At 40.4% G+C, this 72,089-nt stretch overlaps 2 protein-coding genes and 1 long non-coding RNA gene across 6 annotated transcripts; all 3 read right to left on the minus strand.

Moving 5' to 3' along the window:
• Window positions 1-944: 944 nt before the first annotated feature.
• Window positions 945-20,808, minus strand: LOC105356173 (uncharacterized). Of its 2 annotated transcripts, none has more exons than XM_011486376.4 (10): window positions 19,026-20,808; window positions 15,328-15,489; window positions 12,537-12,734; window positions 10,839-10,997; window positions 9,510-9,587; window positions 9,259-9,412; window positions 8,137-8,181; window positions 6,314-6,781; window positions 4,718-6,216; window positions 945-1,849 (listed from the first exon to the last, which is right to left on the minus strand). In XM_011486376.4, the coding sequence occupies exons 1-10, from the start codon at window positions 19,227-19,229 to the stop codon at window positions 1,808-1,810; spliced, it is 3,009 nt and encodes a 1,002-aa protein (XP_011484678.2). In that variant the 5' UTR covers window positions 19,230-20,808; the 3' UTR covers window positions 945-1,807. The 2 variants fall into 2 exon arrangements, with proteins under 2 accessions (XP_011484678.2, XP_020566505.1); XM_020710846.3 differs by having other exon boundaries at window positions 18,999-20,808.
• A 37,818-nt stretch (window positions 20,809-58,626) lies between these two features.
• On the minus strand, window positions 58,627-70,240 carry LOC105356175 (uncharacterized). Of its 3 annotated transcripts, none has more exons than XR_013650441.1 (4): window positions 70,082-70,232; window positions 67,616-67,718; window positions 61,920-65,479; window positions 58,627-61,837 (listed from the first exon to the last, which is right to left on the minus strand). It is a non-coding gene; the product is annotated as an uncharacterized LOC105356175 (long non-coding RNA). The 3 variants fall into 3 exon arrangements; XR_013650440.1 differs by having other exon boundaries at window positions 61,920-65,506; XR_910404.3 differs by having other exon boundaries at window positions 61,920-67,718; window positions 70,082-70,240.
• Window positions 70,241-70,869: 629 nt separating this feature from the next.
• ptf1a (pancreas associated transcription factor 1a) lies at window positions 70,870-72,077 on the minus strand. The gene is made up of 2 exons (XM_004078936.5): window positions 71,284-72,077; window positions 70,870-71,206 (listed from the first exon to the last, which is right to left on the minus strand). Exons 1-2 carry the CDS (start codon window positions 71,885-71,887, stop codon window positions 71,004-71,006), a joined length of 807 nt encoding a protein of 268 aa, XP_004078984.1. The 5' UTR covers window positions 71,888-72,077; the 3' UTR covers window positions 70,870-71,003.
• Window positions 72,078-72,089: the final 12 nt, after the last annotated feature.

A 72,089-nucleotide genomic window follows, 5' to 3' on the forward strand; every position in this document is an offset into this window, starting at 1 on the left:
TAAATATATTATTTATGAGGATGAATTGCACAACATGCCAATATTGCAGAACATATTTCACTTTTCTTTTTGCAAATATTTGTTCATTTGAATTTCTGTTGTAATTTTCGTTTGATTTTTTTTTTGTTTGTTTCACTGCTGATCGGTCCAACGGGTGTTCGTGTAGGCTGTTAATTGTAAGACTTGCTTTGTGAAGTCTTCATGTTATTTCTGAGAGGCAGGATCGTCATTTTCACTTTCACGTGTTTCTTCCATCTGCCGACGGTGTCGCCGTTTCTCATTTCACCCGTTTTTGTGCGTACGCCTGGGTCAGAGCTTGCGTGAAGGACCGCACATTTTCCCGTCAAGTATGCTTTTTATAAATCTCAACTATTGCGTAGAGAGTGGCGTACGCCTTCTTTTGTGCGTACGCAACGTTTATAAATGAGGCCCCAGGAAACCAACTGCACCAACTTACAGCTCTGTGTTCATCCAAATATTGATGCACCAAAGTTTAAAGTCTCACACTTGATACCTATCGTCAGAAGCTTTTAGCGCGTTCTTGAATGGGCATGGACACACTGGACTGTCCCTACCTGATACTAGCGCATGTCTGCCTTCTAGGGTTGGAAAAGGGTTGGTGCGAAATGTTGAAGTGGCACAAATATCGCGAATCTTGCTCCAGGCTTTTTCTTTCACTATTCTGATATAAAAAACTTGGTGCCCAGTCGGGCACAAACTGCAATTAGTAATTTTTTCTCCAAGATGAATTTTCAAACAGTCTGCATTTATGTGAATTAAAAAAGGAAGCAATCCATATGTCACTACCAAATCTGAGTCCTTAATTGCCAAAGGTTCAAGCTGTTTAACTACTTTCACCAATATTCTTGTTTTAACATGAACATCAACTGCAATATAAATAAAAATAAATGTATAAATTAACATAAATTACATATGTATTTACATTTTTCTTCTTTTTAGTCATGAGCGGAACAAAATCTGTGTTATGGACTGAGCAAGAACGAATGTCATTTTGAATCAATTTTGTTTTCAGACTCATAGGCTTTACTTCTTAAGCTAATTATAGAGATGAAACTTGACATGACAGAGGACATGGACAAACGAAACAGACAAACTAGAGATGTTCCACACTGCGGCTCATCCCTAAAATCCTGAGTACTGTAATCTCCTATAATGTAACAGAAAAAGAGTGTAGTTAGGGAAAGGACCTCCTACTAAAAAAATGAATGGAGTTGAGTCTTAAACAGTGCGTTGGATTAATTTAGAATCACAACAGTATAGTACAGCACACAGAGCTAATCTACGATACATTTGTTTCAGGTCCACTGACATTTTTCACACACTGTTAGCTAATCAAAAAAGGAACGTTTTTGTTTTATGTTGACCAAACCCCTATCCCCAAAAATCTTCAAATGAGAAATATTAAAAAATTGCTTTGTGGATTAAAACAACATGTGTAGTGAAATATCTGCAAAAACACTAGTTTGTACCTTTTTATTTTCATGATACGAATCTAGGCACAAAGCCAGAGACAAATCAGGTTGCATTTACTATCACCTAAAAGTTCAGTACTTGGCTGGTCCCAACATGGACGCTTCCCTTGTTTTGCATATGACAAAAATCAACAGATTTAACATTATAAATAAAAATAAGAGTTTTTTCCATCAGCTTTCCCTTGTTCTATTTACATATGTCCGTTTATCAGTCCGTGTCCTACTTTACATCATATTCCTTTGTTTTCTTGTGTTTTGCCTTTGCTGTATCAGCAGAGCTGCAGCCGCATCCTTGGATATTGACTTGAGAAAACTCACTTCAGGTCGATGCCCTTCGACGGAGCCTCTCCTTTGGCCTAAAGCACAGGAAATAGAAAGACACAAAAACATAAGTTTTGGTCAAGAAAGTTTCACAAAAAGTTTTTTCAAACTTAACATAAAAAGGTGGGCTTTTCAATTACATTAATAACAACAGAAAATGTATAACATGACAAATGTTAAAACTTAGCTGTGTTACACCTTTATGCAAAAAATCAGCTCACTTTGTTGGTTGCTACACTTGTCATAATTATTAGTTGTTAATACTGTTAAAACAATAAATGGCAGAAAAAGCAAGAAATTTTAAAGAATGTTCTATGAAAATATTCCAAACTAATTAGACTACTGTATTTTCCGGATTACAGGGCACACCGGATTATAAAGCACAATGTTAAGGAATGGTCTATATTAAGGGTGGGCGATACTGGGTATCGATCTGATACCAAAGAATTACAGGGCTATTATCCCGGATATCAATACAGATACTGATACCTTTCAAAAAAAATGCTGTATCATAGAATAATTTCAGAAACACATAATAACTAATAGAGACATTTGGCAAATAAAAATGTTAATTGACTAATCACATCAATCTAAACTGAACTTTCATCAACATTCATCCGCACAATTTGGGAGGGTATTTACTCAAATTGGGCTGTTTTTTTCCCAATCTAGCAACACTGCAGACAGATAGACGCTGTGCTTCCATTGAAAGCATCAATCCCACTCCGCTAGTATTGATACTTCACTTTTGGTATCAATACTATCAACACTGTTTTGTAGTAGGTTTAGGGGATGTCATCTGGACTTGGTTTTAAAGTTAGAAGACGTTTCACCTCTTATCCAAGAGGCTTTGTCAATTCTGAATTAGCTGGTCGAAGAGCTGGTATATATGCGCTCATAGGGGAGGAGTCAGACCTGAAACTGGATGGTATTGTCAACTGACTCCCTCCCCAAACTGGTCATCCCTTTCAGCTATTAACGACCCAGGTGGGTCCATCTGAATAAGAGGTGAAACGTCTTCTAACTTTAAAACCAAGTCCAGATGACATTCCCTAAACCTACTACAATGGAACCAACCTGGATGAATGAGAGTCTTCATAGACATATCAATACTCTTATTGATACGCCCACCTAGGGCCTAGTCTATCTTTTTAAACTTATGTTATACATAACTAACTATAAGGCTCATTAAAAGGACTGTAACATTCTATTCTTAAGCTTTTTAGAGTAAACTATATATATATATATATATATATATATATATATATATATATATATATATATATATATATATATATATATATATATATATATATATATATATGAATATGATAACATATTCAATTTGGCACATTAAAGAGCGTTTTTTAAAATAAAGTATTAGTTATTTTCGCAGCTAATTTTCATACTCGGAAGTTAGACTATCAATCTCTGAGGCACCGGTTTTCTCTCAACATACGAACTTTTGCAAAGATAGATGTGCATAATGTGCATGTAAAAGGAAAGCGTTTTGCTGATCACTGCTAGCTACGTGGAGAAAGTGTGTGTGTGTGTTGGGCTGGGGGCGGGGCTTGCAGCACAGACTCTTCCTGGAAGGGGCTGTTCTTCACTTTGTAATGTAACAATTTGAGGACCCACTCGTTTTCATGGCTTGGGAGGGGCCAGTGCTCAGAGAGTAGGTTTTTAGAGAAATACTCAGAAATACGTGAATACAGCAAAATATTGCCTTGGAGATGTTTATTTGTTAGGAATCAACATTCTAATACACCAAAAAGCTTAGAAGATTTTGTATTATATTGGCCCTTAAGGCAAGACAAAAGAGTCACAGATACGTCCGCCAGTCAGACATTTACTTACAGTAACTCGAGAACCTGTTTGTAACACATAAAAAAAGTCTGATACCACTGAAACAACACTAACTCCCAACCTTATTAGAAACCCGTAAAAAAACAAAAAACAATATAGCTATATATATGCTGTGTTAGCGTTTTCCCAATAACACCCAACAAAACTATTTTGACAAAGCTCAATGTACCTCTCAAAATTGCTTCAACATCAGTAATCACAACCAGAATTAATTCATATATAGGATACTCAAGATTATATTAAAGAAAAAAATAAGGATTTTAATTTGACCTCACAGTCCAGAAAATGTGGCAACTGCTCTTTGAATGACAATGTGATTAATGATTAACAGATGCCTCCGAGATGTAGAGTCTGTTAAAAATAGCAACGGCTTTTTACAGTGCATACAAAGATTCTGGAACACTAGAAAGTAATTACTGTGTTTCTGTGATCTTTTGCCTTCAGACAAAACTGCCAACACTTGTCATTATCGCATTGATGAAGTTACTTGATTATTTATGAGTGCTATGTCCCCTTTCTGCTATTTAATCGTTGTTTGGTTAAAAATAAAATGTTAATGCTAATTATTTGATTTTTAAAAGACAATCCAACAGAATTTGATCTAATAGCATCCAATATATTAGAATATTTGCACTGTATTTAGTAATGCTATTTTTTCCCAATCATTAAAAATGTAAATGCCAGATGATTCAGCCAGTTAATTTTTTTCGCTGTCTTGTAAACGCACTTTGACAGAATTAAGTAAGAAATTGTATCTACATTTCCACATGGACAGGTTCATCCTGCATGTGTTGATCTAAAAGGGAACAATGGTTTCCCATTGACTGCAATATAAGCTTAGCTTAGCTATAGTCCCTGCCTACAGTCTTTACTTCACGCTCCCCTCTTCTGGCTTCCCCTTCATATCGTGTACTTTTTGTCTTTTTGTTTAAGTGTGATGTGTGTTAAATTGTATTCACATAATACAAAATGTAAAAGTTGCTGTTTTTTAAGATCATAAATTTGTTTTTTTTAAAGGTTTTAATTTTTCATCTTACCCTGAGCGATGGCCGAGGGGGTCTAACTGGCTTGATTGGTTGTGCACACTCGGCTACTGGGTGTCTCTGCCTTCTTTCCAAGGGCTCCAGGTCCTCGGCTACGTCAGGACAGCTGATGTAGCCACCAGCGCTGAACACCGACCCTAAGTCACCTTCCATCAAGGTTTGATGGCGTTGTGAAGTGAGCCTGTCCGGATCCTGTTTGGGTGGTGTATTGCTAATAGCAGTGAAGCTCATGTCATGTGTAGCGGTGTTCCTGGTGTTTGAAGCACTGGTACTTGAGCTGAAGAGCTCCAACCTCTCAAGGTCTTCTGATGTCAGATCACTATCTGAGCTGTTACTGGAGGAACAAAGATTGTGTTCTAGTTTAACGATGTATTGGTTGTTGTTAGCCTCAGGTAGATTGTCCTTACTAGACAACTCCAGAACCTCCTGGTTGACATGGCTGTGTAAATCCATCAGTTCTTGATTTTCATCACAACTAGGAACAGGAAATCCCTGGCTGAAATGGACATCAGAAACAAATACTTCCTGGTTTTCTTTGCTGCTTAAATCCAGAATTTCTTGGTTTTCATGGCTATCTAAATCTGGTACCTCCTGATTTTCAGGCTGGGAGAAGGTCACCAGGTCCTCACTGCCATAGCTACAAAGTAGTAGCATCTCTTGGTTATCATAGTTGCAGGGTTCTGGAAGTTCCTTGTTGTCAGTATTAGAGCAAGGCTCCACCACCTCCTGGTTCTCGTAACAAAAATCCAGAACTTGTTGATTTCCATGGGCATGCTGCTCCCTGCTTTCAAGTCTTAATGGTCCCAGCACTTCCTGGTTTGGAATGTTTCTGCAGTCTCCCAGGTCTAAGAGATATTCTCCGCAATGCTCAAGCACTTCTTGATTTTCACAGTTAAAAGGTTTCAGATCATCTTGGTTGCTGTTGTTAAAATGCTCTGTTTTCTCATAATTTTCATGACTGCTGAGTCCAATTACCTCCAGGTTATCATGGTCACAAAGATCTATTACCTCCTGGTTCTCTTCCTCAGGGCTGAGTTTGAAACCATAAGGGTCAGAGTCATGCACTGGGAGTGAGGCAGTGATGTCAAAACTGTAGAGATCAAATTTTAACTGTGACTGAGAAGACATGGCTTCGTGGTGGAAATTCAAATCACTTTCAACAGAGTCTGGACTCTGTTGATCTTCATCTGGGTCTAGAAGGGTCAAACTAGAATGCTCTGGACTGAGTTTAAACCCATAGGGGTCGTAAGAAGATTGACTGGTTGGTTCATAGTTCAACTCAAAGCTACTTTGACCTGATTCTGGCAGGGCAGCAAGGTTCTGGGTTGTTGCAGTGTTGTTGTGTTCATCTTTGACAGTGTCAGGATGCTCTGCATCATAACTTGAGGGTAAATTATGGGGTGGATTTTGATCTGTGTCCTCCGTCGAATCTGGTTCTGATGGAACATCTGGGTTGCTTTCAGGGACATCCTGAAAAGGGTCTGAGCTCCAACCTAAAAGCAGCACAAATAAATGAATTTCTTAAACACAGTCATGTATAAACTACACTGAAAGAGAGAAATTGTAAAAGCAAAGCTTAAGTCACTCCACCTTGCTGCAATGCTGTTGCTCCAGTGGCAGTGTCACCTCCTAGAGATCCAAGACTGATTTCTTCAATGTCAGAAGGTGGGGAGACAGGACAAAGGTCCAGTTCATACCCATTAGGGTCTGATTCCACAGAGTACTGGCCCTGGGACCTCCAGCCCTGCACTGGTTCTGGAGCCAGCTCTTCTGATGAGCTCTGAATGGGTTTAAATCCCTGGGAATCTTGCGCCAACGCAATGGCGTCCAGGTCCTCTCTGCTGTAACTGATCTCAATGTCGCTGTCTTCATCTGGAAATTCGGACTCAAAGCACTGAGTTCCTGTTGAAGCTTTGTTTTCTGCACAGGACAGGCTGGTTTCTGCCTCTTCACAGACACCTTCTATCCTCTCATCAGTGGAGGAAGCGTTTGCCTCGGAAAATAGCATGTCTGCAGCAAACGGGTTGCTTCCCTTGAAAGGGTCAGACGCAAATCCACCTATGGAACAAACCATTTAACAGAAATTTAGTTTATTGCTGTAAACCAGGGGTCTGCAACCTGTGCCTCTCAAAGAGCCATTTGGATCAGTTTCCCACTGAGATGAAACCACAGGGAGCCGCAACACAAGGTGTGTTAGAAAAAATGTTTTTGCCGACATATTGTGATAGTTTATTTGGCATTTCTATGGATGACAACTATTTTTTATTAGGAAGCAGCTGTTAGTTTGTTGCGGGTCTGGAATCATAAGCGGTGAGTCTAAGCCCCGCCCCCTCCTCTCTACCTGTTCGTTGTTTTCCCTCGCATGCAACCCCCCCCTCCAGCGTGTTCTACACAGACAGTGCAACTTATGGTCATCGTAGCAGCAAGGTGACAGGATAGTAAGGGGGCCCTAACGCAAATTTAATGATTTTAAGCGGAAATGGGTGGTTTTAGTCAAGGGGGGAAAAAATTGCTTTTTTGGGGGCGCTCATGTGTCCCCTACGAGATCTTTCCATCCCATAACAGACTCAGGTCGGCGTTCACAGCTTCAGACACGCCCCTTCCGCGCGTTCACGCTGCTCTCTTCCTCCTGCCCGCTCGCACTACCTGATGGTGTTAAAGGCACCACGACAATCTTAGATCATGATGGTTATTTTAAAAAACCACAGAGAGCCGCAGCACAAGGATGAAAGAGCCGCATGCAGCTCCGCAGCCGCCGGTTGCCAACCTCTGGCATAAACTTAGACTCACTCTGATCATCTTTTGATCTATTGCAAACGCCTTCCCAGTGGCCTTTTGATCATGATTATGCTAGTTTTTAATCAAAATAAAAAAAACCTGTGTTGTTTCCTAGGACACAGCAGCAGTATGTCATTCGAAATTCGCCTGTGAGTTGTGGGTGGGATGTTGGCACGGAGTAAGCCCGCCTCTACTTCTCGCCATTCATCTGTGCACGCGCTCTCGTACTAGATATCAGCTTAGACGAGGAAATGAATATGTAGGAAAAAAGTAGATGCATCAGAATGAAGCGGAGCAGGGATCTCGAGGCTTGTCTTGTACGTCATTTTTTGTCTGCTCCTGATACCCAACAATTTCAATAAATAGAACTCAGAAACACAAATTTAAGCTGACCTGACTTTATATATGTCCTTCATCTTGAACCACAAGAACGTGATAAAATGAAAAACACCAAAAACACAATTTTCATTGGAGTGGGTCTTTAAAGCTGTAAATGTGGAAACCTGATTGCAACAAAATGCTCCATAAGAGCAGTTTTACATTTGTTGATTTCACAATAACAGATAAAGCTTAAAATGTTGTGGGATCTTATCTTGTCTAATCTTCACATCCATGGTAAAATGTTATTCACTTACCAGAGGAGTCGGTTTTAGGGAACAGATCCTCATTGAAGAGATAATCTAACGCAAAAAACAAACAAACAAACAAACAAATAAACAGCAATTTGGAAATGTTTCAATGGAAGTAGTGCGACAATGAGGAAAATAGGATCATGTTTGATAATTCTGTATTGACCAGCTATTTAATATAATGATGAGTCAATTAGTTAATGGTGCTCCAACTATTTTTTTTCTTTCAAGATCCTTAATATTTTAAGTCAAATACGTGAATGAATAATTCAATGAATGAATGAATGAATTATTACTGGCTTGAGGCCCAAATGTACAGTGGCCCTTAAGTGCAACAAATCTCATAAACAAATCACACTATGCAAAAACAGTTTTAAGATCACAGGAATATTTAAAAAGCACAACAAATTTTAAACAAATAGCATTACTTAAATAAATAAAAAAATCCAAAAACAAAAATGCAAAAAACAAAAATGAAACAACAATTCAGAAAACATAAATACTTTCCAGAAAACCAATTGAAACGCTAACAAAAACATAACCCAATGAGAAACTGGAAAAGGTATAGGTACATTGCTGATTGGATGACGATATCCAGTATTGTCACATGCTAAATAACGTTTGATGGACATGATGGAAAAACCATGAAAAAAAAGTAAAGCAAAAGTAATTTACAGATATCAAAATGAAGTGTAGGTAGGTGTTGTGATTTTTGAAATGTTTTTGCGTCGATTGATTTTTTCATGTGATTTTCATTTCAGGGGCACTGTACAAAAAATAAGCCCTTAAAAACAAACAAATAGAATTTTTTTTTTCATATAAAGTACAATAAAATAGAGAGCATATAAAAAGAGAGGAACAATATACAAAATAAAGTAAAACACAAATTACAAACTTAAAAACTGAAGGGATTAAAGAAAAACCGCTGTAACCATAACTTTGTTTGAAAAACATGCAGAGTTGCAACATTTTGGTTGTCTCATCTAGACTGACACTAAATGTGAAAACCTGTTGGAGTATAAATCTAACAATAACGAAACAGGTGCGTGGTATGTAAAGGTTAGATCATGACCAAATACAAAAGCTTCCTGCAATTTGTTTTTCTTGTGAGTAATGTCAAAAACCTACGATCGCTCTGGCAGTGAGTGAAGGGGTTGTCCTTGAAGAAGTCCAGCTGGTTTAGCGCTCCTGGGTTTAGATCATAGTCTTCATCCTTTCGTTCTAGGTCCCCTTCAATCTGGATCTCCCCTTCATCTGTCTCCTCCTCAATGTCTGATCTGTCCTGTTGACAGATTTAGCATCAAAGTGTGACCTTTCTAATTTTAGTATTTGTCTGAACAGATAAGCAAAGCAGGAGGACTTGTAGTCCACTACAATACCTTTGATGAACTGGTCCCACTGTCCTGTTCTTCTCTGGTGCTTGCGAGATTGTTGCAGAAAGGTAATCCATCAGCAGCCTGTCAAAAACAGCCAGCAAATACAAAGATATTCATCAACTGTAAAGGCAAAAACATGTGTTGTTGGAGACAGTAGCATCTGCATCGTAAACATGTGACTTTCCTCCTTTTATTAAGACATACTCTGATGGAAATTGTGTTTTTGTTGTTTTTAACATGTTTTGTGGCATTTTTTCCATAATGGAGGACATACATAAAGGAAATTAAGCATTAAATTGCATTTCTGAGTATTTCTTTTATCAAATCATTCTGCAGAGTTTGTGGGCGAGTCACAAATTCCCTGCTCCAAACACTCAGATAGGGGATGAAAAAGGGCGTGGGGGTTGCTCTGTGCCAACAGTCCTCCCCACAACACGGAGGCAAATTTCAAATGAACTAATTTTGCTCTGCAGAAACTACGTCCTAAGACACAAGTTTTTTTATTTTGGCTAATAAAAGCATAATTATAATTAAAGGGCCACTCGGAACAGCTTTAAAATAGATCAATAGATGATCAAAGTGGGACTTTAAGCCACTAAAAGAAGCAAAATTTGCACATTCAGCTGTGTAATGGCCTAATGGGTCGAGGTTATTTTACTTTTTTATGCTGAGGCAGCAGAAAGCTAACAAAATAATAAAATTAAGAAAATGTTTGTTTGATATTCAGTTGAAATTGAAACATTGACAACGATGGATAATCACAATATGTAAGGCTTGAAGTAATATAAAAAAACAAACTCAATCCTTGTAGAGTTTTTTTTTCCATATTTCATTTTATATCTTACTGCAAGGAAAACTAGGTTTTGGATTTGAATTTCTCTTGAAATGTTTCTTTTCCACAAAAAGCAGCAGCATTGTCCTTCAGATTCAAAACAAATATGACACAAAAAACTGTAATAATAATGAAAAAAAAGAATGGACAGACAACATCTGCATTATAAGGTTATCAATGACTGCATGTTTTATGCGATATCTAAAAAGCACTCACTCATCAATAATATAAAATAGTTTGTTATTACATAATAGTGACATATTATTATTGGTAATCTTGGCTGAAGGAAACAGGTACCAGAAAGGTGATTATAGCATTCGGGAACAAGAAATAAATTCAGACTATTAGTCCAACTCTCATAAATTTGTTGGGCAGTTTATGTTTAGTCAAATTCCTGTAGGTCATTGTTTTCATTTAGCCTTAAAAAAAACATGTTTGAAAATATGAATCATATTTTGAACGTTTTGAATGCTTTTTAAATTCTGCAGGGTTTATTTTACCATAATAAGGTCTGCATATGCAGGCAGTGACTGGCTCCTTCCCCATGGCCTCATGGGAAGTGGATCATCATCAGCTGTGTCTGCAGGGGAAGCTGACTGCTCCAACATGCTCTCTGGAGTTACCATGCCTCCTGACAAGGAACACAGAGTGTTTTCCTCCTACAGGGAGAAACAAAAAGGTTTAGGATTAGCAACTAAATGCAGACGTTTAGAAAGACACACGGTTTATTTAGTTATTTATTTGTGTGTGTGTGTTATTTTGACACCACTAGTCATTTATTTTGGCATACTGTTTGCAAAGGAAGAACTGACATCTGCCTGTGGGTTACTATACTGTGTGGGAAAAATAAAAAAGGGTGGGGGGTTAAGGAAAGAAGAGAATGATTACAGAAGAGGGGTGGGTAGCAACAAGTTGCTAGAAATTTATAATCATTGCTGTCAGATGTAAATGTTAGTCTAAAAGGGGCGGGGCTTGTCTACACACACTCAAACGTTACATCAATGTTACTCAAACATACCAGTTTGCTCCAATAATGTTCACACACAGACATGTCAATGAGGACATAATACAACTAACATTCACCCACACATACTAATGCATTCAGACTAAACCATGTAAAAACCTTTCATTCAGTCACGAAAACTATTTGTGCAAAGGTAAGGTAGCACCTGTGCTCAAGTTAGTGCTTATGTTCTGCTGAGGTGGATGACGGATGTGTTTTGCACTTTCAAGCAAAGTAGGAAAGTCCCATACGGTCAGTATTCGCCATTTACCATGAACACCAAAAAAATACTCCTACTAAAAAATTTATCATCTAACAGCGCTACTAAGGTATTGTAGACATTATTGACTGCATTTCATACAAATTGAAATGCACCACAGGAATTAGCTTCTTATTCTCCATTGATGGGACTTTTTCCCCAAAATTCTTGCATAAACGATTTCGAAGAGAGTAACCCTTGTGCCATCCTAGGCACTTTACCATTGGGAGTTGGGTCATTTAGACCCACTAGACAGTGCGCTGAACCTTTTTTCTTCAATGATTTGTGATCTTCACTGGTGTTCATGGATTACATGAAATCTTTCCACCTTTATCCACCTTTGTCATGGTAGGAATAACACGTCAATGTGAGGGTGGGGTCATCTAAGATAGTACAAGGGTTTAAGGAAAAATTAATTGCAGACCTTGGACTTGTTAGACTTGATCAATAAAGAAAAATAACCAACCAACAAAAATTTCCATCTGAAGTGAGCTGCAGCTGATATTATCTTGGTTTTGAATTTACAAATGAAAATATTGGATGTAGATTTCAGTTCAAATCAGAAAAAGGGATGTACTTCAATCTCATTTGGCTGAACTAATGTGAATGACAAAAGCTGGAAAAAAACAGTACCACTTGAAAAATCAGTATCTGTTTGATCTGACTGACCATTTGAAGATACAAGTTTCTGTATTTGTAGTGACTCAATTAGTGTAACCATTTTGTCTGACAGTACTTCCAAAAATCTGTGAAGAATAAAGCAGCACATATTTTATCAGTCTTACCAACATCAATTATGGCAGCTGTGGTCAAAAGGACAACTGATAAGAACTCCACCTAGTTTCTCAAAAATATTTCTGGTTAAATTTAGTCCAGTAAGTCCTATCCTACATGTGTAACAGCATGAAACAAAGTACTGAAGGGGATCTTTTTTACCTGCAGTATTTCCTCATACGACTGTCGAATTGAGTCCTGCAAAGGTGTGTTTCTTTCTCCAGCCTCCTCCACCTTCTTCTTTGCCTTTTTCACTTCTTCCCTCAGCCTTTTCAGTCTCCACCTCGCCCTGGCAAGTTCTCTTTCGTACTCCTCCACCTGGTTTTCTTTTTGCACTTCTTCAGCTTGCAAAGACAGGATCTAGAATGAAAGAACAAATACTTTACTCATCAGATAAATACAAAATAAAAAACTACTCACAATAGTTGGGTCTTAGTTTCCATCTTTATTTTGCAAACCACAAAAAACCCAAAACAAAATGACGGATTTGTTGAAAAATGCACGAGGACTAAGGCTACACATTTACAAAACTCCGTAAGAACAAACTGCACAATCTGTTGCATTTCTCTCCCTAAGAGAGGACGACAGAGGGCAATAAGCACATGCATCACTTTAAAAAGTGAATTCCCCACAGAGGATGACAGCAAGAGGTTATGGATATTTTTAACCACACTCCCAACACCAACAGACTTGAAAGAGATCTTCAGCATGTTCCCACCTCAAGTGAGCTTGACCTTGAAAACATGGAAACCAAGCCCCTGTCTTATGGAATAAACTCCCAGCTCATGTAAGAGAGGCCGACTCAGTTTCTACATTCAAAGCTAGACTGAAAACATTCCTCTTTGGACAGGCTTATTGTCAGACTAGTTAGTATTAAGAGATTATTTAACTTAATGTTAGTTTGTTTAAATTAAACTTAATAATAACTATTTCTTTTAAAAGGCTGCTAGAAGTTGAAGCTGGGGTAACTATGGTACACTGGGGTTCTGTCCTCTTTCCTTTTTTACTTCTAGCCTTCCTCTCCTCTATTCTTGATCATAATTTATCATTTAGTTCTCCATGCCTCTGTTTGGTGCAGTGCGATTCATGTATTGTCCCTCTTTTCCTCTCCCCTCCTGGGGAGTGGGAGTGCTTCCAGACTCCAGTTGGCTCATCCGTGCTCCAGTTCCTGACCGTTTACCTCGCCTTTGCTCCTGCTCCTACACCTGGCTGTGGATCCTGCCTCTGGCTCATCTCTGGCTCGTCTCTGCTCTGTACCTGACCGAGTACCTCGTCTCTGCTCCTGCTCCTACACCTGGCTGTGGTTCCTGTCTCCGGCTCGACTCGCGCCTTTGACTGTCCCCACAACCACGGCTGGATGAAGCTCGTCTGCTGGACTTTTATATATGTAGTTGTAGATTTAGATAAGTTAATTCTTCTCTAAGAGTTCTGGTAAATCGCCTGTCCGTCCTGGGGGAGGATCCCTCCTTCATGTGGGCACCCCTGAGGTTTCTTAGTTTTTTCCGGAATCCGGTTTTTTTGGGAGTTTTTCCTTACCGCGAAGGGGGGTCTAAGGGCAGGGATGCCAGTATAGCTTAGTCAGTTTGTTAGTTCATTTTAGTATTTTTCTATTGAACTCTTTGTATTCGTGATCCTTTTGATTTCATGTTTTACTTCGAAGCCCATCGAGACAACTGTTGTTGTGATTTTGGGCTATACAAATAAAATTGAATTGAATTGAATTGAAATGTACTCCAAAATGGAACAACAACTTTCATGTTCTTGGTCAAGAGAGAGATACTGAATCAAAACTGGGTGTGTTTTCATCATAGCTTGGTCGAAGATGGCGGAATAAGATAGGTGGGACGAATGGATGATGAGAGAAATCTGAAGGCACCAAGCAGCCAGTCTATTCTGATCTAACCTTTTATGTTACATGAATTACTTTCAGTGTCATTTGGTATTTTTGTTATAATGTTGTTAAATATTCTTTTGTCTGAGTCCGTCCTACTTCTGGGTTTTCCTATACCAGCCAACTGCAACATTTGCAGGGGGGGGTATCATAACCAGGTTAATGAAATTGACCACTATCAAACATCTGCGAGAGTGTAATTGTTGCTTTTATAAACGGAGAGACTGGTGATAAAATTCTCTGAGGGGAGACAAACGGCTTTTAGGTACAGATGAGAGTGGAAGATCAGCATGACTTTCAGAAAAGGTTATGTTTCCACATCTCGTCTAGCATCTTAACCCTTGTGTTCTCTTAGATGACCCCACCCTTACTTTGACGTGTTCTTTCTACCATGACAAAGGTGGATAAAGGTGGAAAGATTTCATGTAATCCATGGACACCAGTGAAGATCAGAAATCATTGAAGAAAAATGGTTCAGAGCACTGTCCAGTGGGTCTAGATGACCCAACTCCCAACGTTAAAGTGCCTAGGATAGCACAAGGGTTAAAGGAGGCTTTGAAATAACTGTCTCTTTGACAGAACAGAGAGTGTAACACCAAAGTTAAACCTGGAATCTCTCACTTTAAGGAACATGGACCTTGAGGACATTTGGGAGTTATGAAAGCACGAAATTAATCAACGTTACCTGGTGCTAATTATTACCAATACTGCAAGGAAGATGGAAGTGGAATCTTAAAAAGGTAACAGATTTGAAAATACGAAAGTACTCAAGGTTTTAGGTAAGTGAGAAAGAATTTTGACTGAAATGAATTGCTTGAAGTGACCAGAAGAGGTTAGAAACTAAACAGCACAACTGAAGTATTAAATTGTGATTTACTTTTTTTTTAAACATGAATTACATTCAGTCTCGTCTTTTTCTCCAGTACAGCAAACTCCACTGAGCAAAATTTCCGACGAAACCATCAAGAACAGAGATCGCCTACAGGCGCTTAAAATGAATTAAGGCAGGGTATTTTATTCACTAGTAATGCAGAACTCAAATGCGGTGGGACAATGTTTCACCTGTTGACTTTCTTCATAGCAGAGCTGTCTGGTTTCTTTTATTTGCTGAATCAGACTGTCTTTGTGTTTGTCCAACTTCAGCAGGGTGTCCTCCAGTTCCTTCCGGTCAGACTGCTGCTCCTGAAGCTCCAGACTCTCCACTGTCACTGCATTCTCCAGCTCCTATATGCAAAAGCACAAACACACACAAACCGCAGCAGGATTAGAAGGAATAACTGAGTCAGTAACATGCATATTAATGGGAAAAATCATTTTCTTGATGATTGAATTTGGCGATTGCATTAGCTGGATTGTGGGATTGTGATTTACAACATGGTCTAAGAAAATGAAGATATGATCTTTTGATGAATTTTGAAGGAAAATGATATAGAAATGTTCATAAACAAAAATTTGAAAAATAAGAACTTAAAGAGTTCTACAACACCAAATTAAATAAATTATAGAGTAACAAGTTAAGAAGAACTAAGTAATTTTTTTTCTTCAAACAGTAGTTTAGTGTTTGTCTGCTTCTCTTTCTAGCACTCCTGCAGTTGGTAATTGACCTATTTTTCATACGGTGTTTGTCTTTTTCCTGCACCGTTGGAGCCCAACTGGTCACGGATGAGTGACCTCATTGAATCTGGTTCTGCTGGAGTTTCTTCCTAATCTTCCTAAGACATTTAGGGTGGCTGTGGTGCAGAGGTAGAATGGTTGACCCCTGAGCAAAAGATTGCAGGTTCAGTTCCTGCCTTGTCCACCCATGTGTCAAAGTGTACTTGGGCCAGACGGTGAACCCCACATTGCTGCCAGTGTTAGGCAGCGAAGCCACCATTAGTGTGTGAAAGTGTGTGAATGTGGGTGAATGAGACTGTGTAAGGCACTGTAAAACACCTTAGGCCTTTTAGGACGGTAGGAAAGCGCTATACAAGTATACGCCAATTACTGCCGTTTACCGTATCCTTTCCACATTCATGCTTTGTGTGATCAATATGAAATTTGACCTAGAATCCTTTGATGTTTTCTAATGATCACTTATATAGGCTATTATATAACACATATGATGACAATTTAGCCCGACTGGAATCCTCTGGGCTGGATTGGGTTTGTCATTTGATCTTTTCTCCACAACTCAACATTTGTTGCAGACACGCTGATGTATTCATCATGATTTTACAGTCAAAGTTAAGTACTTTACATTGGCCCACTAAATTGCATACACATTTATCATGAATACTCAATATAAAGAGTTTTGTTTATTTGTAATTGTTTTGTTTCAATTGTTTTTTTTTTTTTGTTGTTGTTAATCAATTTAAATGACCAGTGGGAGTGGCTTAATGTTCTTAAAGCATTAGTCCTGAGCTTTCAGAGTTCCCTCACCGAAGTGACTTTCTGATTCTGTTCAATTCTTGTTTTGTGTACTTTCACATGAGGTACTCCTCATGTACTGCCCTTTTATTGGTACCTGCTATTAGAACATAGACTCATGGTGAAGCTTCTTTCCAGTATCTTGGACCTCACCTCTGGACTAACTTACCTGTGGACTTGAGAGTTTTTGCAACATTTAACATATTGTCATTTTTAAACTTAAATGCATTTTGTATGTATGTTGATATGTATGTATGAGTTAACATGTCCTGGTTTACCAGTACCTCTTCAATGAGTTATTATCATCAATGTTGCCTGTTATTTTATATAGGATCTTTTGAATATGATTGTGTTAAGTTGTGTGTTGTGAGTGGATTAGAGCTAAGACTACTCATTGTTTTAACCTGGTTTTTATATCTCTCTGTTTCTAAGCTTGTGGCCTAATTGTGTATGATGAAAGGCGCTGAACAAATAAAGTGATTAATTGATTGATTGATTAATGAAAACAGCACTGGAAAGAACCCCTGACTGCAGTTTTTCTGAATGAATGAGCTTTCATCAACTGTCAAGTTATCCCATAAACAGACAGTGTGATGCACTCCAGCCCATGCATTCTGCATCACTAGATGTCCTATAGGATCAACATGGGCATGTTGTTCTGCTCTAGTTCCCTTTGGCAGCACTACATCTCTGAGTTGGGTTTGTCTTTTAAATGAAGGGTAGTCTTGTGCATTTTCTTTGCCATTGAAAAACCTTTTAAAGTGTGGTACTTGCAGTAAGGCACATCTGTTGGGTTTTAGTTCTCAATTTGATGTCCCTCTGTCCAACTACTTTGATTCATAATTACTCTCATCTCTCTAGTCCATTAAGATCTTTTATAGCCAGTCCTTTTTCTTGTCTACTAAAAATGTCACCATTGTGAGGCTGTCTTTTAGATTTTGCTGGGCTAACCCCTCCTCCTCCTCTTCCTCTTTATCTACAATCTCGTCAGTCATCCGCAGCATCCGCAGCCTGGGGTCCTGTCCACTGTTCCCTGCTTGAAATTGTCTCCTGCATCGTTTTTTTCCATTTATGAGAAAAAAAAATAGTTTTATACTTTGTGTACTGCAAAAACATTATTTTTTTTTCCTGAATTTTTGAAGTCTTCAGCTGAATCCCTCTCTATGAGAAAGTCTCCTACACACTTAGTGGAAAGGGGGTCTAAGGGCAGGTATGCCAGTACAGCTTAGTCAGTTTGTTAGTTCAATTTAGTATTTTCCCATTGAACTCTATGTATTCATGATCCTTTTGAGTTCATGTTCCACTTTTTCAAATACCGATACGAAGCCCATTGAGACGACTGTTGTGAATTTGGAAATTGGAAAGTGCTTTTCTGCGAGTGATGTTCACACATATGCTAAAATACATCAGGGCAAGCATGAACATGGATGTTTTCATATTGGCTGACACCCAAGATCTACAGTGTCACATGTGGCACACCTCAAGGGACTTTACATCAAAGCAGATGAAACACCAGAGACTTTCCATTCATGCCAGCATTGGTTGGAGGAGGTGGAGGAATAATCAAATTTAAATTAGTCTGGAATCAGTGTTTGAAAAGATTTTACCCTATAAAACCCCTAAAATTTTGACATCATGTCTAAATTTTCTTTAGACATGATGTTCACACAGTGATCGCCATCTAATCTTCATCTGTGGAGGACTTCGGTATTCCATGCGAAGACGAAAACTGATCTATATCTGTCATAGAATGTCACAGGATGATTCAAAGAACAGTTTGTAGAATCAGACAAATGAGGCTCAACATCAAAGATCAAGGACACTTATTATTTGGACTCCTGAGATCAAAGCTCTTCACAGTCTTTCCTATGATTCCATTCCTGACATCTGAGGTCACTTTAATACCATGACTATCCCTTTTGGTGGGCAGGACCAATTTTTACAAAAACTGACCCATTACAAACATTTTTTCGTTGGGCTTAAAGGTAGTCAACGATAAAAAAAAGAACCTACTAGATACATGAACAGCTTATAACACGTATGCTCATTCATATTTAAAGCCTTTATCAATTCAATATATGCTAACAAGGTCCCAGAGCTCACAGCAGGTTGTACATTGTCATCACAGATGCTATTGCTGGACACGCTGCAATGGAACTGAATACATTTTAAGAACATAAATATTGACATGTATGATGCACGACCTGGTCACATGACAACAGTAAATAAAGAAAGAAAGCCTCTAAAAGATGATACCACAAAACATATGAGCATAGACAAAAAATATATACAACACTCTTTGAAACATACACATGCACACAACACACCAGTGCTAGGTGCTGCGGTCTTCTTACTCTAATCTCTGCTTTCTTGGTGAGGATTCTCTCATCTGTTTCCATGACGTCTGCAGCATCCCTTGGAGATGACCAACACAGGAGGCAGGAATGCTTGAGGAAAGTGGAAAGAGAGCACTCATTTTTCCAGTCTGCCTTCCCTCCGTCATCCGCATGTTCCTGAGATGCCTCTATTTTTTCTTGCTGCATTGCTGGCTCCTCCATTGCTGCCCTTCCTGGCTGTCGCTACACTGCAGAGGAGGCGGAGCCACCCTTCTCAGCGTGTCACGGCTTGTGTGTGTGTGTGCGCGCGCACGTACATGGAGTAATGTTTGCAGGCAGACTGCACCACTTCAAGAATAAAAGGAAGCAATGGGATGAGTCAGGCAGAGAGAGCATCTATTGAGGTCTCTCACAGGGTTTCCTTGTGTTATGTTCCCTGCCTTCATGTGTTTTCTCTTCCTCATTTTTTCCCCTCCCTCAGCCTGGCGGCTTCTCTACTCTTTAACAGTCACTCCTGCATTCCCTCCCCCACCCTTCATCTCCATCACTTCCCTCTGCAGTATGCCTCCATCTGCACGCAAACACCCATACGAGTGTGACTGAGTCATTCATAAAAACTAAGATTAGATATGACAACAGATGTTTAACTGTACACATAATTCTTTAGTCCTTTTAGATTCCTTTAGAATAATCATCACAGTAACACATTTGATGTATTAGCGTTATGAAAAGTCACATGCCAAAAAAAGAGCAGTTTTTAATTTTAATTTATGTAAATGTTTTTTTCATTTGTTCCAAAAAACCTGCTGAAACACAGCTTGGTTACACAAAAATTTAGGTAAAACATACTATGTAACTTAATCCAGACCACTATTCTCCAACCTACAAATCTTTTAAAAGCAACAACATTTTGCAATAATTCCCTGTATAGCTTATGTCTCTCCATTTTTTGTGAAAGAAATGAAAAAGAAGAAGACTATACTCTTCTTCAGTTTGCAGATTGCAAAGGGCATAGTGTACATGAAAGGAAAACACAATCAGCAAATGTTGGGTTTTACTGCCACAAGCGAAGCATCTCAATTTAAAGTGGATTCTGATTTCTATGTTAAAATTTGTTTGATTTATCTTAAAAATTTTCTGTGTATTCCTGAAAAGAGTTAACCTACTGATGGACTTCATTGTGGCGCAGTTGTCAGCGCTCTTGCCTCACAGCGAGAAAGTCTCTGGTGGTTCCTTTCTGTGTGGAGTTTGGATATGTGCAAACTTGGGTTTTCTCCTGGCACTCCAGCTTCTTCCCACAGTCCAAAAGCGTGCTTCAGAGGTTCATTTGTGTCTCTAAATTGCCTCTAGGTGTGCATGTGAGAGGTTGTGTTTGTCTGTGTAGCCCTGCAACAGCCTGGTGACCTTGTTTAGGGTGTACTCTGCCTTTTCCAACAGTAGCTTTTCATTGTGCTTGAGTCTGTTGGTTGTTTGGTAGATTAGTGAATCTCTTCAAACTTAAAATTAAAGGTACACATGACAGACGTTTTCTTTATTTACCTTAAACATCTACTCTGGGTACAGCATCTCTTCATCATCCACTCCAAAAGTGATTAAACTCATCGACCATAAGTCACTTTTAACAGATGTCTCACTCTGCCTCCGCCAGTTATTGACCTTGTGTCCTTCAATCTTGCTTTAAGCTCCGTTTCATGCCATGTTGTCAAACAGTGTCAATAACTTTAAACACAAACACTTTGCGTTTTTCCATGAGATTGAACATTCCCGAATAAACAGCCAACAATCCGCAGAAAAAAAAAACAAAAAACGCCCCTCTCACCCTCCGCGGGTGGTTTCTCCTCTAAGCTCGGGTCCTCTACCAGAGGCCTGGGAGCTTGAGGGTCCTGCAGTATCTTAGCTGTTCCTAGCACTGCACTTTTCTGGACTGAGAGGTCTGAGGTCTTTCCAGGTATCTGTTGTAGCCACTCCTCCAGCTTGGGGGTTACTGCCCCGAGTGCTCCAATTACCACAGGCACCACTGTCACCTTCACTTTCCAGGCTTTCTCCAGTTCTTCTCTGAGTCCCTGGTATTTCTCCAGTTTCTCATGTTCCTTCTTCCTGATGTTCCCATCGCTTGGCAATGCCACATCCACCACAACGGCTTTCCTCTGTTCTTTATCCACCACTACAATGTCTGGTTGGTTCGCCATTACCATCCTATCAGTCTGGATCTGGAAGTCCCACAGGATCTTTGCCCTCTCATTCTCTGTCATCTTCGGAGGTGTTTCCCATTTTGATCTTGGGGTTTCCAGTTCATATTCTGCACACATGTTCCTGTATATTATTCCAGCCACTTGATTGTGGCGCTCCATGTATGCTTTACCTGCCAGCATCTTACACCCTGCAGTTATGTGCTGGATTGTTTCAGGCGCTTCTTTGCACAGCCTACACCTTGGGTCTTGTCTGGTGTGGTAGATCTGAGCCTGTATTGCTCTGGTGCTCAGGGCTTGTTCCTGGGCTGCCAGGATGAGCGCTTCGGTGCTGTCCTGTAGGCCAGCCCTTTCTAGCCATTGGTAGGACTTCTTGATATCAGCCACTTCAGTTATGGTCCGGTGGTACATCCCATGCAGGGGTTTGTCCTCCCATGAGGATCTGTCCTCCAGCACTGTATCCTCTGCTCTCCATTGCCTGAGACATTCACTGAGCACACTGTCAGTTGGGGCCTTGAGCTTGAGCTTGAGGTACTCATGGATCTTGGATGTTTCATCCTGGATAGTGGCTTCTACACTCACTAGTCCTCGGCCTCCTTCCTTGCGGCTAGCATACAGTCTCAGGGTGCTGGATTTGGGATGGAACCCTCCATGCATGGTGAGGAGCTTTCGTGTTTTAACATCCGTGGTCTGTATCTCTTCCTTTGGCCATCTTATTATTCCTGCAGGGTATCTGATAACTGGCAGTGCGTAGCTGTTTATTGCCCGGGTCTTATTTTTGCCATATACATTTTGCAGATATATATATATAAATATATATATATATATATATATATATATATATATATATATATATATATATATATATATATATATATATATATATATATATATATATATATATATATATATATATATGCATACATATATATATATATATATATATATATACAAAGATTTAAATGCCCAAGACAGAAATGTAAAAATAAGAAATACAGAATTCTATAGTAAAAGAAAGGTCTAGTTGTAACCAAAATCTTCATCTTGTAACAGAAGAATCCTGGTTGCATTGAGCCATCACACTCTGCAGTGGTAAAGAAGGCCATGGGCTGTAGTCTGAAGACTATAAACCTGGATGTGACATCAGTCGAACCTAGACCTCCCTTAGAGAGAGGCAGAAAAAGTGAGGCTTCATAAATCCAGTGCTTCTCAGTCAAATATGACAATATAAACAATTTTAAGACTCAATCGCTGCTCCCTGTCAAGCAGCTCATTGGCTTTTGAGTAAACCAGTCTGCAATGATCATGTTGATTGGTCTTAACCCTTGCCACCAGAGGCAAGGTGGGGTTCAGTGTCTTGCCCAAGGACACTTGGACACATGGGTGTGCAAGGTGATAATGGAACCTGCAATCCTACAATCATGGGTCGACCGCCCTACCGCTGCATCACGGCTGCCCACGCTATCCTAGGCACTTTAACATTGGGAGTCGGGTCATCCAGACCCCACAGGACAGTGCACTGAACCTTTCTTCTTCAATTATTTGTGAACCTTACTGGTGTCCATGGATTACATGAAATCCTCTCCACCTTTTTCATGATAGGAATAACACGTCAGTGGTCATCTTGACCCCATAGGATCGAAAAAAGGTTAAACACATGGGCATAGTCAGGGTTGGCCCAAACCACCATGACACTAAGCCGCGACGAAAAGAAAAAAAACAACAACACAGCATCTCACAACCAAAAATCTTACTGTTAAAACTTACAACTGCCCACAAATAGGACTGCCTTGCCATATAAAATGGGTCCGCTAAGAGCAAGCTCTACTTTTACAAAGAACTTAGCACCTGTATTCAACAGTTTCAAGCAGTTTTAATAAATTTTTTATGAATCCTGAGAGACTTCACCGGTTTGAACCAAAGAACTCACCCTGAAAATGATACAAATAAAGGAGTGGCAGAGTGGCCACTCCCTCCAAAGTTGAGTTTGAATATCTGGGTTTGCTCTTGGATCAAAAAGTAAAATAACAAAAGTCCTGGTGAGGCACCACATGGAAATAAATCTGTAAGGAGGTACAGGATTGCCCTGACTGAAGAGGAGAATACCAACAGTTCCCTCAACCTCACCAAGTGTCCTTTAGAATGAAGAAAGCATGATGGACTGTTCTTTTAACTTGACTTTTTTTATATAGTAACTTTGATTTTTTTAATTCTGTTTTTAATTCAAAATTAATCCATTGATGTGTTTGTCTGTGTGCGTCTTGCTGTCCATCCTGAATTATTATTATCATTTTTTTAAATTAATTTTCTATGTTCTCAGTAGTGTGTGGGGGAGGGACTGGACCACAAATACTATTGTTCCTGCCCACAGATGGTCATTTGTTTTGAGGCAGTGAAGCATGATGAGAGCACTCGCAACAAAGTTGTACCTCACTTTACGAGACAGACACACAGACAAATAAGTAGACAGATATTTTTGTTACTTTGACTTATGCTGTCGGAGCCTAAACCAGCTACTGTTGAGCAAAAGCAGTGAACAACCTGGACAGGTCTGGTTAAGAGTTTTGACTTTATCAATTAATAGTCTAAATCTTATTTGCGGGTTTTGAATGAATATTTAAAAATAAACAAACAAAAATGAGCTTCTTTTTGTTCACAGTATTTGTTTTGATCACAGAAAATGACGTGGGTTTGTGACTTACCTGCAATAATGAAGCTCTTATTTACCATTATCATGAAAAATCGACACATTACTGCTGCATAAACACTACAGACAAAATTATAGCCGTTCTGAGATTTTAACAATCCTCATTCCAGTGATGTTTACCCATTAACACCTGAATTTATTTCCAGCTACGAAAAAAAAGTCACTTATGTTTTTACTTTCATGTTCGTTTGGACCATTTTTGAGCCAAAGTGTTTTGATCCCTATTTGCATCAATATCCATCAAGGGGTTAAAGGTCGTTGCAGTCACTATGATGTTTTCTGTGGGGTTGTTTTCATAGCGGAATTCATTTTACACAACTGATGTTTACCTTTAACACAGCTGTCTGCCAATACCAATGTGCCACTGGTTTTAATGTGCATATCCCTAAAATAAAACGTTTCAAACAAAAAGTCATTTTGTTATTACAGCCCAACGATTACTGGTTAACCATTTTAAATCAACTTGAGAGTACTCGGAAGAGTACTATTTAAAACTAAGGTTCTTTAAAGAAATGTAATTGAGTAGATAAAACTTTTACTACCCTGATTATATAATATTCAATGTTAGTAGCTATTAATGTATACAGCATTCATAAACTCTATAGTCACACATTTTGTTTCAGCTTTTTGGTGAGATGAGAATAAAAGATCCCTGAATCCCTGAAAAGACATTTATGTCAAATTACGTTATGTATAACTCTTCAAAAGCAAATATTCATTGCTCCTGTCTATTATTCCATCCTCATTACTTTACTCACATGATATTATTATTGCCATGATTAGCCACGATTAGAACAGACCCAGTTGTTTGAACCCGGAAAGATCACGCACACAGGTGTGAATTGAGACGGATTTATTTTCCATGATGTTGCTGCACGAGAAAGAGTCTTGTGGACGTTGACACCCAGAGATGATGGAGACGACACGGGGACCAGAAGGTGAGTGTCATTTTACTTGAACGGAGAGAAGCACGGGTTTGACAAGGCAGAGGATGTTGAACCTTGAGATTGGTGATCCGACTGTGTGGCGTGGAGTCGTAGCGTGACATGTAGACATGGCGTGGCTAGAGGTCAGGATGATAGGCGGAACCAGATGGAATGAGCTTGTAAGCAAACCCAGGTTGGCACTAAGTTACTAGAATTTTACTAGAGCTAGATTTAACTTGGAAATCAAGCCGTTAACATGAGCCCAGGTACTGCACCACAGACAGCATCGAACTGGCAGGGAATGCTGGAGAAGGTCCATCTTTAATAGCTGGAGAGCTGATGAGGTGAGTGCCAACAGCTGGGTCCAATCTGGGGAGGAAAAGTGGAGAAGGGAGGGGGGAAGGAGAGGGCTCCCAGGAGTACCATGACATTTATTTTATTTTGGTTTCATCTCAACTCTTTGTATCTATTATTCTATATCATCTTATACCTGTTAATGCATTTGATTTTAAATGTTTTACCAATTAAGCACCAACATCAATAAATGCAGCTGTGGGTTTTCTAATCATCATTATCTGTATTATAACTGAGGAAGAGTATGTTTGGGATAATTGTAAAAAGGTTTTCATGAATCAGCAGTTTCTGCTGCTGCATCTTTGACGAGCCACAGAGGTGCTGGTGCTTTACCTTCTAGTCAACAGCAGAGGGCGCTCAAAGAGCAGAAATGACAAGAATTAGATGTGATGGTCTCTAGCTCATCAATAGTGTTTGTTTTGCAATTATGTTTATTTATTTATTTATTTATTAATATTATTTAAGGAGATCACTATGGACCACAAAAAGAGAAGGCCTTGAAGAGTTGATAGAACCTGAACACTAAAGACTAGGACCAAATTTGACTCAAAGCATCAATGCAATATTTGTATTTGTTTACAGATTTTTATTGATTGATTAAAGTCATTTTTGGTTGATAACTGTAACTGATTATGGTGAGAAAAACCACAAGTATTGACCATAAAACTTGATATATTTAGACTGCATAACAACTCTCTTCCAACTTCCACAGAGGCAGAAGTTGTGTAGCTGTTGCACACATCTATGTGAGTGCACTTCTCAAGTAGCTGCTTAACATCACAGCAAAGCTGCAGACGTTTCCTGCACTTCCTGAAGTTCCAAGTGGCCGGCTCAGCGGCGAGGACGTCCGTCAGGAAGACAGGACGCTGAGTCAGGGACTGATGCAGGGCAGGGAGGGAAGAAACGACAGCGGAATGAAAGGGGGGGAGTGATGACGCAGAGGGAATAAATTAGTAGTGGGATTGGGGGAGGGAAGGAAGGAGGGAGGGAGAAAAAGTAAAAAAAAAAAAAGATGGGGGCCAAGGAATTGAAAAGGAAGCAGTGTCACAGTTAATCAACACAAAGAAGCTTCTCAGAGAGACTGATCTCAGAAACATAGGTTTTGATTTTGTTGTTTAATTGAGAAAAAGGAACATATTGGTCCCCCCCAGGGCAGACTCATACAGTAGAGAAGCTACGCCGGAGGAGGCAAGGGTGGGGCCACAAATCCATTTGCCAACACAAACATTTCGTCGAAGCTGCAGGGGACTGGGATTATGTAGCTCATTCAGACACCGCAGATTATGTCTGACCAAACAGACTCCATTGAAGAGGGAGATTAAGAGCTATTTTCTATACTTTAGTGAAGTGAAAACGATCAGTTTTGCCGTAACAGGATAATCTTAAGGCATCAAATGGCCCACAGATGTAAAAGCGACAGTAATGAAAGACAAATCTTTTCTGCAAATCCCCTCAGATCAGTTCTTTTCAATATGTTTTAGACATTACATGTTAATTGGCTTTTATATTAATCCCCAAAAGATTAAGATTGAAACTCAATTAGAAGAATGAAATTTTAATCACAAGCATCAATCTAAACTTAACTGTTATTAATTAAAAAAAACATCATTAATGTCGATAAATTAAATGCATGTTTTTCAAAAGTGTAAAGCTCAAATATCCTTGAGTATCATCATGCATGACATATTTCCAGCCTATTTTTAATTATAATTATTTATTATAATGACCAATACACAAGGAAAGAAAAAGTTTTTCAGATAATTGAAATATTAAAAAAGACCATTCAAAAAAACATGCTTTGCAGTGCTTCCTTTCAGAAGTTTATACACTTTCCCACCAGAGACAACAACACACTGGATTAAGTCTACTGCAATATTCCAAGGGGCATACAGGGCTGCAGCAGCTCCTCACCTGGGCATGTCGGATCACATCTCTTTGTGGAGTTAACCCCCACATACAAACCTCTGATCTGCAGGACCATACCAACCATCAAAACAGTTCAGGTATGGACTGAAGAGGCTTCTTCAGCATTACAGGACTGTTTTGATCTCACTAACTGAGGTGTTTAAAGATGGCTCTGACCTTGAGGCCTACACAACATCAGTCCTGAGCTATGTGCAGTTTTGCACTGATAATGCTCTGCCCACAAAGTCCATCAAAGTGTACCCAAACCAGAAACCATGGTTTGATGGCACAACGCTGACTCTGCTCAAAGCTTGGGATGCTGGCTATAGGTCAGGTGACAGGCTGGCCTGCAGTTGGGCCCGGACAGAGCTGAGGAAGGGCATCGACCAGGCCAAACGCAGGTACAGACAACGTGTAGTGGAGCACTTTGCTAATAACAACCTGCGGGAGATGTGGAGAGGCATCAGAACCATCACAGACCACAGGAGCAACACGCAGCAGATCACCCATGACCCCACCTCTCCTGACACCTTAAACACCTTCTTTGCACGCCATGACACGCCCAGCAGCAGAGACACTGGTCCTCTCTTACAGCCCCAGAGGAACAGTCCCAACCTCTCGTCCTGCAGCTTCATCAGGTGAGCTCCACTCTGAGGAGGATTGACACCAGCAAAGCCATAGGACCAGATAAGTTGTCAGGTCAGGTTCTGAAGCTATGTGCGCATCTGCTGGCTGGAGTTTTTCTGGACATCTTCAACTGGTCCCTGCAGCTCATCTCAGTTTCGGTGTGCCTGAAGTCCTCCATCACTGTGCCGTTGCCAAAAAAATCATTTGTCTCGTGCCTCAATGATTACCGGCCGGTCGCTCTGACACCGGTGATCATGAAGTGCTTCGAGAAGATCGTCCTGAGCCACATCAAGGACATCATCCCTGCTACTCTGGACAGTCATCAGTTCGCCTACAGGGAGAACCGATCGACAGAAGACGCAGTCTCGTTAGCCCTGCATGGTGCCCTGTCGCACCTGGAGCACACTAACACGTACGTCAGGATGCTGTCTGTAGACTTCAGCTCAGCCTTCAACACTGTGATCCCAGACAAGCTGACACTGAAGCTTCACAACATTGTTTTAACACCCCCCCCCCCCCCCCCACACACACACACAGTCTTAAACATAAGCCACTAATCCTCTATCACTACACAGGTGACTATGCTCTGGCTGCACTTTAAATCATGTATGCAATACTCATTCCATGTGTGCAATACCCATTTCATGTGTATAATCATCATACTCATTTGATGTGTGAAATATTCATCTTTCTTTTTTACTGTACAGTTTTTATTATAATTTATTTTTAATATCTATTGGAAAAGAGCTGATGAAAACAATTTAATTGTGTACTGCATTATGACAATAAAAGATTCTGATACTGATTTTAGCCCAAATATGAGACTTCAATTAACAATGTTCATTTGTTTACATGGCTAGTCCTTCTTTTGCAAGAACTATTGCATCAACTGTACTGTGGATGTTAGCTTGTGTCACCATGGTGTAATGGAAGGTCAGGTTGCTTTGATTGCTGCCTTTAAGTGTTCTGCATTGTTGGGTCTGGTGTCTCTCATGTTAAGAGTCTAGGTAGTTTTGACAGCAGTCCATAGATTTTACTTTTTTTTTTTTAAATCGGGTTCAAGTCAGGTGAGACTTGCAGGCCAATTGACATCACAGTCACTGATTGGCTTTTGATAGTTTTGACTGTGTGCAGGTACCAAGTACTGCTGGAAAATATAACTCGTTTCCTGGTAGAGGTCTGCATTGGCTGTGGACCTCAGAAAACACGGTAGACCAACACTCGTATATGACATGACACCCAAATCATCACTGACTGGATTTCACTGGATTTCAAGAAAATTGAAGACTGAATGTGAAAGAAATTACTTTCATAATGTAATACAGTATTTCCTCGACACATCACTGTTTACCTTTTACAGTTTTTTTGTGTGCAATTTTGCATGTTTATGCCTTCATTTTTTTTTTACAGTGCAGCATTTCATGTGTCTTGATTGGTTGTAGAACTTTATCAACCAATCTCCTCCATGCTGTACAGAAAGCTCTTTAGTTTGCCACTTACATAAATTCTTGTTAGTGATTGGATCTTTGTTTTTATTCCATGATACTGGACTTATTTTCATACGAAAGTTTGAACTTTAAGAGTTTAAAGTCCCAGTCTGATCATCTTTTGATCTGTTGTAAAAGCCTTCCCAGTGGTCTTAAGAAATTAGCCTGTTAGTTGTGGGCAGGACTTTTGGTGTAGAGTAAGCCTGCCTCCCATCATCCCTTTGTTAACAGTTTCCTCTAGCTTACAGCCCCTCACACCCCCAACCTAACATTACTGGTGCAACAAAAATGGTGAGCAACATTGGAAATGTCCAGCTGGGTAGTTTAGCTTAGGCGAGGAAAACATGGATCTATTTGTCTCCAAATAGATGCATCAGAAAGGAGCGGAGCAGCTTGTAGCCCAACAACTGTATCACCTATTTCACACCTGCAATCTTATTCAAACTGCATTTTTTGTTGTCTGCCTGTGATTTACAGCAATTGAATAAATACATACTTTGAAATGCAATTTTAAACCTAATTTTCTAAATATATGATCCCCTTCTTTAGAAAAATGCCACAAGAACATGTTGAAAACATTAAAAAACATGGTTTTCTTTGAAGTTGATCTTTAAACAAGAGAAAAAAAAGTGTATTTTGTATTTAATGAGGCGTTTTAGAGCCTTAAAACATTTGGGTTATTTTCAGAACATAAACCCTGCGATAAATTAGGGAACACTGAATGGCAGGACACAATATTGTCATAAACATTTAATGTTGTTCACGTACGTATCCCATTTTTTAAATTGTTTTATAAAGAATATAAAAAAAATCCCTCTTTGAGACCAAACCACTAACAACCTATTTTTTTCTTGTATAAATAAATTTTCTGACTTCCCTAAATATGGAAAATCTCCTGCAGGGAACAACACTTTTCCAAGCAGTGGGCCTACTTGTTTAGTATGAACCCCAAAGCTGAAGCTCTGTTGCCCATGGAGACTTTGTTTACATTCCACCTGCACTGCCACCAAATGTACAGCCCTATTGGAGTTTCAGTTTCGTTCTCTTAAATCAAAGTCCTTTGTAAACTAAATGTATTTAGGCAAACACAACTTGACTTGTTGGCTATGACTTGGACTGATCAGCCATGAGGATAAGATGTTCCTTTATACATACGGAAGAGCCACCGTGGGCAGATCCGAGTGGAGGTTCAGCGTTGGATGATGAGTGACACTCTGAATGCACATTCCACTTGATTTGCTCAGAGATTCAATTCACTGATGGTTGGCCTTTCATCCCATTAGCTCTAAATTCCTATAACTGGGAATCCAAGTACTTGGGCCCCATATCAGGGCCAGTCCCTGCTGGGAGGGCATATGGGCTGCTTTGTTTGCAGGACGGGAGTGTGTGTGTAGGGTCCACCAATCACTGCCCTCGCCTAGGGAGTTAAACAAATTGATTGGCAGGAAAGTGGCGGCCAGTTGCAGACACTGTGGTCTCCATTCTTTAAAGCTGTTGTGAACGGATTGAAAAGCTTTTTCTGAGGCTTACACAGTGGAGATGTTTTTCTTTATAAATTTTCATAATAAAATCTTGTATAATGAATTCACTGTTGATGGTAGGAGTTCCACGTTGAACAACATGTCTGCAAAATGAGGAAATGTACTGTAGTTGGTCTGTAAGTCTTTTTTATTTTTCATCGTCAATGAGTTTTGAGCTTGATCCTACTTTATTATTTTACAGATCCTTGTGGTACATTTCATTAGTGCAGACTTAGTAGGGTTAAACGCTTTTCCACTTGGTGGCGTACTGCGCTGTGGCCTTGGTTTTCTCGTTCATCCTTTCATATGCTCCGATTATAACGAGTCAGGACGGACACAATTTGTCAAATCAAATCAAACTTTATTTATAAAGCACCTTTTCAAAGAAAACACAACACAAAGTGCTTTACATTAAAACCAAATAAATGATACATAAACAAGCACGAAAATTAAATGAAAAAGCACGAAAATTATAAAAGCCCCTTCCCCGTACCTACACACAACCCCCCACCCCTTTCACACTTCCCTCTAACTGATGGGGAAAGACAATTAAAAAATAGGAAACAGGCTGAGCACGAAAACAGAATGTTTGCCATTGGAAATGCTAATAATAATTGGAACCTTCCTCTCTGTGAACAGCTGCATAGCCAGCCAAAGGCAGCATCACAGGCGGGGGCCGGCCTAACCACAGCAATGCAGGTCCCTATCTAGAGCTGCAGCGGCTGAACAGCAGCCGACCCAGAGCACCGGAAAATAAAACTTAATTAAACACTTAATTAGACAATTAATAATTAAACATTAAACATACTGATAAACCAATAAACCAATAAACAATAAAACATTGAAATAAGATAAATTAAAATAAAGCATTGATAACCTAAAATTCATAAAACAAGATCAAATAGGTAAATAAATAAGTAAATAAGTAATAAACAAATAAATAAATAAACAACTAAATAAATAAAATATTAAAAGTTGTAAAACTAGCTCAAAGCCAGGTTAAAAAGATAGGTCTTGAGCCTTTTCTTAAAAGCATTAATTCTGTCTGCGGCTCTCAGGTCCTCTGGCAGACTGTTCCCCAAAGGGGGCCATAGTGCTGAAAAGCCATAGTTTTTTTGTTTTTACAGGTTGAATGGTTAATAGACCAGTGCCAGAGGATCTCCGGTTCTGCAAGGGTTCATATTTGACTAAAATGTCTAACACATAAGATGGCGCAAGACCGTTAAGATATCTAAAAACTGTTAAAAGTATCTTAAAATAAATCCTGAAGCATATGGCGAGCCAACCTAGGGATTTTAAAATTGGGATGATGTGAGCCCGCCTCCAGGTCTTGGTAAAATCTCGGGGAGCAGAGTTTCTGGAGGAGCTGAAGGTTCTTAATATTAGTTTTTGGAAGACCAGCAAGCAGGGCGTTACAATAATGAATTTTACTCATGATAAAAGCATGCATTAGCATCTCCATATTAGCAAGAGAGAGTCTTGGGCGGACCCTAGCCAGATTTCTATGATGACAAAAAACAGTTTTAAAAACCTTTTTATATGAGGGATAAAAGTTAGCTTAAAGTCGAAAACAACGGCCACGTTTTTTACTGTTTCTGAATGCCTTACTGAAAGTTCTATTAGCTTCAGAAACTGTTTCTCTCACTTTTCAGGACCAATAACTGAAATTTCAGTTTTTTCTTGGTTGCTGCACAAAACTATTTGTCATCCATAAGTTCACATCTAAAATAGAGTTAAAACGTGTCTCTATTGATCTTGTGTTATTAGGACACATAGCTATGGACAGCTGGATATCATCAGCATAGATATCAAAACTGATGTTGTACCTTCTGATGACATTCCCCAGAGGACGCGTGTAATTGTTAAAAAATCAAGGGACCAAGGATGGAACCTTGAGGCACACCACAATTATTTTCATGGACTCCAAAAAAGCTTACCATAAAGTTTCTCTCCACGAGATAAGATTCGAACAACTTGAGAACAGTCCCTGAAAGGCCAAGACTTTTAAATCTGTTTACAAGGATCAGGTGATCAACAGTATCAAAACCTGCACTTTGATCTAGCAGAGCTAGTACTGAGATCTGACCTGAGTCCAAGGCACACCTGACATCATTAACTATTTTACCAAGGCTGTCTCTGTACTGTGGTTCGTTCTAAAACTAGACTGGTTTATCTAAATACGTTGGTTTGTGAGAGAAACTCATTCAGCCTAATAAAAACAAGCTTTTGGTTAAAAATCGTAAGTTGGACACAGGTCTGTAGTTATTAAAAACTGAAGGGTCTAATTTGGTTTTCTTTAGTAACGGTTTCACCACTGCCGTTTTAAAGGCATCAGAAAAATTACCTGTCTGTAGAGAGGAGTTCACGATATTTAAACTCTCAAAAGACCCGTAAAATTATTTAAAAATTGATTTAGGGATGGAATCTAAAAAACTAGTTGTTGGATTGACTTGGGAAGAAACTCGACCAAGTGTTCCAGCTTCAACCAGGTCAAAATTGTCCAGTGCTTCCTCAGGTAAGATCAAGCCAAAGAAAGGCTTTTTTGTTCATTTATTATTATTATTATCTCCTGAAGTGGTTTACAAAGTCCTCACACTGTTTTACTCATTGATTTCTCAGTTCCCCAAGGGGGCATGGGTGTGATCCTTATTTTACTATATTTTAGTGGAGAAACTGAATCGAGACTGGATTTTAATTTACTGTTAAAACTTTCTACAAGTAAGTCGCAGGGGGCTGGTAAGACAAGTGGAGAGTTGGAGCGAACAGATGTAATACATTTTTCGACCACTTCAGGAGTCAAGTAGCGTTTCTTTACCGTTCTCAAACAGGTCTCTTGTTAAATAAAACCAATTATTTTTTTTAATAAAAGCACACAGTAATGGTCAGATACAGCCAGGACATGGACATGATAGGACTCTGCCATGTTGTAGCATTTGGATTGAGGTACGGAAGTTTTATTTTACTATAACAGTAAAACAACCCAGTGCATCACAACAGACAACATATGTGATACATGATCATACCATTATTACAGTCTAATGTGTGGAAACACTGAATTTAGCAAAAACATGTGATCATACAGTGTGGCAGAATGTTCTGCTAATATTCCATTTAGATTAATTTGATGTGGAAAGTGGGCTGAACTTTATGAAACTAAAATATGAAGGGATTAGCCATACATTCTTGTTTATTTGTACATATATTTAATTTAAAGTAGATTATCTTCCAAGAAGTACGAGGTATCTGGAAAACTTAACCCACACTGTTCAGTACCCATGTATTTACACTGGTTGAATTTTTGGCTGAAGATGTCCTACATTGACTTTAGATCAGTGAACTGGATCATTCAAAATGAACCAATATCAACAATGAATCAGATCAGAAAAGACAAATTTTGAAATGAATCAAATTGGTGTTAAAATGATTTGTAACACCCCTAGGTGAAGATGCTTTCAATTATTTGATATTATGAGACCCGCAAGGAACTACACTTTTTTTAAAAAAATATTTTCTTGCTGCTTTTTCACCGTGATCAGAGCTCCTTTCAGCCAAAATAAACCCCAAATGAGCAGCTGTTGGAACACTAGGATTTTTTAAAGCAGTTTAAGTCCAGAAGCAAACCAAACAAAGGTCTCATATTTATTAGAATTTCTTACATATTCAAGTTGCAACAGAAAAAAAGAAAAGGTGCAGGAAATCTTGAACAGAACCAAAAGGTTTCAGCCAGAAAACAACATAAACAAGAATTTTTTTACTCTTACGTCAATATTCTATTTTTATTTTTTATTTCTATAGAAAGCTAATATCCTGACTTCAGAACATGCTGACTGGTCTTATCTGGAAAAAAGGTCATATTGAATAAAAGATCTTGCAGGATATGTAATATATTTCTTGATCATGGCTGAACACCTTAATCTTGATAACCGCAATCACTGGAAAAATGATGCACTGAAAGTCGTTTTTATGTTTTAATGAATACCCCTCAGTGACTGAATGATAATGTCTCTACAGGGAGCAATTTTGAACTCTGTGAACCTTTTCCAAACTTTTCAGAGCAATCTGGATGTTATTTGTTAGCTAATGTCTGTATCTAGAAACTAAATGTTTGTTTTATCCAAGTTGAAATATTGTAGTAAAATATATAAGCAAACACATATTCTGAACTTTTTCATGATAAGCAAAATGGTGATTTTTTTTGCTACTTTATGAAGTGTATAAATACATGTAAATCTTCAAAATATGGTGTTTATGAAGACTGTGACATGCATGTAAACACATTTCTGCAAATTAGATTGCAATTTCGATTGCTTATTTATTAGGAAGTTCTCCTATTGTTGTTGTTTTTGTGTTTTTATCATTATATATTTGTTTACAGTGTTTCCAGTCCACACACAAGGCCATGCAACAGCATTTGTGTTTTTGTGACTTCACAGTAAGAGCTGATGATTTAAGTAAAACCTCTTTGGCCCCCCAAAGCCCAGATGTTCATATCCGCCCCTCTGAGTGATAGCTGTGGGTTTTTTCTTGTTGGGACTGTTAATAAGGCTCTGTCATGCCTGTGTTCAGTCAGCACCCACACATGAAGCCTATTGAAGCATGACTCCTGACACTGCCTGAATTCATTTTTCCTCTCCTTTTTATTTCCCTTTCTTTGCATTTGATTGTGTCATTTTGCTGGGATGAATGAAAGAGGCTACCATGGGGCCTCTGTGGCTTCTGCTGCATTTTAAAAGGCTCCTGGATTCATTCCAGTTCATGAAAAAAAGCCTCTTCCAGTTTATTATGAAAGTAAAAATAATATTCTTGTTTTCCTTACTGAAATAAAGTTGGTGTTATGGGAACTAATGTGAAAAGGGGAGTATTTGATGAGAAAAGTGACAGAAGAGAAAACATTATCCACCTTTCATTAAGTCAGTACATGTGTAGCTTTGTTTTTCTGTGTTCTTGTGCAATCTGCAGGGCTAGAGAGCCTGTTCCACAACATTTACTCCAAACTCTGGGTTTTCTTTTGACTTTGTAACAAACAGGGTAACTGTTGCAAAAAAGGCATCACTAGAATAAAACTAAACCATCTCATGTTCGTGAGTGATACACTGAGATGAAGAACACCCTCTAATTTTCTGTTGTGAGACAACAGCAAATATTTTAAGTGTTTTATCAAAAAGAGCTATTTCATTTGTACTCACTAATGATGTTTGGTAAAAACGTATTCACCCCCATCTCTGTATGTGTGATGTTTAAAAGTAGGTCTCATGAATGGATTCATTCAGTTTAAGAGAAAAAAATGTATTTGCTCTGGTACTATTCTTTTGTTTCAGCGCTGGAGACATTTCACTTTTTTCAACCTATTTTCTATGTATTACACGACATTGCATTCTGAAATACTGTGTATAAAATTAGGCAGACACTGTTTTATCCATTCCTTATCCATTTGTTTTCTTATCTTGAGTATAGGCAACTCAACACCAGTGCTGGACATTATACCCCAAATCATGATGGACCCCTAATAATTTAAGATTTCTTTATAAATCATTGATTGTTTGGATCATCAATTTCAGTTAAAGATATCTAGCAGATGAAAACAGTGATATTTGAGAAGTGAAATGAAGTTTATTGGATTTAAAGAAACTGTGCAATAATTACTTAAACAAAAATTGGCAGGTGAGTAAATTTGGGCACCCCAACAGAAACATGCCATCAATATTTAGTAGATCCTTCTTTTGCAAAAATGACAGCCTCCAATCTCTTCCTATATCTTCCAATAAGGGTCTGGATTCTGGTTGAAGGTATTTTGGACCAATCGTCTTTGCAAAACATCTCCAGTTCAATCAGATTTCGGAGTATGGACAGCCCGCTTTAAATCACACCACGGATTTTCAATAATATGTTACGGGGGCACCAGGATGACCCAGATGCAGGACAAGACGACACGTCATAGAGAGAACTAAAGTATTTAATAACAAAACTCATACTGCAAAATCCTCACAAGAGCTAGAATAGGACAAGCTACACTCCAACACAGAGTGCAGACACAGAGTCACCTAAATACAGCTCAAACAAATTAACCTAAAGTGCAGGCAGCTGTGTGCCACTCCATGGAGGGCCACCAGGAAGAGGGCGGAGTCCTCCAGGAGAGCCACAGCCAACCTGCACAGAGAAACACAAGAATGAGGAAGACAGACTGACACGGTTACAGAACCCCCCCCCCCCCCCTTACGTCCGGCTACCAGACGGACGACACGGTTGGTCCGGATGATCCCGGTGGAACCGGGAAACCAAGTTCTTGTCCAGGATGTGACGTCCAGGGACCCATTGTCGATCAGCCGGACCATAACCCTTCCAGTCCACCAGGTACTGAACACCACGGCCCACTCTCCGCGAAGCAAGGAGCTTGTTGATCGTGTATACGGGGTCACCATCAATGAGACGGGGAGGAGGAGGACCCGTAGGAGCAGAGTGGAGGGTACTCACTATCTCTGGCTTCAGTTTGCAGACATGGAACACTGGATGAACTCTCAGGGTGCGCGGTAAGTCCAACTTCACGGCCACAGGGTTGATGATCTTGCTGATGGAGAAGGGACCGATGAAGCGAGGATGCAGCTTCCTGGAGCCACCCTTGAGGGGGATGTCCATGGAGTTGAGCCAGACCCTGTCCCCCACCTTATACTCAGGAGCAGGGGTCCGTCGACGATTGGCAACAGCAGCCAGCCTCTCCTGGTTTTTCAACAGCAGTGTTCTGAAAGTCTTCCAGGTGCGTTGACACCGGCGTACGAAAGCCGCTGGACCAGTTGTGGATGCCAACTGCTCCTGATGGGGGAAGAGGGGAGGCTGGTATCCGTAAGCCGCTTGGAAAGGTGAAAACCCAGAAGAATTAACCAAGGAGTTATGGGCATATTCGGCCCAAGTTAGTTGGTTAGACCATGCACTGGGATTCCTAGAGCACATGGCTCGAAGAGTGGTTTCCAGATCCTGGTTACAGCGCTCCACCTGGCCATTTGTCTGAGGGTGGAACCCAGAGCTCAGACTAGCTGTGATCCCCAACAACTTGCAAAATTCCTTCCAGAAACCAGACACAAACTGAGGACCTCTGTCTGACACTATGTCTTCAGGTAGACCATGCAGGCGGAAGATGTGTCTGGATACCACAACAGCTAGCTCCTTAGCTGAAGGGAGTCTCTGCAGGGGAACAGCATGGACCAACTTGGAAAACCGATCCACAATAGTCAGGATGACAGTCTTACCCCTGGAGTTAGGCAGACCAGTGATGAAGTCCATTGCAATGTGTGACCAAGGTCGAGAGGGCACAGGTAGGGGCCTTAGAAGACCTGCTGGCGGCCTACGTGGAACCTTCACACTGGCACATACAGGACATGAGGAAACGAAGGTTCTTATGTCGGAAGACATAGAAGGCCACCAAAATCGCTGTGCAATCATAAAAGCAGTCCGTGTAACACCTGGGTGACATGCCAGACGAGATGAGTGTCCCCATTTCAGCACCTGGGGACGAAGAGTGGAGGGGACAAAAAGACAGCCTGCAGGACATCCAGCAGGAACAGCAGAGAGATCGTTAACCGATGCCTTAACTTTACGTTTTAGACCCCAGCGTGTGGTACCCAACACTATAGAGTGTGGAACAATGGGGTCACTCACTCCATCCACCACCTCCTCCTCCTTCTGGTACAAGCGAGAGAGTGCGTCTGGCTTATGGTTCTTACTGCCAGGTCTGTAAGATAAGGTGAACCTAAATCTGTCAAAAAACAGGGACCATCTCGCCTGCCGGGGGTTGAGTCTCTTGGCGGTACGGATGTATTCCAAGTTCTTGTGGTCAGTCCAAACTAGGAAGGGGTGTTCAGCCCCCTCCAGCAAGTGTCGCCACTCCTCGAGGGCCAATTTCACCGCCAGTAATTCTCTGTTCCCTATGTCGTAGTTTCTCTCCGCAGGAGTGAGCTTGCGGGAGAAGTACGCGCAGGGATGGATTTTGTTATCAGACGCTCTCTGTGACAACACAGCTCCCACTCCTGTGTCAGATGCATCCACCTCCACAATGAACTGTTTTGAGGCGTCTGGTTGAACCAGAATGGGAGCTGTAGAAAAACGTCTCCTAAGTTCAGAAAACGCTTTGCTGGCCTCCTCATTCCAGACAAAACGTACCTTTTCAGAAGACAGCCTATGGAGAGGTGCAGCCACGCCACTAAAGCCCCGGATAAAACGCCTGTAGAAATTGGCGAAACCCAGAAAGCGTTGTAGTTGCTTTCTGCCAGTAGGAACAGGCCACTCCAAAACTGCCTGAACCTTTGAATCATCCATTCGAATGGCGCCTGGAGTAACCACATGCCCAAGAAACTTAGTCTGAGTGGTATGGAACTCACATTTCTCAGCCTTACAAAATAGCTGGTTCTCCAAAAGGCGTTGTAAGACGGCTCTGACGTGCTGCACATGGGAAACAGGGTCTGGAGAAAAGATCAAAATGTCGTCTAGATAAACAAAAACAAACTTATTGATCATATCTTTAAGCACGTCATTGATTAGACACTGAAAAATTGTAGGAGCGTTTAACCCAAAAGGCATTACTAGGTACTCAAAGTGTCCAGTAGGGGTATTGAAGGCTGTCTTCCACTCGTCTCCCTCTCGAATGCGCACCAAATGATATGCACTACGGAGGTCCAGCTTAGAAAAAATGTTAGCACCCCTCAGTAAATCAAAAGCAGTATTAATCAGTGGAAGGGGGTAGGTGTTGCGCACTGTGATACTGTTCAAACCCCTGTAGTCAATGCAGGGACGTAACCCTCCATCCCGCTTCCCAACAAAGAAGAACCCTGCCCCAGCAGGAGAAGAGGAGGGTCGAATGATGCCGGCTTGGAGACCGTCCAGTAGGTACTCCTCCATAGCGTTTTGCTCAGGTGAGGACAAAGGGTAAATATGTCCTCTAGGTGGCTGCGTCCCTGGGAGTAGGTCTATGGAACAGTCGTACGGCCGATGGGGGGGAAGAGATTTTGCACGAGCCTTGCTAAACACCTCTCCAAGATCGTGATACTCAGGAGGAACCCTGCTCAGGTCCAGAGGAAGATGCGGAGGAGGGGTAACTGAAGAACGAACAGGAGCGGCAATTAAACAGTTCATCAAACAAAAAGGACTCCAGGACAACACTCTCCCTGAGGACCAGTCAATGTGGGGAGAGTGTCTACAAAGCCAAGGAAAACCTAAGATAACAGGAGGTCTCATTGCCTCTACCACAAAAAATGACATAAGTTCAGTATGATTACCAGATACAGTTACAGTAACTGGTACCGTCTTTGCCGAGACCTTGTGAATCAAGGAGCCATTTATAGCATTTATCTGTAATGCAGGAACTATAGGCTCAACTGGAATCTTTAGTCTGTTCACAACCTCCTGAGAGATGAGGTCTCCATCAGATCCAGAATCTATAAGAGTCTCAAACTCACCCCCTGGTGAGCATGAGTCACCAAGAGTTTGTTGGAAGGGCGAGTGGGCAACGAAAAAAGTGAAGTACGACTCACCAGCTGCCCCGCTGCTCGTGACTGAGGTCTCTTTTGGCAAAATCTGATGTAGTGACCTGGCTGCCCACAATAAATGCACAGGCCACCACTCATACGTCTCTGTCGCTCTGCAGTGGTTAGACGTCCTGATCCCTGCTGCCTGGGCTCTGGGGAGGGAGGAAAATCCTGACGTGGATTACAGGTGTTGGAATGGAGTGGAGGAACACCCACAGGAAGCGGCATCCCAAGGCTTGCGATGCTGCGTTGCTCTTGACCCCGCTCTCTCATCCTCCGATCGATGCGCACGGCCAGATCGATCAGCCCCTCCAGATCCTCCGGAACCTCCCTCGCCGCCAGCTCGTCTTTGAGTACGTTGGAGAGGCCTTGAAGAAAAACGTCAACTAGCGCGTCGTCCGACCAGCGGGTGTTGGCAGCCAGAGTCCGGAAATCCACTGCGTAATCAGAAACGCTGCGGGCTCCTTGTTGGAGACGGAGAAGCTCAGAAGCCGCAGCCCGATGAGGAGTGGTTGGATCAAACACAGTCAAAAGTTGGTTGGAAAATGCCCCAAAAGAGTGACACAGTTTAGCTCCGCGGTCCCACTCTGCCAACCCCCATCGCTTGGCTCGACCAGTCAAAAAACTCAAAGCGAAAGCCACTTTGCTCCGTTCAGAGGGGAACTCACTTGGATTGAAGTCGAAATGGAGGCGACAGGAGGTAAGGAACGTCCGGCAGTCCTCAGCAGTCCCATCAAATGGCTCAGGATGGCCCAGTCGAATTTGTCTGGGTGGAACTGGGGGTGCGTGCTCCAGCCTGGAGAGACGATCTCGAAGCTGCTGCATTCCAGACAAACAGCTGCGCATGTCCTGGATAAAGGCAGAGTTCCTCTCCTCTGCTGGAGAAAAAAAGTCACAGGGTTTACTCTGTCCTGCTGGGTCAGACATGGTTGGAGTGTAATGTTACGGGGGCACCGGGATGACCCAGATGCAGGACAAGACGACACGTCATAGAGAGAACTAAAGTATTTAATAACAAAACTCATACTGCAAAATCCTCACAAGAGCTAGAATAGGACAAGCTACACTCCAACACAGAGTACAGACACAGAGTCACCTAAATACAGCTCAAACAAATTAACCTAAAGTGCAGGCAGCTGTGTGCCACTCCATGGAGGGCCACCAGGAAGAGGGCGGAGTCCTCCAGGAGAGCCACAGCCAACCTGCACAGAGAAACACAAGAATGAGGAAGACAGAAAACAGACTGACACGGTTACATAATATTCAGGTCTGGTGACTGAGATGGCCATTCCAGAACATTGTACTTGTTCCTCTGCATCAATGCCTTTGTAGAATTAGAGCAGTGTTTAGGGTCATTGTCTTGTTGAAGTATCCATTCCCGGCGCAACTTCAACTTTGTCACTGATTCTTTGAGATTGTTTGTAAGAATCTGCTGATACTGACTGGAATCCATGCGACCTTCAACTTTGACAAGATTTCCAGTACCTGCACTAGCCACAAAGCCCCAAAGCATGATGGAACCGCCACCAAATTTGACTGTGGGTAGTAAGTGTTTGTCTTGGAATGCGGTGTTCTTTGTTCGCTAAGCATACCGCCCCTTGTTATGTCCAAATAACCCCATTTTAGTTTCATCAGTCCACAGCACCTTACTCTTCCATTCAGCATCTCCTTGTGCAAAGTGCGCTGAATGGTTGAACGATGCACAGTGACACCATCTGCAGCCAGATCACTTTGTAGGTCTTTGGAGCTGGTCTGTGGAATGAGTTTGATTGTTCTCACCGTCCTTCGGCTCTGCCTATCTGAGAGTTTACTGGGGCGGCCACTCCGGGCCTTTGCTTGAACTGTGCCTGTGGTCTTCCATTTTCTCACTGTTTTCCTCACAGTGGAAATTGACAGCTGAAATCTCTTAGCAAGCTTTCTGTATCCTTCACCTAAACTATGATGTTGAACAATCTTAGATTTCAGGTCATCTGACAGCTGTTTTGAGGTTCCCATGTTGACATTCTTCAGAGAAGATGCAAAGAGGAGAAAAACCTGCTCTTGGTCACCTTAAATACTTCTTCTCATGATTGGCTTCACATGTCTATGTAGGTTAAGGGTCAATGAGCTTATAAAAAAGTTTTTGTGTTCAAATAATTATTGCTAAAGGTAGTCAAATTATTAAAACAACAGGGGTGCAAATTTACTCACCTGCCTGTTTCTGTTTAAGTAATTATTGCACAGCTTCTTTAAATCCAATAAACTTCATTTCACTTCTCAAATATCACTGTGTTCATCTGCTATATGACATATTTAACTGAAATTGATGATCCAAACAACCAATGATTTATGAAGAAAAATCTTTAGGGGTGCCCTAACTTTCTAATACCACTGTGCCAAAGACACTTCTGCAGTCAGCAATGTCAACAAAACCTTCAACTTTGTGCAACAGAGAAATGTTGGGATGGCTGCTGTATGTGATTGGTGTAGATCACAAACTTGTACTTACTGTACAGTACCAATGTCAGTATATATGGATTGGCATGCTCATAACTTTACAGTTACATATTAATCAATAAATTAATTATTAAACATCCATGACAAAATAGTTGAGAATGACATCATCATCATGCTTAAGAACTTAATGACTGGCAAACTGCAAATGCCATAGCAACTGGCTTGTTTGTTGTTCTTCATCAATGGACCTATGTAAAGTGACACGTGTCTGCAGGTGAAAACAGCTTTTCAATTTTGACCTGTGCATTTCTATAAAATGTTGTTGACTCCTTGCTAACTCTACCAATATGCTGACAGTTCTGCTTAGCTTTCTTTATGTACTCCCACTTTCACGTGTTCACTCTCCGCTGCAGCCTCCAACAGCTGCAGTTAAATGTATTTTTGTGAACTTTGAGAACGTTGATCAAATGGATGCATCAATAGCCTGTGTGGAATTACCACACAGCCCGCATTACCATACATCACCTTGCTGCTCAGCCAGAGGCAAAAAAAATCTGTTGACGTTACATCGGCCCACTAGGTCAATGCCTGGTTAGCCCAATGATCAGTCCACCTTAGCCCATGCTTGTAGACTGTATTTAATAAAGTTTCAGAAAGTGACTGAAGACTGTAAAAAAATTGACCATGAGCCTCGTTTGCCTTGTGTACTGGCCATGCCTCCTCTAAGTTAAACCCATATTCTTCCCGTTTCAACCAACGAGAAGCAACTAAAACATTCTACAACTCTTGTGGAGTGGAGGGACATGAGGTAATAAATACAACAAAAGCGAGCAGTTTATCCCACTTCAGCAAACCTGATCAAAGATCTAGAACTTAAAAGATTTTACAGGAGCTTTGAACTAGACTACCGTAATTATAACAGACCAATGTCACAGACTGGAGTGACTAAAGTCTTATCTCGACAAGCCTTGATGTTCTACCATCAAAACATTAACGTGACAAATGGCTGTCACGTGCCGAGAACAACTCATCAGTCCTGGGCAGTAATGATGAATGTAAATCTTGTCAGTATTTCCACTGGAGCCCTCAGGTAGCTTGTCAAGTTACATAAGTAAACTTAATGGTGGACAAACATTTGTGCAAGATAAGGAAGCCCTTGAAGTTGTGAATCCACCTGTAGGTTGTTTGTCTTCTGTCAGTGAGCTCCCACACATCGTCAGACAAAAACTATAAACACACAAGTATTGTCAAACACTGAAAGGTGCTTACCAGAACTGGAGTGATACAAATTTGTATCCTGGAGAAATATCAATAGATGAACCAAAAAAAGAGAAAAGTTTTATAATGGATTTGAAAAACTCTTTATAGCAAATTAGAACAACTGAGCAGAGCAGTAGCAGATATGAAAACACTACAACGTTGTAAGTATTTGGCACTTTACACCAGTAAAGCATTTCATTGCTATTTGATCACAAAAGATGCCATTATTCGTTATGAAACCATTCACAGCCAAAGAAATTGGTGAATTGAAAGTTGGTAAAGTAATTCAAAAATACGTTGTTACTGTAATCTCTTGTGAAGCAAAGGGATTTTTCCAGAAATGTGAGCACCACCCCCAGGTTGTTGCACAGTTGGGCACTGTAACAGAGAGGTCACAGAGTTCAAGCCCAGATAAGGTTACAGTTTAAATGTATCTGGATGGATATTAATCTGTTGAAATATCAGAATCAGAATCACTTTATTTTCCAAGTACAGTGCATGTACAGGGAATTTGTCTTCAGTTACTTGTGCTCTCGTGCAAACTAGCAAGGTATAGAAAGTGTGAGGGATAAGACAAAAAAAGGATAAATAATAAAAAGGAGGCAGATATAAGGTAGCTTTATGAATAAATAAACATAAATAAATAAATAAAGAAATAAAATAAAATAAAATAAAAAAAAGTAAAAAATGCAGCAGCAGTATTTCCAGTTTGGCAGTTTCTGTGGTTGTTCATTGTCCTTGAGTGGTCCGGAGTCAGGAGTTCATAAGAGTGACAGCTTGGGGGAAGTAGCTGTCTTTGTGGCGAGTGGTTTTGGTGCGCATTGTCCTAAAGTGAACAAAAATTGTGAACAAAAATTCACAAGAACTTGTTAGGATGAAGTACTTTTAGAAGCTTTGTAGTACAGCTGACGTCTACTGTTTTTGTGATTTTGGAAATGAAATCAGTTCATTTCAAGCAATTAAAAAGCAAAAAAGACAAAAAAAAATATACATAAATATATTTAATTCAAATATTTAGTTTTCTCTGACTGGAAAAGAAGAAACTAAAAGAAGATCAAGAAATGCTCATGTATAAATATGTACACACAAACATAAAATAACATTTGTATAAGTCCACGAGAGCATGGAAATGATTTTATTATAATTACTTTTAATAATTAAAATAATCAAATGGACATATTTGCACTTATACATACACTTCTACCTTATTCACAACTGTCCTTATGGCTGGATAACTATGCGGGCGAAAAAAAATAAGTAAACTTGTTTGGGGCACTCACATGGCAAGCATAAAATAGCAGGGTCATAGACCACTCAGTGAGACCATAGAGATCAAATGTTAATGCACATTTGTTTTCTATGAGCATGACAGATTGTGCTGAACACTTAAGCAATACGTAAAAGTAAGTAAAGGTTGAAGTAGGTGAGATGCAGGCACATCGTACGATTTTTTTCATTATTGCATCGTACGAGGGGTTGACTCGTGTGGGTGCTGAGGATTTTTGGAGGGAAGTAAATAGAAGGTGTGTCTTGCAGTTAACTCAAGACCATGCAACCAATGTCCGAAAAATGGAACGTACCATTGTCAGCATGTGCTAACTGTATTGTGAAGTATTTGTACATGTAGGTTACATGTACTTATGACGGACAGGCGATCCTATTGCATGGTGCCCTTAAGCCACGCTCTAGTAGTTTGTAGATTTGCAGAAACTGGCTGCTTACCGATCTCGTGCATACGCTGCAGGAGATGGATGTGCAGGTGAGACATAAGTGCCTGTAGGATGCTCAGAGAAGGCACACACAACTACACTCTTATGGTCTAATTTCCCGATTTCCTACAATTAGGCTGCCAGCACAAAGCGCTCAACGGGCACCCAAGGAGTGTGTGCTTATCACTTGAGCAGAGCTAACATTGCTTGCGTTGTACAAGGGGCCTGCTTTTGTTGATTACTATTATATTGTCTAACATTATCAATAAAACTTCTAGTAAATGACAGCATGTGACAATTAGGGGGCATAAAACTCAAGGTTTTTAAAGTTTTAAGAAATGTACAGAACATTTTTGTTGTAATCTGTGCAGTTAGCTCACAATTTCTCCACATATGCACACTTTAAATCCATCCATCCATTTTCTGAACACGATGAATCTTTTTTGGGGTTGGGTGGTGGACCTTGGACAGGCCACTATTTTGTTGCAGGGCCACACGATTTCCCACCTATGGGGACAATTTCAGAATAATTAACCTAAGAAACTTGTATTTACTCACACATGCACAAGGAAGACAATGCAAACTTCACCTGGAAAGGAACTAGCTGGGATCAGGGCCTTCTCACTGGGAGGTGAGAGTGCCTACACCATCGTGTTTTAAACATTTATAAAAATAAAAAATAAAAGCATAATGTCTAATTACCATGAAAAAGACTTAGGTGTTTACAATAAAACATTAAGGTGAAAATTTCTGGTGGAGCAAAAGTTAAAGGTAGAACTTTTTATGGCTGTTCAGTTGTACTGCTAAATGAATCTCTTCACTGCCACAGTATGAACATTTAAGTTATTTTCTGTCTGAAATGAGTACCATTTTAATTTTGTGTTTAGCAATGTTTTTAAAACCCCTGTGCTTACACCATGTCACGTTTCTCTCGCTCATATTTGCAGAAATGGTCAGCAAATATCATAAATGCCAATAGGCTGGATGCTGAGTGTTCCTGTAAATTCACCCAAAGTGATGGAGAGACACTAAAGTTTATTGAATGTAATCAAGTTTTTTTTAAAGACAACATGGAGTCAGTCAATGATTGACTAACCCAGACTGATAAAACACATGGTGAGTGGCTGTCGTTGAGCTTTTTAACCTTTATGATGTTGTGTTGCATGTTCCCCGCACCACATCTGTACATGCTGATTATGAGCCAACAACTCTAAAAATTTCTTGACTACTGCTTGAAATTAACTTCCAAGTAGATGAATAGGAATGGGAACAGACTTTTTAAGGTTGCATTCCCAATAATATGCCTTACTTTTAAACAAAATGTCATAACTATAAAATATTTTGGGAACTTACTTTATCAAATCTGTCAAATGCGCAAGATTTGTGAAAAGTCAACGTAATGTTAGTTTTTTTGTTTACTTCAAGAAAACCTTGTGACATGCAGCAAAATGCTTCTGGTATCACTTACTTTTGCTGCAAACTGTTCATCTGCTTTTATCAAACCTCCATGCATATCCAACAAGGCATCAGTTTGACTTTTATTTTCTGGGCGACTTTGGCCCAAAAGGGTCAATTTTCATATCTAGACTAACAGAAAGTGGGACCTATCTTCCTTTTATTTTTGTATATCTGATAAATTATGCCTAATTGTATTTAATAACTTTAAGACCTTGTTTTTCACAACTATTGCAACCACAAAATCTATACAAATATTTACAAAGCTATTGTACCTCTGTAAATGTTTGATAAAGTATGTCCAAAGTGTATGTATTTATTTACCCATTGTAACATAAAAGGCCCATGTTGTTGACTACAGAGGTTATCCTGACCATAAATCATTCAGATATAATACTGAATATCTGATATCGTTTTAAGAGGCAGATTTTAATATTGCAATTTCTCAAATATAGGTCAAGCTGTACAGAACATGAAACCTACTGGTTGGGCCTTAAAGCTGAAAACTTTAAAATTACACAAATTCTCTTTAATCATTTTTATAGTTTTATATTATATATTTATGAAGATGCAGGTAGGCCAGCAGCAGACTCTACTTCCTGAGGAAATTAAGCTCCTTAAATGTGTCCAGTAAGATGCTCAAAGTTTTCTAGCACTCTGTTCTTCCCGGTGGTCTGCTGGGGGGTAGCATAGCTGCCAGTGACACAAAGAGACTGAACAAACTGATTAGAAGGGCTGGCTCTGTAATTGGGTGCAAAATTGACACATTTGAAGCTGTGATGGACAGGAGGACTTTGAATGAGCTCGTATCCATCATAGATACTCCTGAGCATCCTCTCCATCCTGTGCTTGATGGTCAGCGGAGCACTTGTTCCAACAGGCAAAGGCAGCTTTGCTATCACACCAACCACTACATGAGATCATTCCTACCTCACTTCATTAGACTTTATATCTCATCATCCATTTATTAAAAAACTCAATCGATATCTGTTTTCCAGAGCTGTCATTCGAACTGATTGTTTTCCTGATTGTCACTTATTGTTTGTTTGTATTGAGCCTGTATCCCAATCACTACAGTAACCCAATTTCCCAAGCTGGGATCAATAAATTATCTTTATCTTTATCTTTATCTAATGCCATTGTGGCCTTCTATGACTGAAAAGAGACCATCCATTTTGGCTAACTTCTGCATTCAAAAGCGCAGAACAGCTTTTTGCTTTTCCAAGCCTTTTGCTGAGCAACAACAAATCTTTGCATTGAACTATTGCAGAAATGATAACTTCCTGTCATACTCATTATTAGGGAAAAATCCCACACATTTCTAATTTTTTAACCCCCCAAAATCATGCAACCTTTTCAAAGAGCATGTTGGCACTGTTCACGTGACAAGTGTGCAGCCTGACTGTTAGAATTTACAAAATTGGGCAATCAGAGCGTAGTTTGTGTAGCCATTCTACCAGCACTGACATGTCACCTTCACACCCCCTTCATGTGGCAACTGCAAGCAGACAATAAAAGACCATTAGGTGCAGTCTCACACAATTGACTAAATTGTGGCGGAAAGGACACCATATGAGAGCATCCCTAAGTGTGTGCAACTCACAATATCTTTCCAAAATACTTCATGATACACTAACCACAAACATGATGATTGTACTTTTCATTTTCATTAGTTTCCTTGAGGGAGCCGCATGAGCCTCAAAGGGGACTGCAAGTCACACCTTTGCTCCCCCTAATATGTGGCCAATCCTGTCAAAGACCCTCCACAGCCCAAAAATCCACAGCACTCATATGGGATAACCCCCCCATACTGATGCATGTCACTAAGGCTTAAGGTGCGACAGTGGTGACCCTGATACACCCTTTTGTAAAACTACGGTCACTTATGTCAAAATGCCACCGCTCGGCATTCTAAATGCAAGTTTAGTCACATTTTCACACGCTGCGCGGCGGCCGCAAGGGTTTTAAGGAAAAGGTCAAATTTAACGGTGAAAGGGCAATTTTTTGACTTCGGTCAGTGGACGCCCGGGCACATTTGGCGGTCGCGCAGTGGCAGTTCAGCGGCAGGTGGCTGGCTGGAAGGCAGCAGTGTTATAATTCACTTATAGGACGTCCTCCAAATTGTCTGATGATCGGTCGATTTCAGACTGCTCCCGTCCTGCCATCCCACTGCCACTGTCTGATTGTTGGAGATCGTACGGTAGCAGCGCGGGGGCACTCACCGGGGGCCTGGCGATGACTTTGGTCTTTTCTTTCAACTGTTTTAGTGTTAGACTTTGGAGGCATCTTATGAACATTTCAATATTTCTATAAAAGTTTAAATGAGTATCTACCTTCCTTGATCCAAACACAGGTTAATGCATTGAAATCAACAATACAGTAGTTGATAGTGTTTGTTGACTTTTTTGTTGTAACATTTTTTCTGGTTTGAAGCCAATTTGGGCCTAAATATCCAAAAGTTTGTACGTGTGAAAACAAGTGCAACTTCAAAAGCATGAACAAAAACATGGAGTAGCTGATTTCCCAACAAAACCCAGTGAGAACTGGGTTTTGTTAAACTTACAAAAATATATGTGCATTAAAAATAAACTTCTGCTTGATACGTTAAACTGTGATTTGTGTTTGAGTAACACAGTTTATTTTTTTTAATATTTACTTTTATTTATCCCACAATGGGGAAATTGTTCTCTTTGTTTGACCCATCCCCTGGGGGGAGCGGTGAGCTGCAGACTAGCCGCACTCGGGGGGAGACAGCTGGCTGGGGAGAGCGGGGATCAACCCGCCAACCCTACGGTTGTTAGATGACCTGCTCTACTGCCTGAGCTAAACTGCCGCCCACTGCCTCTTCTCCAAGGGGCAGTCAAGCTAGGGGAAAAAAAAAGATTTATAGTCCTTTAAAATTGCTGTATTGACAATGTAATGTATAAAAATGTACTATAAATGTGTTTTTATTTTGTTTTAAATAATTTTGGAGACATATCTATTGGTTTGTCTGACATTAAGCTGCTGCATTAGGATAAAATTCTTTAGGCAGTGCTAAATCTTTGATAAACAACACCTTGGAGCTTCTCATCACAACAGTTAAGCTACCAGATAAAGATAAAGCACATAGTGAGTGCACACACATACAACTCCTGGTTCTATTGATTTTTGGTTAATGTACAACTTTTGGATTAGTACATGGTCAACAATGAAGTGCATTTACCAGGGTTCCAGAGGCATCATTCATTAAAAAACATCAAGCACTTGACAGCATGTTGGACATGATCAAGCTTATGTACTAAAACAATGACTTTGTTTCCTTTTCTAAGACACAGTTGTCTCATAAGTGTACGTATAAAAATGGTACCTAAGAAGCTTGTACCAGCCATGTTTGTTGATAAAACATGGTATGCAGCTTATAATAACTAGAGGTTCAGACAATGGGGATGACTCTGTAGAGCCATGACATACAGAGGAATGGTTGGTGCATTCTCAACTAGTAAAGGAAAATCTACTTTAAACTGGACAGACTGGGCCTGACTTGTGGTTTATGAGGTGTTAAAGCAACCAACAATTATGAAATGCTGACCTTTTAATATACATCTCAGTATGTTAAGAATTCTTGGCTGTTCCCCACAGGAAATCCTTTGTTGGGTGAGAAAAACTAAAGTAATTCTACCACTTTCTTGGGTTTGGTTTGAAACAGTCCTGTTGCACTTTCTAGATCCCGTCTAATCAAAGAAACAATACTTTTTTCTTTCTTTGTACTGTGGATCTTTGTAGCAGTGGTCTACTCAGTGAAAGTTCTCATGAAGCCACTTGGATGAGTGACTATACGTTTCAAGATAGGATAGTATAGGATAGGATGGATGCCATGACTCAACTTCAAAATAATGGTCCACTTCCAAACAGTTTTTAACCAGTTTCTTGAAAAATCGTGTTCTCAATGATTGTTATTGTATAAACACAGATAAAAGGGATTAAAAAAAAGTTACTGTTTATTGTGATCACCTCGTCTTTTGTTGGCGTTCGGTGGGTGAAATGCATTGTGGGAGTTCACTCTTTGTTACTGTTCTGTATCAGTTTTAATTATGGCTAAGTGAGATAGATTAAAATGTTATTTCCTCACTTTGTCATTAGTGCAGTTTCTTGTGTAGTCTGTGTGTTTCTAGTGTGATTGAATTTGGCATCTTGTGCATGGGCAAATGGGCTGGATCTTGGGTAGTCACCACATAGGCCTGTCTTCCTGATGCTTGTTTTAAGTTTCAATGTGTTTACAGTCCCAAAAGCAAAAACATTCCATGAAAAATGGATGAGCTTCAGAACGGAAATTAAATTCATCCAGTAAACTGTGGGACCTTAATGAGCCAAATGTGGAGAACCACATTGAGGTGAGATTCAGGCGAGTCGTACAGATCATTCTATTGTTCAAATTCCACAAATCCTGCAGACTGCAGGTCCATAAGTCCCGTTCACATGATGAGTGTGTACTCTTTGTGGGCTCCTTTCTAGTGGTTAGAAATTAGGAAATAAACAATCAGAATTTGTATGGGAATCCTTCTGGCATCACAGGCACTTATGTAACACATGTACACCTCCTGTGTGCAGCATTCTATGCGGCTCAATAAGAGACCAATACTAGCACTTTACTGATGGCTAGAGTGTGGCATAATGGCATCGTACGACAGAATCCCCCATAATAAGCGAATGAAACTTACATAAGCCTTAAAAATACTTCACAATATACTTAACACACGCATGGCAATTGCATGTTCCATTTTTATGACTTTCCTTGAGGTGTACATTTCAGAGGAACTGAAGGACACAATAAGATGCGGCTACTCGTCTCTTTGAAAGTCCATGGACCTGGACAAGCAAACCCCCTGTTCAGGGGACCATGCCAATGGCTTAAGAGATCACTTTCCTCTCCGAAATTAAAACTTTTCCTAACCTGATTTCATTTCATTTTCTGAAGAAGTATGTTGGAGGGATTTTAAACAAATGACAGTTTGTTCCTTTTTGGTGCCCTGCGATATAATAGTGACCTGCCCAGGAAGTGTATTTATGCAGTGGAGCAAGTAACTCTTTTCCATAAATAAATTATTTTAAAATCTTATGAAGGGATTTCCTGAATCACTCTTTTTAATTATTTATCTCATTGTTAAACTGCACCTACGATGAGCAATACAAAAGTCGCTTTTTTTAAGTGGGACACCTTGCTGAATTTGAGGCTGACAAATGCCTTTATGCCCCACTTTATACCTTGTCATTGATAAAGTCCTTCATTTGATTTTTTTTTCCTGTTTTGACATTGTCTTGCGTCGTTTTAAAAAAAATTGCTTGGAAAGAAAAATAAAGAAATCAAAGGAAATCTCTCTAAATTAGCTCGGACTTACCCTGACTTCTGACTTCAACAGTAAGACCCACTTAATTCCCGAATGATGAGATTAGCTTCATTGACGAACCAATGTAAAAAAGGATTCAATAGACTGAGAAAGTGATTCAAACAGTGCCAGTTAACTTTAAATCTCACGGTAGGCAGATGTCATTTTGAAGCTGTGTATTTTAAGTTTCTGGCAATTCATGAATATAAAAAAAAAAATTTTTTTTGAAAGGATCAAATGCTTCATGTCACTCTACTGCTTTTAAATCACTTTGGTCTGCAGTCTTATAGCATTCTTTTGGGTTGTTTTTTTTAAAGAAAAAAAGAAAAGAACAGTGTGATGACAGCTATACTACAGCAAATAATTTTCAGCGGTGGACCTGTTTAGAACTGGTCATTTCAGCCTTTCCTTTACACTGGATCCCACTTCATTTCTAAATGTTGTGCGTTTAAGTGTGTGCTGTCATTTCAATGGAACTACAACCTCAAAATTCTCATCATTTCCCAAACCCTCAGAGTAACCCAGAAAGCCCACACATTCTAAAAAGACAAATAGTAATCTACTTTCTTCTCACGCTGATCTTTGATTGTACAAAAAAGCTGGGCTGACTCTGAAAGCTCTGCCATCATGTCTGTGTGACAGTGTGCCTGCTGTCCTGGCAGCCGGCTTGAGTCTCAGTGGTCATTACAGCTCAATCTATGTGACTTCAGGCATATTTAAGCTAAGTAAATCAGATGTTCCGCACTGACCTCTACTCCCATGACCTTAACTTACTCCTCTGACCACAGGCTTTAAAATGAGTCACCATACGTCATTCACAGCTCTGGTGGAAGGCCTTCAGGGGAGGCCATTCACTGCGTAAGGCCTTGGGCCATGAGAAAGGACTGCACTTCCCAGGTCAGCTCAAGTTCTTTGTGTGAGCTGGAGCTAATGCCAGAGTAAGCACTAAAAGCAGAAAACGCTACCATTCACTACTTGAGGCTTGAGAATAGGAGAAAACACACAATTGACTTGGAGAGACATTGAAAGCAAAGCCTCTTTGATCAAGTTATGTTGTCCTGATTCAATGTTTTGTCAATTTATGCCTTGGCTCGGTGACAAGACCTTTCATCATCCAAGTCTAATTCTTTTGTCTTAACTGTCTTTCTGTTCAGCTTGACCAACAAAGAAATTACAAGAATTCCACCTGATTACAAATGGATGTAAAAAAAAAGCTAATCTATGGTGTTAGCACTGACTCATGAAATTCGAGGGACATTCTTGTGTAAATGAAACTAAAGACATGCAACAACAACGATGAAAGAAAATGTGTGAAATGAGTGGAAACATGAGATAAACACCACCTACCTAAGAGGCCTCTTATGATGTTTTCACCAACAGTCATTCTCACAAGTACTGCTACTTGACTTCACACCAAGCTCGTAAATGCGCGTTCGAGCAACTACTCTCAATGGAAAGACAATGTAAACGCACGCATTTGTGCATTTTGGGCTCCTGGATTTGAAGTTCTCGCATTCTCACATTGCTAAGCAAAACTCATGGCAATAACTAAACCAGTTGAACATCGACCAATGAGGGACTTGGATTTGGTAGAGACGTATGGTTAAAGTCCTTTTCAAAACATGGAAATGCCAACCGTCTGAAAAGTGATCATGAAGGACAAACTATTAATTGCAGTATGTGCCTGACTGGAATTACAGACACAGAATATTTCATATATTAGAAGAGAGCTGTGAAAGAAAAAGCCTGGATCAAGATTTGCTCCGCTTAAACACTTGTGAACTCATTCCATTTCTGACATTGCAACTGAAGAACATTTTTGATAACACTGAAAAATAATGCAATTTCTACAAATACTGCTGCATCAACTAATTTAAAATCCAAAGAAAGACTAAATAGCGTTGAAAGTAAAATTAGCCTAACAACTGAAAAAAATAACACAACAAACAATTAATACTGTATGAAATTGCTTTTGAAAGCTACAGTAATAAGATTAAAGGCAGTGCCTTTTGTTTTCTGGACCTATGTTCAATTCTGGGAACAACTATGGACATTTGCAACCTCTGAGGACTGTTGACAGCAGTACCATAACAGTTCATTCTGCCACTACAGCCTGGTATGTTAGCGATGCCTGTTTGGAACTTTTTAAAAGATTGAAATTGTTTGTTTTTTTTTAAATGTATTTATTGGTCTTTAAAGCTGTTTAAAGTATTTGAGAATCTACACAAAAGAAGTATTTCTGTATTTCTTTGAATACATTTTTTGTGCAAACTGGTGCACTACAGCTTAATAGATGTTGTCTTTTGGTTTCTTCCTGGACTGTTTAACAAGATCTTGGAGATTGGGAGGAGGCTTGTGGAATGCACAAAGCAGGTCTAGAACAACTTTCTAAACCTGCTTTTTCCTGCTCAAGGTCACTGGGCTGCTGGAGCCTATCCAGCAGCTGACGAATAAAAGGAGCAGTACAGGCTGAATGGTTTACCTGTCCATTGCAGACCCATACAGAGACAGAAAACCACACACTTAAAGTCATTAATTCACCTACAAATAATATTTTCTGGACTGTGGGAGAAAGCCACACAGAAAGGAACCAGCCAGTAATTATTACACCCTTGAGAAGTGGATGGTTACCTATACTTAAGAACTAGAGAGATGTGGAGAGTGGTGGAATCTACAGATGTATAAAGGTGAAGAGTAAGACAATGACATTATAGGAAAGAGTCATGGAAGCTAGACTGAGGTCAAACGGGGCATTTGTAAGCAACAGTATAATTTTTTGCTGTGAAAGAGAATCACAGATGCAATGTTTGCTTTGACGAGGCTTCTGGAGAAAACAGAGAAGGTCAGAAGAAGCTGCTTTGTGTGGACCTGGAGAAAGTCTGTCACAGAGTACAGAGAGAGGAGCTGTGGTGTCTTCAGAGAAGAACATCGGAGTTGTGTAGGATGTGTGTGAAAGCTGTGAGACAGTGGTGAGATACGCTGTAGGTGTGACAAAGGAGTTCAAGCTGGAGGACTGCGCCAAGGATCAGCTTTTAGCTTCTTCATGTTTGCTGTGGTGATGAACAGTCTGACAGATGAGGTTACACAGGAATCTCTGTGGGCCAGGATGTTTGCAGATCACATTGCTATCTATAGTGAGAGCAGAAAGCAGGCAGAGGAACATCTAGAGAGGTCAAATCCTGCTCTAAAATGAAGACGAATGGTGGATAAATACCGGTGCGCAATACCCATCTAAAAAGAAGGACACTGCTGGGTCTATAAGGCGCTGGGTTGTAAAACAATAAGAATCAAGATTGTTTATTAGTAAAATGAAGAATAGATTGTTTTCCTAGGAACATGAGTTTTTCCAGTACCAGTGATGGATTCATTTAAAAGTTAGTTATAGGTATGCTTGAGTCTCTTGTACTCATTCATATGCAGTAAATAACTGTAGTGTGTAATGCAGCTGTTGCCCATGTTTTTAGACTACATAAAATTAATTGTAAACTTTCATGTCTCGTGCACTTGTGGTCAATGCATGTCACCTGTGTTTTTTTCGTATTGCACTTCCTGTTTTATTTTGAAACACAAACTCTCCTCTTGTTTCAGGCCTTGTTACTTCCTGTCCTATAGGTGTCTCTCTACAGGTGTGACTGTCTAATCTTCCCTGATTGTTTCCACCTGTGATTCCCTCCCTCATGTCTTAACCCTTGTGCTATCCTATGACCTCATCCTTACATTGACGTGTTCTCCCTACCATGACAAAGGTGGACAAAGCTGAAGAGGATTTCATGTAATACATGGACACCAGTGAAGATCACAAATCATTGAAGAAAAAAGTTCAGCGCACTGTCTTGTAGGGTCTAGATGACCCAACTCCCAATGTTAAAGTGCCTAGGACAGCACAAGGGTTAAATAGTCTGGGTCTCCCTTTGTCCTGTGTCAGTGTGTTTGGTCTTATCCTTTACCACAGCAGTAGCCATTGTCTGAGATTAAAGCTCTAAACTCCGAATCTGAGTCCAGCCTTGAGTCTGTCCTGACATAAACATTGCAAAGTAGACTGTACATCCATTTGTTGGTAAACATTTCTGGTTCCCAGACATCTCACTCTACATTTACAGCTTCCAATTAGGACTGTTTGCTCACTGAACTGAATGCTGCAGTCAAGTACAAGTCAAGTGGGTTGATGTGTCCACTACCACTGGATCACAGCATTACAATCTCCTGAAAGAACTATCTTGACTTGCTGGCAGCTGATAACTTCCTAATCCCTCTACCCCAGTAACACACCACCCGTGTTGGCCTCTGCTTATTGTCCCAGCGACATTATGACTCGGAGTCACACACTTTTATCCACCATGACCCAACCATGTGGTCTCAGGCCACCTTCAGCCAGGTCCCAACCTTTTCCTCCCCCCTCTCGCTGCCCGCCCCAGCTCATAGATCAATGCTGACACACCAGTAATTGAGCTGGAATTGATAAGGGCCAGTGGACAAGGCCCTGAGGTCCTGACATTGCTGAAAAGCCAAGAACAAACAGTGTGTGTCCCCACACAAGGTTCCTTTAGCTCTGCTGCCTCCCATTTCCCAGATTCCTCTGTCATTCAGTTGTTTGGTCCAAATAGACTCTAGAAGTGTACCACTTGAGCTTTGTCAAGATTAAAACAGCTGGTAAAACTTAGCTTTGGATCTTTATGTTGCTTTTGTTCATCATGTTTTTTTATACTTATGGTGTTCTGAAATTAAAACTCTTGGATTGTTGTCTGTAAAATGACATCTTCGTCCACCGCAATCCCTTTTAACCTTCCTGTATATTTTTTACTCACTCTTAATTTCTCTTTTTCTGCTATTTGTTTTTGATTGTAACTCTAACTTTGATTTTTACTTTGAAACATTACTAATATTCGACAAATTTGTACTATTATCTGTAGCAACAACCTCACTAGTTCAATTTAATTGTTGTCTATATAAATATTTTCAAAAGTGTCTTTATTTCCAGCAAAGGGTTTCCTTTTTGGAATAAACACCAAACATTTGTATATCTATTTTCAGAAATTCCTATCTGACATTTCAAAAGTCACTGAAATTCAATCAAATACGAATTGACTTCTTTATCATTATTCCTCATTTAAAATACAGTGTTAATTTTTCTCTGAATTCCAATCCAAGTTAAATGGTAATTAATAAATCTGCCTTTTATTGTAAAATCAATTGGCACAAAAACGGACTTTCGAAGTTTATTTTAAGACATTTCCTTTTCTATAAAACTTGATTTTCTTTCTTGTTTAACTTTCTAAATCCAGGTCCCACAAAAAAGTTGGACTTTAAACAAAAAGAGAGAAATCATGTTGTTAGCAGGACCTACAAGCGTGATAAATTTCACTTCGCCTTTTGTCACTGAATACGTCTGGGCCCATATGCTGGACTACAAAGCTATGTGAAAGCAGCGTTTAAAAAGCCAGGCCTACCACATTAAAGCCTATAACAATCTATGTTCATGGTAAGTTATCACTCTCAATTAATCACCTCCCACAATGGGATTTCTGATGTGTTCAAGCCGTATGAAAGCAGCAGGTCAGGCCAAGGGCAGACTGAATCCCAGTCCCTATTCTCCATCGCTTTTCAGTTCATCTCTCTGTTCCTTCCAACTCATCTGACTTTTACTTTTTTCTGATTCTGTTCGCTCTGAAAGAGGCTGGATTCGGCCTTGCATCATCCCGAATAAACATGGATATAAATAGATCAGAAGATGAAAGTGAAGCAATGGCCTCTTCAGTCTGACTGACTGACTGGCAGGCTGACCAAGAGCCTTTCTGCCTTGAATGAAACCCCTCCCTGCTCATTCCATTGGGACTGTGTTAGCCTATGAATGGTATTGTATTGTTAGGACTCTCTCCATTCCTGCACTGCTGAATGGGTTTGACCACTGGTTTAGATTCAGTTACATGGTTTTGGTTGAAAGTGTCTCCCTCCCACCGTTTTGGACTCCATGGTTCTTTTGGCTGACCTGTTTAGAAGCTGCCATGGAAATGTCATGTTGCCCCTCCCATGGGTTGGACCCGACATTTACTTCGATAGATAACAAAAAAGAAAAAAAAATTCACTTGAAAATGGGTTGCAATGGGTTGTCCTCTGCATCTTATTTTTCCCCCAACCATCGTAAATTACCCATTTATTACAAGAGTGCTGTGGTCAGGCACTTTGCTGTCTTGCTTTATTGCCTCATACGGTTTCAAAAAAGCAATATTAGAGGAGACAAACACAATGTGCTTAACAGAAACAGGACCTAAACACAAATCAAAGTAGAGCTTAACTCTAAAATAGTCTCCTCTATTAGATGATCATGGCCTGCTTGGAGGCAAATGTAGGTGCATCCGTTTAATCTTGTTGTCTTCAGTTGATGTCATGTACTCTCTGAATGTTTTAGGCATCCCAATGTCTAAGCCACTGATGGATAGAAAAGCAAAAAACTGTTTATTGCTTCTGTAAATACCTTCTTTACCTTTGTGGCATGTCAGAAACTTAACTATGCACATTTTCCAAACAGTAAAACAAATATCCAAAAGGAAGTGAAAAGAAGTAAAAGCCTTAAAAGTTCTCACCATCCCGCCCTAGACCCAATTAGTTACACTCAGTGCACCCAGTATCTTGTATAATCATGTTCCCTCTCAAATGAGTAAATATTCATCAGTTTCAGATACACACATATTGGTAGAAACATACACACATGAAAACATCCAACACTTATTCTCAAATGTAAACACTGATTTGGTTCCATTTCAATCTTAATGGCCAACATACCCAAATGCATCCCCACACGATGCAAATTCATATTCATGAGCATTTACAGATATATAACAGAAACCATAAACATGAACTGTAATGTGGCTTTGAGGGTAAAGCCTTAATCTTTGGTTTCATGTTCACACTCTGTTGCTAATGTGTGATTTTCTTTTAAGTTAATTTCTAAGTAACAGGGACCTAAACAACTTTTAGCTTTTAAACAAACATTGTCGTAAACAACTGAGGGACATTATGCTGCTTAATTAAGTTAATTCTGCTTTGAAGATATATCATGTTACAATCGCTGAAAAAAATGTTAGGCAGCACAAAACTAAGTGATTGATTCAATCTGAGAAGCAATTAGTTTTTGCAAGGGCTAAAAGACTTTAAAGCTGCTTTATTTAGGCTTCAGATGGAACAGGGACCGTTCTCAGTTTGAGGAAAATTCAGCCAAATCTTCTCAACAAGATAAACTCAAGAACAAGACCTCGAAGTCCATTACCCAGCAGTCCCCTGGGGAGTTGGAACAGGACAAGCCTGTAATCAATTAGCAGTTCTCCCCTCATGAGTCTGTCAATTAGACTAGTCAGTGACTGCGGATATGACTGCTTTATTAGCACCACAAGCAGCCCTCTCTCCCTGCTGACTGCATTACCTACAACTAGCAACCTAATAACTGCTTCATTACATGACATTTATTGGACAGCAGCAGCTCAACGCACAACATGATCCTTCGGTAAAGCTGTTATGTTACGCAGGAACTCTGATCCCAGAGGGCCCTTTTCTAAAGAAGTTGGCTCTGAGTTGTGCAGGACAAGGACACCGGGCCCATTCTTTGAAGAACTCTCAACCCCTTGAGACTTTGAAGTAAAACTGCATCAATGTTTGAGAGTTCTTTACCACAATGGTCCAGTCCTGCATGGATTTTTTTTCTTTGATTGCTTTTACGGCTGGACTGAATCTGCAGTCTTTTGAAAGACATTGATCACATGACCTCTCTTGAAGCCCCAAAGAGTCCTGCCACTTTTTTGAAACTTTAGACAACTACCTGTCTTTCTATGGTCTTGCTAATTAAAATTTTAAGTTCACTCAATAACACTCTTTTGATGTGTTGTGATTTCTTGAGTGCTATAATGACTCTTGACTGCAGGCGGAATAAAGTCTGGTTAAAAAGAGAAGAGGAGCCAAGGAACTGTCAAGACAAAGGCTGAAAAACTTTGGACCACATGACGAGGATTCAGCTGAGATCCGAGGAAGTGTTTGGTGTTCTTCAGGCTGCTTTCACACATAAACAAGTGTTATTGGATGCTGACTTTGATACTGGGTTTGGTGTACAGCCTGTGAAATACGCTCAGGAGGGTGCCCTACTGCAAGAACAACGCTCACAGTGTAGTGGTGTAGCCTCCGTAAAAAATCTACGGATTCACTGGAAAGTAGATCAATGGCTGTGGCGGCCTGTGAAAGGCTTCCTGCGAAGTCTGGCAGCTCCTTCTTGGACCAGGGTTGTTCTGAGGCTGGAAGCATTCCCAGTCAGCGCTGGTCACTGCCTCGTCAGAGGGCTGCCTTCAAACTCCAAGCAGCTGGGCTTCAGCTGCAAAAAAAGGGAGAGAAAAATGTTTAAGGGATGTTGATAATCCCACAATGACATCCATTATTGTAAGTCTCTGTTTCTTCTCAGCCCTGCGACAGAGTGGCAACTTGCCCAGGGTGTGTCGCGCCTTCACCCAACAGTAGAAACGGGTGGATGGGTGGTTTCTGTTCATGTCCACTTTGATGGTAAAGTAGCCATGAACTGTCCACATTTCTGATTTGTTTCAATATCCCATTGATCTCACTCTCATTTGTCATTTTCCATCAAAATATACAATGTCTTTCCATTATTATTATTTTTTCCCTCATTTCAGCTTTTCATATACTTCTTGCTGTTCTGTCTGTGAATGTGTGATAACATAGAAATGGTGTGAATCTTTTTTGGTATGTATTTAGGAAACAATGTTCCTTAAATAAACTCTTATATGTAGATGACTGAACTCAAACATGGTAAGAAATCCATCTGAGAAAGTGCTGATGTGAAAAGAGAATACAATTACAGAAGAGCTTCAGGTGACAAAATAAATCAAAAAAAACTTTTGGCTTTAAAGAAGCCAAAAGTTGTAAAATGGCACAGTCAAAATAATTTTAATGAAGTGAGAAACCCCAAAAATAAAACAAATATTTAATAAAACCAAAGTGAGAAAAATTGAAGGTATAGATGACATTAATATTCTTTAACGTGCTATAAAACAAGGGGGTAGGAGGTACATGATCTTTTTCAAAGCAAAGGACATTCAGCTGCTTGTGTAATGTTGCTCTGTTGAAGTCATTCAAGAGAGTTAGATGGAAGTTTAAATGGATTTATTTTCCTGGACGTGGTTCAGAGGGTGAGTGATATGAGGATTGTCCGACTGCGTGATGAGTATGGGGTGACGACCGGGAGTTCTGGCTTGGAGTTGTGGCGTAGCTTGAGATCTTGGCGTGGCTTGCGATTCTTGGTTTGGCTGGAGTCGTGGCGTGGCTGGAGGTTACGATTGCACCAACAGGAAAGGACCCAGGTGGACAGCTCGTGGTGATTTGTCCTGTATGAGGCAGAGAAGCTTGGTTAACAGAGAACCAGGGAACAAGAGCATAGATACTTGATACAGAGACCAGGCTAAGCACCATAAGGGGCAAGGAACTGGCAATGAATGCTGGGACTGGAACTCCTTATGAAGGCAGGTGGATGACGAGGTGGGCGTCCACAGCTGGGTCCAATCAGGAAAGCAGAGCAGAGTGGGGAGGGGAGGAGAGACTGACAGAGGCACCATGACAATATAACCTTGAAAACCACATACGACCCTATTTTCCATAAATTGTCTTCAACTTAAACTGCAATGGTGTATTTAAAAAAATTATGGATTTTTAAAAGATTGATAATTCAATTCAATTCAATTTTATTTGCATAACCCAAATTCACAACGACAGTTGTCTCAATGGGCTTCGTACCAGTAATTGTAAAGTAAACATGCCATCAAAAGGATCATAAATGCATAGAATTCAACAGGAGAATACTAAACTTTAACTAAACAGACTAAACAACTGGGCATCTCAGACCCCCTTCGCGGTAAGGAAAAACTCCTGACCGAAAATCTTCAGTGACTATTGTCCTGTAGGTGGTAGTAAAGCTGCTTAACTACAACTCTTTCAAGGATTTTTGAAATAAAGCAAAGTAAAAGATGGAGTGTCTTTTGAAAGGTTTAGCTGAAAATGTCAATTCTCAAAGTCTGAGCTTTTGAAGAGTTCGATGCTTTTTAATGTTCCAAAAGTTCCAAACAGATGTTAACTTTTAAAAATCTTTTAAAGGAAGCAATTTTAAAAATATGAGCAGGAATTTTCTAAACCAACTGAGTGTGTTGACACCTAAATGGTAGCTGAATAGATACTGTAGATTTTAGATGCTAAAATAAATGTCAATAAGAACATTAAAAGATCTTAAATAGTCAGAAAATGTTCTCTTCATTCCATCCATCCATCCATCCATCCATCCATCCATCCATCCATCCACAGAACCTGCTGTATCTTTTTTGGGGTCATGGGGCTGCAAGAACCAACCCAGCTTCTGTTGGGGAAAGGTGGGGTACACCCTGAACAAGTCACCAGTCCATTGCAGGGCCACACCCACTCATAATCACATCTAGATGCAATTTTAAGACAACACATAAATCTGCGAAGCATATTTTTTGGACTGTGGGAGGAAACCAGAGTGTACAGAGAAAACCCACACATGGACGAGGAGAACGTGCAAACTGAAATAATAAATGAACTGAAAAAAACGTCTTTGTTGTTACTTAAAAACAATTGTAATTAAAGTTTATTATTTTAACCAACAGTCCCAATTTATATTCTTGCACATCTTGATTCATTAAATTACCCAAAACACGCTTGAAGAGAGATACCATTCTATAATTAAAATAGTTTTGCAGTGTTTACCTTCATAGCCTTTCTTCTATTTCTAGGAGAATGTGTATACATTGTTATACATTAATTTATACATGGTTTATATGACGATTCAATTTGGCTGAATCTGCAGACCTATTGAGATAACCTGAGCTGCTTATAAATATATTATATTAAACTTAAAGTACCATTTGTTGTCACACACCAAGGTGTGTGAAATTTGTTCTCCGCATTTGACCCATCCCCTGGGGGAGTGGTGAGCTGCAGACACAGCCACGCTCAGGAACCATCCAACCCCTTAATGCTGAGTGTCAAGCAGGGAGGCATTGGGTCCCATTTTTAGAGTCTTTGGTATGACTCGGCCTGGATTTGAACACCTGACCTTCCAGTCACAGGGCGAACACTCTTCCACAAGGCCACTGAGCTGGTTTGAATTGGTGATTATATTGTATAATATTATATTATATCATATTATATTATGTTATGTTATGTTATATTATATTAATGTTATATTATATTATGTTATGTTATGTTATGTTATGTTATGTTATGTTATGTTATGTTATGTTATGTTATGTGATGTGATGTGATGTGATGTGATGTGATGTAATGTGATATGATATGATATGATATGATATGATATTATATTATTTTATATTATATTATATTATATTATATTATATTATATTATATTATATTATATTATATTATATTATATTATATTATATTATATTATATTATATTATATTATATTATATCCTCATGATAGCCAGCTGATTTACTTATGTCTTCTGTAAGCGACATTTGTTTTTGGATTGTGTCCTTTGACTCATTTCAATTTCTATCAGACCTGATCTACCTAAAAAAGGAACGTCCTTGCCGTTCCAATGATGCGTTTGGGTGAGATAATGGGAACTTGGCTTTCAAGGAAGATCAAATGGAGTCTATATAGAAGCTATAAATGAATGGGCTGATTCTCCGTAGGTTTATTTATATTATATTGTAATACACGTTTGCAATAATTTTATATACAGGTTTATTAACACAAAACTCTGATCAGCACTAACGCTTGAGCTGACCGGTCATCTTCAGGTTGTAGGGGATCTGTGCTTATTGGCAGACCCGTTGAATGATTTCAGCACGGCCACATTATTTTTTCTGTGAGTAATTTGAGCTTTTTTTCTCTAAAAAAATAAATAAAATAAACTTGTAAAAGAGGTGGGTAACAGTTAGTTTTTCAAAATCTTTGTTTGTATAGAAATTTCCCTTCGTTTCAGCACCGTAAACTCATAAAAGTATTTTCTGCATGTGGGCCTTTGTTTTTGATTGATTTGACGTGTGCATAATACAAAGTCTCAGACTGGAGTGGCCTTTTTGTGCCACTTGACTTTCTCTCGCACACACAGCTGCATTTGTCTTGCAAATCCATCCCCGCTGCGTGGCGTTCAGGCGGCGAAAAGGCAGCAGTCGGACGTCAGTGAAGTTCAAGCCAGCGAACAAGCGGAGAGGCTGTTCCATGGTTAGAAAGCTTTTGTGGAAATCAGAACGGAGGGTTGGTGAAAAATGATGCATGCTTTTACACCTCTGAAGCCTGGCAACTGACGGAGATGCGGATTGAGAGGGAGGGGGCGGGGGTCGCAGCCTCTGGGCTGGGAGAGAAACCCCTTCCCCGGAGGCTGAAGTTAGGGTTGGTTGAACAAAAGGCCCCCAGGTCCTCACGGGTTGACTGCCCGCTCGCGCACGACGGGGATCAGCCTCGCAGAATGTGGGAGATGGATGGAGACGCGCGTCCAAACGGCCGTGACAAAACATTTGCATATGCGTAATTTATCACATTTTGTCAAGTTTCTCAAAGATTTAAAAAGTTTGGAGAAGGTTGTTTTGTCGGCATGTGGGTGGAGCACTGAGGTGAAGCGTTTCCTCATCTGTGTCTCTCCATAATAAATGCGCAAAGGCGCTACCTGCGCCTCTCAGCGCGGGCTGCTGCGCAGCACGTCGCTCTGAAATCTGCTGCACTTCCATTTCCAAAGGGGCCCCGCGTGAAAAGACTGTAAGATTTTATTATGAGGCATGCAAAAGCTGTGCTCCGTGCCTCTCACATCCACCCCGCTTTCAGCGTCGACATTGTGCATAGCGAGACGTCTTTGTGGGTACTTCATTCAAAGGCGCATCTCCCGTCCTTCAGGTCAGCCCGTCGTGTTCCGTTCACCAGGAGGGTTTTCAGGGGGCAGAAGGCGGCCAGATGGCTTCACTGCACAGGCACCCAGGCCAGAGCATGCGCGCGCCTGTGCACACACATGTTGCAGCAACATCTATCGTGCCAGAAAATGCAGAAATTCTTTAAAATAAACATTTTTAACAGTGAACAGAGCTGAAAAAAGTATTTATTAAGAGGAGAGAATGGCAAAGTGGCAAATTAGTCTAAAGATAATTTTAAACTTGAGTTAATTTGAACAAAAGAATTAAGGTATATTTGAATTCTTTGTTTATAATAACTCACTGAAATTAAAATAAACTTCACACTGAGAACCATGGGCTGTGACTTACAAGCACAACATTTTTCGTTCTCTTCTTTCCATTATTAAGTTGGAAATATTTACAATATTTCAATTAAGAGGCATCTGGGGAAGGTGAAAGGGAAGAACTGTATACCTCCTTGAAAAGAGTGCTATAAGTGATGGGGTGATAGAAATATATCTTTCTGAGTAATTATTTCAAAATGACAGCAGTTGTTTGGTTTTTGAACCTTAGCTGTATTTTGTTCCTGAAAACCTTACTAAATTGATTGTTTATCTCCAATGCCTTTTATCAGATTGGGCTATGACATTTGAACCCTAAGTAGAAATCGATTAAACATTGTGGCATAGTGGAAGTAAGTTCCTGCCCAACACAATTGCACTTTGCAATAACAAACAGTGTAACAGATAACTTTTGCACATTTCTGCCTGCACAATTTGTAAATATATTCACCTTATATCACTTTATTTGTAGTACATTTTTTTCTATAATTACTTTGTTCTTCTATTATATTTTCTCTCAAAATTACATTGCTACTGTAGCACACAAATTTCCCACGTGTGGGGTCAATAAAGTAATTCTGATTCTGAAGACAAACAGGTTTTAGGTTTGAATTCAAAAACAGTCAATCTGCATCAGGAAGAACATTTATTTTAAAAGAAAAGTGAGTTTTTATTTTTTGTGTCCAGTTAAATTAAATTAAGAGGCAACATTTGAATAGTATAGCTATGCGTGTTAATGAATTTTGTAGTTTTGTTAATGTTTTTTACTTCATCTTTTCAACTTCTTGTTATTTCTTTGTTGGAAATTGCCATTTCTGAGCTTGCCCGTAGAGGCAGCACAGGTCACAGGATGTATTTGCTCCAAGGACCAACAAAGGAAAAAAATCAATAAAATTAAATGTCAATGCATCGCCTATAAAGGCGTCTTTTACTTTGGAATCAAATAATAAGAAAACAACTCTGACATCACGACCGACATATAAAAGTTCTATTGATCGGGGGTTCGGTGTCTTTTCTCTTTTTTTCTACCTCATATACACACGCACATGCAGACACATAATTACTTGAGGTTCCAAACTCAGTGACAGAGTCTATATATCACTTACACAGAGTCTATATAGTGACAAGGGGCTTTCAACAGGTGGATAAACATGTCCTATTTGATTTTTGGTTCCATCACTCTGTTTAGAGAAGATCGTCTTTGCATCTTTGTCTTTAAGCTGTCATGTGGTTTCACTGCGTTATCCTGCTTTATGCCTGCTCCCACCACCGTGTGCAACAGAGGCACCGCCTATTCGCCAGACTTTCTATGGTCCGTTACGCACGCAGGGCGCACGGAGCCGGAAGAAAAAACGTTCAAAACAAAACTTCGAACGTGTTTACATCTGACAGAAAGACGGACTTGTAAGGTGAAAAGACGCATGAATTAACATAGATTTAGTTTAACAAAGACACATGGCTGAAACCTCAGTTAATGTACGTGTTCTTCGATAATTACGCATTTGAGTACGATTCCAGTGCAGCGAATACAACTGATTTGACTGATATTTAAATCTGAGACTGTCACAGAGATTATATTAGTTTATGTTTACTAACCTAATATTTATATTTATATACATTTTACACGCGCCGCTCCTTTTTGGAGAAATATGTCCGTGCGCACTGGTGCCGCTTGACGCATGAACTGAAATTATCTGCAATTTTACTTTGTCTAAAGAACCCGAGTAACTCAAGAGCTTCTTTGGGACAAAGGATCAGCGCCTTAGCACCATATGCTTAATGGCTACAGCCATCCGGCCTTTATTAAAGGCAAAAAGTGGTCCTTTAAAAGTTGGAAAGGCTCCTTTATTTGAGTTAGATGGAGCACTTGCGCACAAAACCAGCAGCGCGCACCAACATTACCCCTTTCTCTTTCTTTCAGCGACGTGAAGCGGCCACCGTCATCGCCCGTTTCACTGCAGCATAAGCTTTTCATCTCCGGTCTTTGTCCTCCGTGAAAGTAATGCTGCGAATCAAAGACATGACAATATTTTCCATCAGCTTGGAGACCTGGGACAAGAGCCCTCGAGGTTTGGCAAAAATCAGGGCTGGTTATTCATCTTGTCACCCCGCACCTGTGGTCCCGCATTCAAAGTACACAAACCTGTCCCTATTAACATTAATTATTCACAAACAACACAAAGGCTGAAACAGAGCAGGTTGAAGTCTGTTTATGGCTTCTAAATGTTTTATTCCTCTGAAGATGTGCCCAGAGCTTTTCTCTCCACCAGCCGCGCCCGAGTGCTCGTCTCTCTTTCAGTCTTGAGTAGCCCTACAGCTCAGACTGGTACAATCAAGCATCTGCTTAATCTTCTGGATGAAAATATGACACAAAACCGAGCACATGAAGGACTTGTTGCACCACGTTAATGAGAGATCAACGTCGTAAACAAGCTCTGGTGGATGGTGGGAGCCGCGTGGTTGCGGGGCCGTTCGGCACGGGGAAACCCTCTTGTGCAGAAAGCACCAGGTGATGACAAGAAACGGGTGTTTCCCAGAAAGAAGAGAACGCACTGAATCCACATCCTTTTTTCTTTGAAAAAATAGAACACATAAATTAGATTGGCTAATCAAGGCACAGCTAAAAGAACTCGTTTTTCAATTGGCTGCTGATGCACAAAACAAACGTGGGGACACTTTAGGTTTTTGTTGGGCTTCGTTGTACTTTCACACAGGTGTCACGTCATTATAAATGTGTTTTGTTACAGCAAAATGTCATGCTTTACAGCGACCATATTGTGTCTGGGACAAAGGCTGATGGAACATTAAAGACGTACAACGCGGAGCCAAATCCATCTCGAAGACACTACAAGGGCCTCTCTGCTTGCTTTTAGGCAGCTGTTGTGCAGGGACGCGGGCGCATGGACATGAAAAGAGACAAAGTTGGAACTACCAGGTGCCTCCCCGGAGACGCATCCCTTGTAGCGGGACAAGAAACGCTCATAAAGATGTCATTCAGGTTTAAAGGTCACGTCTGACATGAGAGCGCACGAAGAAGGGGGATGATCCCTCCTCCGTGCGCCCGTCTATATTCTCCACCGCCAGCCTGAGCCCGTGGCAATGACACTTGATGTGCGCAGGGAAGTACATTACGCACACATCAGTCTTAGAAGGATCCTGTGAAGAAAATGGGTCAACTTTAAATCTGGAATTGGACTTGGAGGGGCGGAAGAGGAGCACAAGGCAAGATTTTCTTCGCTTCAAGGCCATTTGAGAGTCAGCGTTTCCCGAGAATTGAAGGGATAAAGGAGGATTGAAGTCTTTGATTCTTCATGAAGAATATTACAATTTTCTTAAATTAATTTTATATTAAACTTTGCACCCGCAGACCTATTGAAAATGGGAATATTTGCCACTATTTGGATTTATTCGTCGATGCGTAAAAGTTCCGGGATTTACAACCACGCAGCCACCACCCTGCGCATGGCACGTCAAAAAGGAGATTTAAAGAAAAACAACAAGCTGCAAGAACGTTTAGTCTTAGAAAGCACTGACATTTGAGTTTTGTTTAAATAAAAAGAGTGTCACATCCATTTATCATTGCGATTCCTGCAAATATGTAACAAAGTTTAATTTGTTGTATTTAAGTTTCTTAAATTCTTAAAGTTTTGGAGCAACAGTTTTTTAAGCTTTTTTTAAGTTTTACTGCTCAAAACTGCAAGTCTGACGTTTTGGCATCCAATAGAAATTACAAAACATCTGCGCAGAGCGTTTCAACACATAACCTTTGTTGTTATTTTGTCAGATTAAGAAGTTATGCTACACTAAAACTTCTATGAACTTCCAGAAACTCCCTTTCAATGCTGCCTGCACGGCGCATAAGCCAGAAGCCTTTTCAACCCTTTTCTCAAGCAAATTACCGCTTGGCGTGGATCATAATGCGCAGGGCCGCGAGAAATAAAACCTGTCACACTGTAAAAAGCGCCATTCCTTTAAAGACTTGCCAAAGCCGTCGCCAGAGTGACAAGATAGCCGTGAGTATTTCAACCCGTCCCTTCCGCTTGGCTGAGAGCGGACAGAGGGGCTCGTTTGGGGTTTGGCCATCAGCGCACTAAAAGCTGCAGCGGCACAAAGAGCGTGAAGGTGCGAGCATCCACAATGCTACCACTTTTTTAAACTCCCAACGTCACAGCGGCGCAGCCAGAGGGGATCTGTTGTCAGACACATTCAGTTACTAACATTTGACTTTCTAATGGCTGTAATAGGATTACATGCTCCGGTTGCGCTGGTAATCAGAACAGGACAGACTCACAGACAGAGGTGGGAGGGAAAAAGGAGTATGGCTTTTCAAGATGCGTCTCTGTGGGAAAAGAAACAGCGCTCACTCACCTGGATGACCTTCAGGGACGCTCGGATCCCAGACCCACCAGCCTTGTGCGCTGTGTGACGACCCGCGCGACTCATATACAGCAGCGCGGCGGCGAGAGGGGGCGGCCGCAGCGCACGCAAGCCGCCACTACCACGGGAAAATCTGTGGCTGCAGCACCTGGCAGCGCGGAGCCGCATTCAACAGCGTCCCCGCCGCCCGCACGCGCGCATCACACACCTTCAGCTGCAGTGTGTGTGTGTCTGTCTTCTCATTAGCATCTCTTTTGCATATTTATGTCGCACAAACACGCGGCTGTTCGCTTGTTAACTACTGGGCTTTCCAGCTCAGCTGGACATCCAGCAGGAGCTGACCCATTCAGCGGCTGAAGGAGTGAGCGCGCGTGCGTGCGTGTGATTACATCTGCTGCAATAGTTTATAGACAAAGGCTTGTTTGGTTTAGGAAAAAGCAGAAATGACAACCCCCCCACCCCATCCCCAATATACGCACCAGAGGGGGTATTTACACCCACAAAAAAAAAGAAAAAAGAAAATAGTGCATTGATTTGTATTTTTATGGAAAAAATAAACCACTTAAAGGTTTACTGACTTAGTTTTAAACAAATGAATAATAATAATAATAATAATAATAATAATAATAATAATAATAATAATAATAATGAAGTTATATATTGTGTTGTACTTTTTATTTGCAGATACAGCAAAATACCAAAAATAGATTTTCTTTCAATTAAATTAAAAATAATCTATATATTATAACCCGTGGAAAATAAATACACGATTGCCTGCTGCTTTAATTACAAAAATAAAATTATCAACATGATAAAAAAACTTTTTTACAGGAGTGAATGCGCCAGCACGCACTGGCGTAATGACTTTTAAACTCTGAGTTTAGCGGAACCACTCCAAACGTGTAGGTCCAGTTCAAGCCACCAGGCCAAAAGGAGGTTCGTTCTCGATGTCTGCGAGGCCCACTCTGTGCTGCAGTTTCCGGGGGTCCTCAGGGGTCCAAACTTTTGCAGTTCGGATGATGTTCTGCTCTCGCAGCTGCTTCTCATCGGACCAGGACAGAGAGTGTCCCGCCAGAGGAGGCAGGCCGTAATCCGGGTCACTGGGAGAAGGAGACCCTGAAGAATAAGTCATAAATATGAGTTATGGTGTCTTGGTCAGAAGTTTGACAGTCAGACTGATTTTATCGACTTACTTGTCCCTCTGTGGCAGATGATTACTTTTTTGGGTTGCGCGTGCGCGTCACTGTTGGAGTTCCTAATGGGCAAGTCGGATTGCACGAGCTCAGCCAGAAAGTTTATGTATCCGATCGCGAGGCGCAGCGTGTCCACCTTGGACAGCCTTTTCTCGTAGGGCAGCGTAGGGATGTGGGAGCGCAGCCCCTCAAATGCATCATTGATGGACTGCATCCTTCGACGCTCGCGCACGTTCGCCGCCTGTCTGAGTTGCTGCATCTCCACTTCAGACCTCATCCGCCGCCTCCGACGCAACAGTGAACCCCCACGGGAGCCTGTGTGAGGGGACAGCTCGGAAGTGTTGTCAGCGCAGCCGTAGGAGAATGTGGAAGACGATGACGAGAAGGACAGGTTGCCCACGTTGTAGTCTCCATCATGAGGAGCCGCTCCATCCTTGTAATAGTCTTGGAGGTGCGCGCTGAGGAAGTCCACGTCTTCATCCAGAAAGTCGTCGGTGTCCAAATGTCCGTCCCTGGACGAGTCGGTAAAGAATTCGTCCTCGTCAAAGTAAGGAGGGGATGAGAGGGAGTCCAGACCAGAGAAAGGGTCTAGAACAGAGTCCATATCTGTCCGCGCTGCTTCCTGCTGTCTGAGCTGACGCTTCTTCTGTCCACTGAGCTCCGAGCTCAAACTTCCAGATGAAGAGAGGGCACGCGAGGCTTCTTTAAAGCGGCATCCGTCGTCGCGTGCCGTTCGCTCACACGGCCAACCAATCACATCTCGGTCCGCCAGTTGTACCTCAAGATAATCGGCAGACCGACACGCC

This window comes from Oryzias latipes, chromosome 17 (genome assembly GCF_053564925.1).
Source record: "Oryzias latipes strain Hd-rR chromosome 17, Olatipes_Hd-rR_3.1".
Lineage (NCBI taxonomy): Eukaryota > Metazoa > Chordata > Actinopteri > Beloniformes > Adrianichthyidae > Oryzias > Oryzias latipes.

What these genes read in the sequence shown, in the direction of transcription:
- LOC105356173 (XM_020710846.3), bottom strand. Translation starts at nt 19,229, where the DNA reads ATGGAGGAGCCAGCAATGCAGCAAGAAAAAATAGAGGCATCTCAGGAA. An exon ending in CCCTAAAACCGACTCCTCTG is followed by an intron (nt 6,782 to 8,136) that starts GTAAGTGAATAA and finishes TTTGTTCCATAG; the next exon opens with GTGGATTTGCGTCTGACCCT. An exon ending in CCCCTCGGCCATCGCTCAGG is followed by an intron (nt 1,850 to 4,717) that starts GTAAGATGAAAA and finishes CCTGTGCTTTAG; the next exon opens with GCCAAAGGAGAGGCTCCGTC.
- ptf1a (XM_004078936.5), bottom strand. Translation starts at nt 71,887, where the DNA reads ATGGACTCTGTTCTAGACCCTTTCTCTGGTCTGGACTCCCTCTCATCC. An exon ending in CATCTGCCACAGAGGGACAA is followed by an intron (nt 71,207 to 71,283) that starts GTAAGTCGATAA and finishes CTTATTCTTCAG; the next exon opens with GGTCTCCTTCTCCCAGTGAC.